Source organism: Schistocerca serialis, chromosome 2, assembly GCF_023864345.2.
Source record: "Schistocerca serialis cubense isolate TAMUIC-IGC-003099 chromosome 2, iqSchSeri2.2, whole genome shotgun sequence".
NCBI classification, from domain to species: domain Eukaryota; kingdom Metazoa; phylum Arthropoda; class Insecta; order Orthoptera; family Acrididae; genus Schistocerca; species Schistocerca serialis.
Window position 1 is genome coordinate 610,371,163 of NC_064639.1, and position 72,089 is coordinate 610,443,251.

The window sequence follows — 72,089 nt, forward strand, 5'->3', positions numbered from 1 at the left end:
AAAACTGGCTGTATCCTAGAAGCGTAACAGATTTGTTCTCATAAGTCATTCCGTTTGTGTAACAGTTATTAGATTGTTCATGACACAAAAAGCACGTATCTTTACTTCAGTGTTCATTTAAGTTGTAAATCTCTGGCGACTCATATCTGTACATGTAGATATAACCGTGATATTTAAGTTAATTGTTAAGCTTTACTCATTCTAATTTTTTTATTTGGGAAGCAAGGCACCTGACGGAACTGCGTGAGTTGTATTCTCTTTGTTGATCAAAAATTTTACAGATAACGTTTTACGTTAACCTTCAAATATGTATTACTACAGTGTAATAGGGCACGTTCAGTAGTTCAATAAATGAAAAAAAAAGTGTAACATAATGGCACGTAGAGTGCGCCACTAAAAATGATCAAGTCACCTGTAACCAGTCTGGAAAAATAAAATTTTGAAAACAAGCGGTGTGCTGCCAGTGTCGGTATTTTAGTAATTAAAAATGAAATTCCTGTGTTTCTTGCGAGGTGAAAAGCACCGACTGTACAGAACTAGAATGCTTGGCATATTTTGCAGGTCAGCTGTTGGATAAGGAACTAGTTTTTCTGGCACCAATATTAAGACTGATAGCAAGAGTGGTACTATATCCTACTGGCGTCGCGACAGGTTTTTTAAGAGGCCAGGACACCCTCCACACAATCAGATGTTCATTCACACTCTGATGCTCAGATCCTCTCAGATATTCAGCTCAGTATGAAATACCGTGGCCCACGATAGCACTCAGGCTTAGCACATGGGAGCCGAGATTTCAGTTCAAGTTAAGCTCAATTTCTTGCTCGTTCTTGCCCCATTAATATCACTTTTGTTTTAGAAAACCAATCCTTTATGTCTGCCCTCTAACCACCGTTACATGCCTCCGTAGGTGAGTGACCAGTGAGGCTGAATGCCATGTGAGGGACCCGAGTTCCATTCTCAGACGGGTTGGAGAACTGGGTTTTGTGTTGTCCTCATCAAAATTTCACCATCATCGACATGCAAGTCGATGAAGTGGCGTTACATAATAACACTTGTACCAGGCGGGTGAACTCCATGAAAGGGAACTCTCGGCCAAAACATGCCACATTCACATTCATTCATTCATTCTAACCATCACTTAGATCCTGCTATTGCCCACCGACCGTGTGGTAGGGCATTGAGCAAACAATTACTCGAGTTTGAGATTTCACATTTTAATCCTTTCACTGCTGTGTGCGACATGTTGCAGTTAACACACGAGGGATGTGGGTTTCAGGCTAAGAAAATTCCTTATTCGACAGGCCTACAGTGCTATGGGCGTCTGAATACGTTCTGAGCCGACGACTTCTCACTACTGCGGACGAGTTACTTCCATATCTCGGTGAATAAAAATGTTTGGAGTATTTATCACACAGAATATGTGCAAAAGTGCGTGCCGTCATTTGCAGAAAACTTCCGATATCTTGAATCGTTTATAAGATAAGGCTATTGTTATCACCATATGATTCACGATGCAAGGGAGCGTATGGCTCGTCGCACCCGTCCGCCCTTCGGACATAAAACCCAGTAACTCTAGAGCGAAATGACATATCGTTCTGCTCTCATTTTTAAATTAAATTTCGATATTGTACCTACATTTCATTTCCTGCAAAGTATGAGCTAAAATCAACCATATGCAATGCGTTTCTAGCTCTCCAAAATCTTAAAAATTTCGTGAAACGTTTTACGTACTTTGATGCTGCACAGAAAGTATGACGGATAATTGGCTATAAGATGTGCAAAAATCAAATTCTTTCACCCAATAGTTTTCAAAAAATCTGTTGATGTCTGTCATATTGGCCAAAACGCCGTCTCTGAGCACAGACACCAGCATTTGGCTATCTGCACAGCTATAACAAAAGCGGCCTCATCACAGAATGCAAAGAGCTCGTCTGTAGCAGCGAAAGGATTAAACTCCTTTCTTACCAATTCAATTTGTAAAGCTGCTATCTTTTATACAAGTTATTATTCAAAGTACATCGTTGTTTACAGAGTCCACTGAAAGCTTTGTATCACACCAGTGTTTGTAGTACTGCCATCCCCCCTCCCCACACATGTAAGATCTGCCATCGTGAGGTAATGGACCTTGGGAAGTCCGACACACTTTGTCAATAGCAGATCAGTTTCCTTGGATACGCCAGTATCGATGACCGAGAGAGTGTTACAAGAGTACTGCCTTCGACAGAGGCTAACATACATGAACAGTGGAAAACCACATTCAAAAACACAGTCAAGAACATACTTTTCCGCAGACAGGACCCGATGCCCGAGAATTCCATTTACGTCTTAAGAAAACACGAGAGGAAAGAGCAGCTGAATATCATCCACTGCAGTCAACAAAGCATGACCACATTAAACAAAATATGAAAAAGAAAGGATTTATATTAATTTTGTCAATAAATTATTTGCCACGGATGGAGAGCATGCTTTGTTGGGAAAATTTCCAAACGCCATGTCCCGCTAAAATTTGTTAATTTGCTATAAATGTTAAACATATTGCAGTTCACACACGAGGAATGTGGGTTTCTGGATAAGAAAATTACTTATTATCCGAAAAAAGGAATAAACCTTGTGACGTTCACCTGCTTTACTTCTTCGATGATAGCCTTCGGTGTTGACGTACTGCATTGTTATACTGGCTGAAAAATGGGGGGTGGAAGTTCTACACTGACAACTGTAAATGTTATTCAAATAAATTGAACAAACACTGTCATTGCTTAACAATTGGCCTATTTGTGTTACACTAATTCCACTGTTAAGTTAATGTATTGTTGTTACTCTTACTGATACATACCGTCTGAAAATCTGCGTGGACTGACTGTATCGGGACCAAAAATAGGACTTTATAAATCCTCACAATAATAGGCACTGAACTACACACTGTTCGATGTTTAATTTACGGAAATTACAATTAAAACATAACTCATCCAATTAACTGAATACATTGAGAAATTCCTCCTTTTACCAGTTCTTCTATCACAACAAAGGTTATGACGAATTATTTGTTAAAATAATGAAATTAACAGATGTAGTTACACAGACAATGCATTTGACAAATCTAGTAATTATTTTGGAATTAATTAAGGGCTGGCTTTGCTAATATCTTTTCGAATACAGCCCAATACATACTTCAAAAATCCTGGGAGTTCTTCCAAATGTCACGAAACAATTACTGATTTCACCGTGTAACAAAAGATATTAACTAAGAATAATCAAAACAAATTAGGAAATTAATTATATACACAAAACTAAGCATAGAATTAGACCTGGTGCTAATTCCTTAAGACTGAGGGCCAATCTTTCTCTTTTATGAAATTGCAGATTATACCCATGCATGTTAATGGTAATTAGGCAAAAAATGAAAAGGAAGCAGATGGAAAAGCATGAGAGGAAGATCCCAGCTTGCTTCGTCAGAACCTCATGTTTTAAAGATACATGTTTGCAGCGTGAGATTCTGAAGGATACACGAATGTAAACTCTTATTTGAAAACGTGGCTAGTACCAGAGCTCGGACACAAGGGAAACACAGCACATATGTGGTTACAACATGACAGAGTTCCGTGCTAAACTATTTTGAGGTCACTGAATTTGGTGTGGTTCAGCAATATATCGAGTTCCATTGAAATGATGGCCACAAAGCCCAGATTATAATATGCTGGACAACACACTATGGGGAATAATCAATTCCCAAGTGATTCAATAACGGTACAAGGCTAATGAATTGAAAAAAAAAGTGTTGAGGAAGCTTTCTGAAGCATAATTTCTGACATTCTCCGCAACGTGTCAAGGAAGACAGAGAGACACGTAGATCTTTGTGTAAATTACCATGGTCCACATACAGATCCACTAGAAAGACAATTTGTACATGCAAGTACTCGAACATACCATGTTCTATGCAGATTTTCATGGCCGATATTTGCGTCTTTATGATTTTCGTTTTATGAGAGTCAAGCCATATATCTGTGTCTAACATTTCGTCTTCCAGTGCTGGACATGTCATGAGAGAGGCTACACGAGATACCACATTTCTATTCTCAAGGCAATAGAAAAGCTAATTAAAGCCTGTTTGATTACTCCAATCGGCTTGCAGTGTTTCAGCAAATCGGGAGTTTTACCGCCAACGTCATATGGTTTAGCAAAAATTCACAAACCTGGCATTTCATAAGACTTATGGCTAGATCTATTGACTTTCCGACCTACGGGATTGCCGAACATTGGGCCTCTCCTCTACAGCCATTTGTAGAAAAACAGACACTTGTATTAAACATTCTGGTCATCCTGTTTTAAAAATTAAAATACTTAAAGTTGAGTCTAAGAGACATTTGATGTTGTATCACTTTTTCCTGTAGTTCCTCTTAATAAGATGTTGTAACGGTTGGAACGTATTATCAGAAATGATAATGAAGATCTCTGCAAACATTATCTCGTATCAATTTACTTTCAACGGGACAACAACAGCATGCTGATGGAACGGCTGTAGGGAACTGATACACCTCAGATATAGCGAATTCGTATATATGGAAAAATCTGAAGGAAAAGCCCTTCAGGCAGCTAAGAAGAATCTCTGTAGCTGGTGTCGGCCCGTTAATGATACTTCAGTTATATGGCGTCATGAAGAAAAAACTGTCAAAATTTCTGACGTATTTGAACGCTATTAAACCTAACATTAGAAAGAAGGTCAAATTTCCTTTCTTAATGTACAAGTTCATGGAAAACCCGGAGGAACATTTATCACAAAGTCAGTTCAAAGCACACTCACAAGATACCTTATAAAAATTCCTATCACTATTCCAAGCAGAAAAGACGAGTGATCAGAACATTTTTGGGTCAGGCTAATAGAATCCGTGAACCACAGTTGTTCGAGGGAAACATCAGTCATCGGAGGACTACCTTCAGGAGAAACAGCTACTCTATCAAAGAGATAAACAGATCTGGAGCTTCTGGTGAAAATGAACCAGATGGAAGGAAAGTTCTCCTGCTATTCGTAAAAACAGTCACAGTTCGCATCAGCATAGTACTAAGAAGGCATTGAGGCAATGTTTAAACCAAAATGCATTACTATTTGAACACTGTGAAGGACCTACAACCGTGCCTGCAATAGCAAGTCTATACAAAAGCCCTTGGACACGTGATCAAGTAAATAGGAACTACAAAAACAAGCCTTTACAAATGGCATAAGGAATGCTTAAGAAGTGGGCCGTAGTGCTAAATAAAGCAAAAAGTGCGAACTCTTCCCCGCTACAAAATCCCCAACAGATGTCGGTGCGACTCCGCGATCTTAGGTAGCGATCTGATGACGTTACGAAATGACCATTGCATGGATAAGTAGAAACTGTTGAGTCTTTATAGCTTCTGATAATGTCTTCAACCTTAGAAGACGAAACGCTAGGCGAGGAAATAAGTCTTGCACCCCGGCCTAATGCGCATAAACCAAAAGTACCGTGTGAATAAAAAGTCAGTATAAATTTGAAAACTTAATAAACCACGGAATAATGTAGATAGACAGGTAAAAATTGACACACATGCTTGGAATGACATGGGGTTTTATTAGAACCACCCCATATTGCTAGACGCGTGAAAGATCTCTTGCGCGCGTCGTTTGGTGATGATCGTGTGCTCAGCCGCCACTTTCGTCATGCTTGGCCTCCCAGGTCCCCAGACCTCAATCCGTGCGATTATTGGCTTTGGGGTTACCTGAAGTCGCAAGTGTATCGTGATCGACCGACATCTCTAGGGATGCTGAAAGACAACATCCGACGCCAATACCTCACCATAACTCTGGACATGCTTTACAGTGCTGTTCACAACATTATTCCTCGACTACAGCTATTGTTGAGGAATGATGGTGGACATATTGAGCATTTCCTGTAACGAACATCATCTTGGCTTTGTCTTACTTTGTTATGCTAATTACTGCTATTCTGATCAGATGAAGCGCCATCTGTCGGACATTTTTTGAACGTTTGTATTTTTTTGGTTCTAATAAAACCCCATGTCATTCCAAGCATGTGTGTCAATTCGTACCTCTCTATCTATATTATTCCGTGACTTATTCAGTTTTCAAATTTATACTGACTTTTTGATCATCCGATATTTCAGGGTCAACATAATATTTAACCAAGGTGAACGGGTTCGTCGCGGACACACTGTAGAGGACTGTAGCATCTGAACTCTTGAAGAGGAAGTTATACTAAGCCTCTGAAGTCCCTGAGGTGACATTTCATGCGAGTGGAGTGGGCATTCAGAATAAAAAGGTGCGGATTTGACGTGTGATTGGGGCATGAATTGGCGCACGATGCGCGTTAACTCTCGCACGGGCCAACTTCTCGGCCAGACCCACGGGACTGGCCGGCAGCTACTGCCTTCCCGCGGACTCGCCTGCCCGGGAATCACTTCCTGCGCCGCCTCCGCTGCCCCCGCGCCGCGCCTGGCTTCCCCTCATTGCGAGAGATTGATTCCCGCGGCAGCGACGGCCGCCCGCAAAGCCCTCCAAGGCTCGGGTGTGAGGCCAGAGAAAGGAGGGGCGAGGGACGAGTCCCAGGGGGGCCGGCCAGCCGAGCCCTCGGCTCAATCGGATCTGCCGTGTGCCGCGCCCTGCCTTGCTGCTGCCCCAAACGAAAAGCCGCGCCTTCCCGGAACACTGCTGCACTTTGTTTAACGTTCCGCCCAAATGCTGACTGAAAGCTCCTTTAACGCACTGAGCGCTACTTTCCGTACATCTCTTCGACGGTACTCCATACCAGGCACGATCCAGGGCTGGCTTTTGGGGGAGGACACGGATGGTCACAATTTTCTCACTTTCTTTTTAATTTTATCCGTATTTCGCAGCTTCAAACATGACTGTATTCAATACACTGAAAGTATGAATTAAAAACGCCTTCGGTCACAACTTTCCATGTTTAATTAAGTATCCGATGCATTTCGGACCCTGTGGATCCATCATCAGGTGTAATTTGTGTTAATAAATGATTTATTTTTTCCTCTTGAATGAGATGAAATGCATATTCCTGTTAAGAAAAGGTTTGATGTTAGGTTATGAATTTAGTAAGTCAACAGCGGAAAGTATGTGCGCAATAGTGAAAAAATGTACAGCGTAAACTTACCACATAATCCAAGAAAAGTGTTCTTAACGTTTTAGCGCCAGCGTATATTATTTTCTCCATCGTTTTCGTACATGTCACTTCATTCAAGAGGCACATTTGCAAACACATTTTTTGTAAACACTTCACAGATTTTCTGTACATGCTATGGTCAAAGGTGGATTTATTCGTAGTGCTGAAGCCATAATTATTAAACAATTGCATTCTCAACTAATAATAAGTTAGGAAACTTACTCGTCCATAACATAACATCAAATACGCAAACATACAACAACAGCGGAGTGTTGAAAGTATCATGCCTCAGTTATCCTGCCTACTATGTAGGGAAAACAGGTAGAAACTTCAAAATTCGTTTTCAAGAACACGTTAATGCTTTCAGGCTCAACCGTTTCGAAAAATCAGTCATTGTGCAACATATGTTGGAAACGAAACATGTCGTCAGCAGTTTAGAAAACAACTGGATAGTACTACATAACGAAGCCAACGGTTAGACCTAAATATGTTAGAACAACTGTACATATACCTCCACAAAATCAAAAAAGTAGAATCTATGATAAACGAACAAACAGATTTCGCCGGCCGGAGTGGCCGAGCGGTTCTAGGCGCAACAGGCTGGAGCCGCGCGTCCGCTACGGTCGCAGGTTCGAATCCTGCCTCAGGCATAGATGTGTGTGAGGTCCTTAGGTTAGTTAGGTCTAAGTAGTTCTAGGGGACTGATGACCTCAGCAGTTAAGTCCCATAGTGCTCAGAGCCATTTGAACCATTTGAACCATTTGAACCAAACAGATTTCGGAAGCCACAGTTATTTCAGTAATTTTGAACACCTGTTCTAAAGTTATTTCCTGCATATGTCAATTGTTTAATAATTATATCTTTAGCACTACGAATAAATTCATCTTTGACCATATCATGTACAAAACATCTGTGAAGTGTTTACAAACATGTGTTTGCAAATGTCTCTCGTGAATGAAGTGACATGTACGAAAACGATGGAGAAAAGAATATACGCTGGTGCTAAAACGTTAAGAAAGCTTTTCTTGGATTATGTGGTAAGTTTACATTGTACATCTTTTTCACTATTTCGCACATACTCTACGCTGTTGACTTACTAAATTCATAACCTAACATCAAACCTTTTCGTAACAGGAATATGCATTTCACCTCGTTCAAGAGAAAAAATAAATCGTGTGTTAAGACAAATTACGCCTGATGATGGACCCACAGGGTCCGAAATGCTTCGTGTACGTAATGAAACACGAAAAGTTGTGACTGAATGCGATTTTTAATTCATACCTCCAGTGTTTCTCACTTTCTTTCATGTCGGCCTTCTGCTACATATATAATGTATTGTCGTACCAACTTTTAACGTAACACAAATGCCTAGGACTTAATAATAATATTAAAATATACAGGGTGTTTCATAGTCTTTGAATCAAATGTCTAGGTATGATAGATCACGTCGTGGGGAACAGCTTTTGTTAGTGACAAAATGTTTGCTGACACTTTCCAGCGACGCTAGGCGCCGTTTGTAATTCCTGAGAGGCGGCAGGGAGTAGGTACTCTGCAGCATTCGCATGCAGTGTGTGTTGTCTATAATCCAGTCATCTGCGCGGAGTGAAAGGGAAGAGGGCGAGCTTCTAAAACATATTTCTCCTCTTAGATACGTTGTTAAGGTGTTCACGTTGAAAATCTCCCTGTCAATTTAATGGGATGGGTATAATAAATAACATCGTAAGTACGGCTATGGTGCCATTTTATCATTTAATTATCTTTAATCTCTGGTTTCTCAAAAATAATAAAGGCGCTCATGTATAATGGGAGGACCACATTCCTAGAGAAACATAGCATTCTAATTCCGGTACAACAAGGTTTCCGAAAAGGAAATCTACATAAACCGCTACCTCAAGCCTAAAAGAATCTGTTATAGAAGCATTAGACAAAAGAAACTCGGTATTTAGAATGTTTCTGATTTCTCTAAAGCTTCTGAATCAATCATCCATATAGCGCTAACTAAAAAACTTGAAAGCAGTGGCGAAAGTCGACATTCATTGCAGTGGACAAAATCATATTTCAGTGACAGAAAGCGGTATGTGACAACGGAATCTGGATGCAAATCTGAAATAAGGAATATTGAGTATGGGGTACCTCAGGGATCTGTGCTTGGCCCGCTTCTGTTCAACCTGTTTGTAAACAACGTTGAAGTCAATGAGAAAAAAAGTACCATATGTGGATGACAAGACATCAGTGAATGTAGAAGACAATATGGAAACAATGGAGAGAAATGCATTTACATCAACATGTGATACAGTACAGTGGCTCATACGGTATGACTTCATTATAAATCTGAAACGATAGGTACTCACGAGTAGAGAAGAAGCAGACCACATAGATATTTTCATACAGGAATTTTTGGGAATTACAGCTGACAATAGGCTCCGATGGAGACAACATGTAGACGATTTCTGTTGCAGATTAATCACCAAAATATTTATTATGAAACAGCTTGAAAATTATTGTAATAAACAACTTCTAGATGCAGGTATTGTGTAGTATGTGAACCATATTTACAATACAGAATTACTGTTTGTGGAAACTCCAACAACAATAACACGAAAAGAGTTTTTGCTTTGCAAAAAAAGGGCATTAGGACTATTCTGAATAAAAAAACTGACTCATAAAGAACTGCCTTCTGTAATCTTAAAATATTGAATTTTCCATCCCTGTACATCATATACAAAACAATAATTTCACAAACCAAAGGTAATTCACTACTAAAAACTATGTAGATCTTCATCAGTATGCCGCAAGAGAGAAAGACCAGCTGAGAAGTATACCTCACAAAGAGAGAGCTGCAGAAAAAGATCCACGATACTCAAGTGGAAAACTGATAAAGCATCTTCCCAATAGTCTATAATCAGTGGAAGGACATTCAATAAATTACTAAAGGTTTACTTAAAGCAAAAAGAATTATATGGTGTAGAGGAATATCTATGTGAAGAATGGGGAATGTTGTTTTTACCTGTATGTATGTCATGTAATCAGTTGAAGGTATTACAGTGTAATGAATGTAAACAAGGCATGGTATGTTGTTTTATATTGTACGAGTAAATGTAGGTTAAATATTTTACGACATTAAGTTTAAGTTGACCTGTCCTATGTAAAAAGTACACGCCCTATACGTAATGTACTCACATGTGACCAAATAAATATCATCTCAATCAGCTCAGATCCTGCTAGTTCGATGAAATCTTGTCGTCCCACGGCTCGCGAATTCAATAAAACGACGGTTAGCGTCGCCAGGACGCATCAACGAACATTTTGTTTCTAACAAAAGTTGTTCCCTATAATATGATTTAGCAGCCCTAGAAGTTTGATAAAAATACTTTGAAACACCCAGTATAAAATCTGTGAATTAGTAAGAATCAGTTGGTGACATTAATGCTTAATACATCACTTTAAGACTTATAAGAGACAAAATATTCTTTCCACCCTAACAATGAAATGTATGTCGGTATGGGAATAGTAATCAACAAAAGTGCTCAGTTTATTACGTATATAGTAATGCTTAGGAGCACAAAATCTGTGTTAAAAAGTTTGAAAAAATGTGCAGGAAATTAGAAGTATCAACTTTTGTTATTAAACATGTGCTCTCAGGAGGTAGACATTTTTACAAATCATTGGAGTTCACAATCAAGCATATCAGTTCACATCTGTAGCCACTTCAGTATCTGAAGTATCATTAATGCTTCTTCAAGCACGGGGAAACAGTCCACCTTGCCAGCTGCATCAGTGATAGACGTTTCACCCTCTGGTACACTTGTCATCAGCTACAGTAGCAGTGTTTGAAACTGCATGCTCCTTTGTAACCTCTTCCCGGCAGTTCAATTACACGATCGGTCAGAATTTCATCTGCTATGGAACTACGCCACCTTCATTAAACCATTAAAATAGATCTAAATGGAATATTTACGAACGTTAACATGAAACCTAAAACTATGAAAATCAACCAACAACGAGTAATGTAGTTACTGCATTCAAGTGACTGTATATACTGTTTTCTTCGGCTTGCATGTTTCCAGTAATCATCCTACATGTGCACTATCAGCGGAAATAATTTATATTATTTCAGCGGCTTCCAATTTCGAGATAATTTTGAAAGAATATTATCTTTCAGGTCCATTCTTCATTAGAAGAAGCATTTCGCAGCATATAATCAGCAAACCTGGATGTATCTAGGAACTGAATTCACGACGATCTGTTTGTCTACGTGTATGGTGAGGAAGAAATATGTATGCTCTTAAGAACTGCTTCTGTATTGATTGTCGACTTTATAATGCAGGCAGTGTAACTGTGAGTTGACCTTGCCATCGTTTACATCATAAGATATCAGAATCGTAAATCCACAGATGACAAATGCTAGCTGCGCACAAAACCAACCCTGATGGCGAATGTCTTAAATGCCATCAGCAAATATGCATTCAATCACTCGCTTGTTCGCTGATGTCTGAAGCCTATAGACTTTGAAACAAAAAAATGGTATTCATACGTATCAGAGAAACTACTGTGAATACGTTAGTATCAATAAATCGTTTCTTTGCATTAAATAAAGCAATAAACAGCACTTAAGACCAGTGATGTATATATTTACCAATGTCTCTTAAAATATTAAAATAACTTTCAAGACTAATAATTTACACAATAAAAATCAAAGCATGTACTCATAACTGTGAAAATAGGTCTCCAGAAAATGGTTATATAACTGGCTACATCTAAATGAGAGAAATGATATTTCTTTCAGTTGCTGCCGCCTACGGTGGAAAGTCAATGTTACTGCTATTTTTTCCCCCTAAGTGGCAGACTTTTTGTTGTGACTTAGCACGACAGCCAAGTCACAACGAGAGGAAGCCGAAAGGCACGCGTTAAGCTCACGCAGATTGGCGTGAGGTCTGGAACAGTTAAAAGGAAATGAGAACTTAGAAAATGGACGCAGTTGCTGTAATACTTAACTTTAATCCACATTTGTAGAACATCGCTCTTGATGACACATGCTTCACAATATTAATTATCAAAGCTATGGCGCCTTGCTAGGTCGTAGCCAATGACTTAGCTGAAGGCTATGCTAACTATCGTCTCGGCAAATGAGAGCGTATTTGTCGGTGTGGCTTCGCTATCAAAGTCTGCTGTACAACTGGGGCGAGTGCCAGTCCGTCTCTCTAGACCTGCCGTGTGGTGGCGCTCGGTCTGCTATCACTGACAGTGGCGACACGCGGGTCCGACGTATACTAATGGACCGCGGCCGATTTAAAGGCTACCACCTAGCAAGTGTGGTGTCTGGCGGTGACACCACACTTTTTCCTTTCTGTCTTTTCCTACGCAGCTGCCTTTGGTTTCCTAGTTTTGGTTGTTGACTCACGAACAATTCGTATTTGTTGTTGGGAGGGTACACCAGCTTGTGAATGAGCGCCTCTACCTGGCTGAAATGTTCTCTAGGGCCGATCGGTCGATACGGCTCAGTCCTCAAGCGAGAAACTCAAGAAGAGTCCTATGCAGATGCTTTTAGTAAAGTGCTCTTTGCGGAAGGTCTGTTCCAGACACTGTATGTTTTATGTGAAAAGTAGGGTAGTCGTTCTGCAGGATTCAGGGAGGCAGATAGCGAGCTTATTAGTAAGCTTACATATAAGAACGTAGTTTTTCACCTCGACATTTTTGAATAAAACTTTCTATTGCAGCGTCATATTTGCTACTAAACTCAAAGTGAACGACTTCCTCTAACGCCATTGTGTGGAGTTAACTGCCGCACTAATAGACTGAGTGGTACTTTGGTATGTAGTTGATCTAATTATGTCATTGAGTTGTCACAAACCCACGGAACTTAGCGATATTATGTCGATGTCTGCGCTGAAAAACATTGCGGTCAGTTTGGATGTGACCTCTTTGTTCGCAAAAGACCCTGTAGAAGATACATTAAAGTTATTAGCAGACAACTGTCCTTCTCAGACTAATCTGCTCCGCCACATTTTGATGGACATCGGTATTTCGAATAGTGATAAATTTTATAGCTGACGGAAAGTTATCAGTTCTATATTTTTGCCGGTAGTGGATAATTAATTTATGGTGCCAGAATGAGATTTTTCACTCTGCAGCGGAGTGTGCGCTGATATGAAACTTCCTGGCAGATTAAAACTGCGTGCCTGACCGAGACTCGAACTCGGGACCTTTGCCTTTCGCTGGCAAGTGCTCTACCAACTGAGCTATCGAAGCACGACTCACGCCCGGTACTCACAGCTTTACTTCTGCCAGTACCTCGTCTCCTACCTTCCAAACTTTACAGAAGGTCTCCAGCGCACACTCCGCTGCAGAGTGAAAATCTCATTCTGGAAACATCCCCCAGGCTGTGGCTAAGCCATGTCTCCGCAATATCCTTTCTTTCACGAGTGCTAGTTCTGCATGGTTCGCAGGAGAGCTTCTGTAAAGTTTGGAAGGTAGGAGACGAGGTACTGGCAGAAGTAAAGCTGTGAGTACCGTGCGTGAGTCGTGCTTCGGTAGCTCAGTTGGTAGAGCACTGCCCGCTAAAGGCAATGGTCCCGAATTCGAATCTCGGTCGGGCACACAGTTTTAATCTGCCAGGAAGTTTAATTTATGGTGCATTTCCATCTTGCTTTTGTCGATATGTCGAAAACTCCTTTATGATCTAACCATATTGGATCGTGACTCTTCGCCTGTTCATTAATAATATGAATAGTTTGCAAACTAACATAAACTAATGAACTTAAGGGAAATTAACAGTTAGATATTTTACGCCAACGAAAATTACAATCTCTCACTCAGTTTGCCGCAAGTCAGCACAAGGAAATGTCCTGACTCACTCACTGATCGTCGTGCAGCCCAAACCGCGAATGACAGAAGCCTGAAAATTGGAAAGGGTATTGATCTTATACTGTTGGCGTCGTTTAAGATGGCATTTTTCTAAATTCCACCTCTAAGGGGGTGAAACAGGGAATGAAAAGTTTTTTGAAAATACGTCGCTGCTAAGGCAATTTTACAGCTAGACTACGAAAACTGATATTTGGTATCTCGGTCAGAAATACATAAATATATTTTGCACAGTTTTTGGAAATTTAAGTCCTATTGGGGTGAAATAATGCGTGAAAATTGTTTTTGAAAACAAATCATCACTAAAGAACAGCTAGACAATCTCTCGAGCTGTATATCTGAAAACTGGTATTTACCTTCTTGGTTACAAATACAAAAAAAACGTTTTTCAGTGTTTTTGTAAATTCAACTCCTAAACGGGTGAAATAGGAGATGAAATGTTTTATGGAAATATTTCATTATGAAAGCAATTTAAAAGATAAATCTAAGGAATTTGGTATTTGGCTTCTCGGTTAGAAAGTAAAAGAAATAAGAGTGTCACTCTTTTTGGAAATGCAACCCCTAAGAGACGCAATAGGGCCTAACTGACTGACTGACTGACTGACTCATCATCCTCCAGCCCAAATTGAAAAGGATAGAAACCTGAAATCTAGAGAGTTCTTGGGCCTTATGAGCTAAGCATCGTTTAAGAAGGGATTATTCGAAATGCCACTCCAAAGGGGATGAAATAGAGGATGAAAAACATTTGGAAAATATGTCGTTATTAAGGTAATTTTAAAGTTAGAACCGTAAAAACTACTATTTGGTTTCTCAGTTTGAAATGAATAAAAAATGTGAGTCAGTGTTTTTGTAAATTCAACCACCAAGGGGATAAAAAAGTGGGTGAAAGATTTTCCTGTCAATAAGTCGTTATTAAATAACTACTTTCGCATTCTTAAAGCTACATCTATGAACGTTTGTATTTCACTTCTCGGTTACAAATAAAAAAAATAAGTGTTTCATAGTTTTTGGAAACTCAACCTCTATGGGGTAAAAAAAAGAGACGAAAGTTTTTATGAAAATATATGATTATGAAGACATCTTTGAAGTAAAATATATGAAAATTTATATTTAGCTTCTTTGTTATAAATAAAAAATACGCGTTTTACTAGTTAGGATATTCAGCTCCTAAGCAGATGAAATAGGGGGTGTAAATCCTTAAGAAAATATTTCGCTGTGTTACAAAATATTTAAAGCCCTCAATCAGTGAAATATGGTATTTCACGTTTTTGGATAGATATGAAGAAATATGTGTTGTAAGATGCAAGTTTCTATAGAAATACAAGAATGCACAAGCCGTGATTAACAAAAGCCTTGGCTTACAGCTATCAGAATCGATTTTTGGTCAGAAGTACATTCGAAAAAGACCATGCTTCTATGGCCTTAAATTAGCGTGAAAGGCTTAGATGATGGTGCAATTTGTAAAAACATAAAAATACGATTAAAGTAAAATAACAAAATATCTGTGCAGACCACACAGTCTAAGCAAGTCAAGCAGCGGGCCCTAGGCTAGTACACACTGATCAGCCAAAACATTATGACCACTGCCCATTGGGCGCTGGATGCTGTGTGGAGTGGAATTTACAGCGATAATCAGATATTAAGGCCAGCACATATCGAGGGAACGTTCCAAGTAATGTTACAGAGAGACAGTGAAGAGGGGCGTATGCACCCCGAATCAATCAAGAACGAGGTAAAAGGACAGCCAGCAGCAGATCAGAAGTAGAGGGCAGTCAGTTTCAGCGCCGGGCAACCAGCAGCGCACCAGCAGCTGACCGAGCAACAGACACTTCAGCTGCGAGAAGGCGGCGACAGACTCTGCAAGCTAAGTGGATTTTTGCAGTATTCACTGGAATACTGCTGAACAGAGACCGGCTGCGTGTCTGCGTCCCCAAGAGTTAGAATACAAGAATTTCAGTGAATATCAGGAACAAATCACTGCTTGGTACTTGTACCAAGTGACCCTTAAGTAGTACTCAATTAGTTCGAAGAGCTAATGACTGATTAGCCCAGCCAAATGGCCAGTAGTTAGCAGACCTAGGTGACAGCCCAAGTACTCGTCTCTGGCAGAGATCCATTCTCATAATTATTGAGAATCCCTGACATTCTAACAAGGGATTTTGATTCGACACCGCATGCAACGAGTGTGTTTGTTAGAACAATAAACAGTAATAACTTGCTACGTCAGCAAGCTGTTCCTGTCAGCTCTCGACAGCTACCATTATTCTGTAATCTAACCCCTCCAACCAAGGATATTTACTCCCTCTCATCTCCGTTATAAAGGAAGACGAAAGAAAAAAATTAGATTAAACCCACATTGTCACACCGAGTCCAATTTGATGTAGTGAACCTTTGCCGAGACGCGGCAATCTCTGCATTTCAGACTAACGTTTTCTATTATTTGTTGAATATACAGTGTCTTACATTACAATTTGTGTCCTCTACGTCAGTCTCTAGAAAGATGCAAGTTATGGCTCTGAGCGCTATGCGACTTACGCAAGTTATGTCTCAATATACTCCTATACCGTGCCACACTTCTAGGTAGTTCTTTCCTCACAAGATTTTCCTGGTCCATTCTGTGAAGAGATTCCTCATTTCTTACCTTATCGCACCATTTAATTTTCAGCACACTTCAGTAGCACCACATCTCAAACTCTTATATTCACTTCCTTTCCAGCTTTCCTGCAGTCCATGATTCCTTCTCGTATAGTGCTATACTCCACACTGCTTGCTTACTCTGCCGGCCGGTGTGGCCGAGCGGTTGTAGGCGCTTCAGTCTGGAACCGCGCGACCGCTACGGTCGCAGGTTCGAATCCTACCTCGGGCATGGATGTGTGTGATGTCCTTATGTTAGCTAGGTTTAAGTAGTTCTAAGTTCTAGGGGACTGATGACCTCAGATGTTAAGTCCCATAGTTCTAAGAGCCATTTGAACCATTTGCTTACGCCGTTATTTTCATCTAACGGGCTTCGCCTTTTGTATCAAAATATCGTCTTTGGTATTGTATTACAAAACTTATGCGTTAACCAGTTTCCTAATCGTGCAAAGGTTACAGTTCGCCGGCATATTCATGGTTAGTTCGGTGCTTACGAGTGCAGTTCGCATTTTGATCGTCGTTCCTTGACAATTTCATCTGTCTGTGTTTACACGTGTATAATGACTTGATTTGACCTTCCATCTTTTTCGGTACACGACGTGTACAATACAGAAATGTTGTTAATCTCCTTGATACAGACCGATGACCTCAGCAGTTTGGTCCCTTAGGAATTCACACACACTCACTCCTTGATACTGTAAAAGGAGAGCGAAGGATACAGCCCGATCCTGCATCCGTTTAAGTACAGGCATACTTAAAAGTGTTAAGTGCGTCAATAAAGGAAAAAAACAGGTTCTGCGGTCTTCAGGAACTAGCAACTGACATCGTCATTTTTAATGTTTTCCGTCGTTCGTTAGTTCCTTCTATATTCTGGGAGATGTAGTTCGTCTAACGCAACACTCAATCTTTCATTTAGCTGGACTAGACCAGTGGTCGTCAAATTGTCGACTTTTGGCCCGAAGCAAGTGTTCATGCGACCTGCGGTTCTCAGCCTATTTTCTAGTAATACTACTGACTAGTTCAGCATTGCCCGGTATTCATTTTGCCAGTTTTCTATTAAAACCAAAAGCAGAAGATTAGCTGTGTTTGTAGTGCAATATCGAAAAAAATTCACTTCCATGTATTCGTGAAAACACTTTTGAAATTATGACACAGTTTCTGTATGTTCAGCGCCGCTGATTCGCATGTCTCCAACGCGATTTCGTAAACGCCTATTCATAGCTCTATGATGGCTAATGTTTTCGCCGACGGCCGTTTGCGTTTCACATTTGACAGCTGTCAAAAGCGCCAGGTGTCATGGACTCCTGAAGTTGACTCAATTATGGCAGTGTCTTAGCGGTAAAGAATAAATGTATCAAAACTTCATGCATGATGCGACATTTTTTTCACTCATCTCAATGTTTATGACGTCCTATCTCTTGAACTATATGTCGTATGATGGTATAATTTTGCAGGTACATTCTGCGGCATATGTGGATACTGTCGGCAAAGTACGTTGCTAGTAGAGTTAGTAGCAAAGAAGAAATAAATTTAAACGACAAGCACGATGCGGGCACGCTTCTAAGTGTTTATGACGTTATATCACCTGAACTTTGAGGGGTAGATGGTTCTTACCCCTACAGTGATTGTTGCCTGACAGAAGGGATATGTGTACCAAATTATTTGGAAAATACACATATACATACATCCATTTCTATAGTATGTATGAATACACATCTAGCAACTAACAGTAGAGTCAAAAACGTTAGCTGACGTTAAAAGCTTCTGAAGGGTGTAGTTTTCCTGCTCAGTAACAAACAAAAACACTTACAGAGACAGTAACATTTTTAAGGTGTAGCTCAGCTGACGTCGGTGAAGTCGGCCATGAGGTAAGTAAAGTTTGCCACTTACCTCAGGTGCCGAAGGGTGACCAGTGCGGCCACTACCATGTTAGAGGATGCGACAGGAATGTTTTATTATTTGTGTTGTAGTTCTGAGAACTCACATGCGTGTTCAGCTTGTACTGATCAGTTGCTATGGTACAAATTTTGACACGGATGTAACATGGGTTTGTGAAAGTGCATTATAGAGGGGCTCATCTTCAGATGCGGTACGCACTGTATTTGTAGCAAGGAACAGTACATTAATGCTGTTGTAATAGAACGCAGTGAGTGAAAGAGAATTGGCATTTAAAATTTTCATCTAATATTCAATAGTGTATTTAAATATAAGTACAAATTCTATTATTAACTCACTTCATTTGCAGACATACGTATTAAAACCAATAACAGTTCACCGTGCAACTATAGTGTCACAACTGATAAATAGCTGAGATTACCAGCAACCTGAAAGGAACATCACTCAACACGAAGTGTTTCGAATGGTGCCGAGTTTCAACGAATACCCGCCGCTACCTTATTGATTCCGTATTATAGCTAGTCTACTGGGGCTCATAACATATTAACTTGTGTAGGTCGCCTATTACTAATAAGATTCGTACATATGTAGCAGTCACACAATGTCTGTGTTGACTTTTGAGCACAAACGTTTCATGACCATCGAATTAGATGAACCATATCTCAAAGAACAGTGACTAATATTCGATACTAATTGATGCAGCGGAATACAGGGTGTTCAAAAACGTGTCGAATACTTTGAGAGGTGGTAGTACTCATCGAAACAAGAAAAATAAGTCCAATAAACATGGCTCCGAAAACGCATTTTTCCGAGATAAATACGTGTTTATAGGGTGGCCTGCGCGACACATGGTTGTGGATGTTAACACAGTCGTTGCATTGGCGCTCCGTCAGATGGGTCGGGAGCATATGAAGAAGTCTTGCTCACAGTACTCTACTTACCATTGTGTGGTAGGAGTCGTGTCGTAAGCTACGTTAGTTTGCGTCGTGTTTGTGGCAATGGACGCCTACTACTCGACAAGCGAAATGGCGGATATGATATTCTGCTACGGTTTAGCAAATGGACATAGCCTGCGAGCCCATGCCCTCTATGCTGAAAAATATCTGCAGAGCAGAGTGCTGTCTGATAAGTTGTTCGGCAGACTTTTCCAACGTCTGAGGGACACAGGTACCCTTGCATCTCGGAAGACTGACGGTGGAAGGCCCCCCACAGTACGCAAGCCTGACATTGAGAAGTATGTCCTACGTTCGGTGGAAAAAAAACCTGTGCGATGATTAGCAGCAGCTGCAGAAGGCGTGTCTCACTCTCTTATCTTGGGGGGGGGGGGGTTCTTCGTGAACAATTTATCAATTTATGTACCCATATCTTCTACAGCGCGTTCAGGCCACAGGATGATCATGGCAGACGGCGGTTCTGTCAATGACTGTTGCACAAGTGTGCCGCAGATCACTTTTATCATCCAAGATTTTATTTGGTGATGAGGCAGGATTCACAAGAGGTTATGATGTGAATTTCTATAACCAGCATGTACGGGCAGATGTAAATCCCCAAGCAAATCATAACAAGGGGCCTCCCGCAGAGGTTAACTGGAGCGCATTATCTGAACTTTCTCATTTATGTATTGCCCACGTTGCCGGAGGCTGTACCATTGCAGCAACGAATACAAATGTGCTTCATTCATGATAACGCAATAGCACACTTCCGTCACAATTTGCGCGAACAACTGACGTTGACATTTCAGGACCGCTGGATTGGTCAGGCGTGGGAGGGGCGGGGGGGCGAGGGGGGTCCCACACCTTGGTCTGCTCGTTCCCCAGACCTTAATCCCCTAGAATTTTGTTTATGGGGACACTTGAATCAAACCAGTGATTTGTGGACAGTACAGGATCGCGTCCTCAATGCATGCTAGCAGGTACATCAACCGGATGTACTTAAAAGGGTGCGTCATTTCTTACGCAGGGGGTGCATTTGTTGTGGTTGGCAGGAGAGCCAACATCGTGTTACTAGAGGAAGCCGAAAGGCACGCGTTTTAGCTCACGCAGGCTGGCGTGAGGTCTGGAACAGGACAAGGAAATTAGAATTTAGAAAAAGGGACGTAGCTGGTGGAATACTTAACTTTAATCCATTAATGGTGGACGTCGCTCTTGACGGTACATGATTGACAGTATCAATAGTAACTGGTACTGGCGCCTTGCTAGGTCGTAGCAAATGACGTAGCTGAGGGCTATACTAACTATCGTCTCGGCAAAGGAGAGCGTATTTTGTCAGTGAACCATCGCTAGCAAAGTCGGTTTTACAACTGGGGCGAGTGCTAGGAAGTCTCTCTCTAGACCTGCCGTGTGGCGGAGCTCGGTCTGCAATCACTGATAGTGGCGACAAGCGGGTCCGACGTATACTAACGGACCGCGGCCGATTTAAAGGCTACCACCTAGGAAGTGTGGTGTCTGGCGGTGACACCACAGCATTGTCATGAATGGACTCCACGTTGAACACCTCCACCTCATGTAAACACGTATTGCGTGATTTTTTCCTCGTGAGTTTCTCTGAAGAAATCTCTTCCCACTATTTCACATGAGGAGGCGGAGGAGATGAGGTCGTTAGAAACAGAGCAAAAGCTCTGATTACGGGAAGATGGGGTCGGAAATTGGCAGTTCCCTTTTCAAAGGCCCGGGTTCCCGGGTTCGATTCCCGGCGGGGTCAGGGATTTTCTCTGCCTCGTGATGACTGGGTGTTGTGTGATGTCCTTAGGTTAGTTAGGTTTAAATAGTTCTACGTTCTAGGGGACTGATGACCATAGATGTTAAGTCCCATAGTGCTCAGAGCCATTTTGAACCTTTTCAAAGGAACTATCCCTGCATTTGCCTTGAGCGATTCAGGGAATTCAGAGAAAAACAAATCTGGATGGCCGGACGGGGGTTTGAACCGTCGTCCTACCGAATGCGAGTCCAGTGTACCAACCACTGCGTCACCTCGCTTGGTCACTTTTTCGCATTTTGACAGACGTTTCGCTATTGCTCTGTAGAAACTCAGAAAGTAAATACAATAAATATATAAAGAATGGCAAATGTACTTCTCAGTTTTCGACAGTAATCAAAATAGTGAATGCAAACAATCTGTGTGCGGTGAAAATGGAGCCCTAATGACGCAGCTTCTCTCGCACTATTCATAAATGTACGCGTATGCTTGCTAGCGCATCATTTGGGAATTTCGTGAAGAAAAGCCGAGCTGCTGGAGGTTCTCCAAGCCGCCGCTGAATCACTTTAGGCAGACTGCCACCCCTCTCCATTATAAAAGTCGCCACTGTCAAACTTGGCAGCGACGGCGGGAAATCTTTCCCCTTGCCGCTGTTCTTTAGTTTCGTGGCGCTCTCTCAAGAGCCCTATCCTCTGGCCTCAATGCGCCTAGTTTCTCGTTTTCTTTTTTAACATGCGCTTTGTTGTACGAGAACCGAGTGTTTTCGGTCTGGAGCTGAAGAGGAGGTCCTTGTAGCTTCTCACCGCCGCAGGTCTTCTGCTAGAGGCACAATCAAGAATTTCCTGAGGACGCTTCGCTGCAAGTTTACGGTAACGAGGTCGAGAAGAAGACGAAAGTACGTCCAGTCGGTTGCCGGTGTGTGACGTGAGCGCCACAAAGAAACACTTGCAGCGCCGGAGCCGCTGGTCTGGGTTAACGAAGTGTGTCATCCCGCGCCTCCCCAGGGACCGCTCCGCCTCCAGCGGCAGACTCGTCTGCCACATGGCGGCCCAGAACCCCCGGCCTGGTGGGGTAGCCTACAGTTCACAAAACTCTGTGCAAACACGACAGCATTTTGAAGGCACACACAGGAACTGCCATCGACTTTCGTTAAAATTTGATACTGGGTGCGTGCGGAACACCGTACTGGATTCCGTGATTTCGTATACTAACTTGCGTGTTGCGAAAGTATGTCGTTTCATGGCAGTGGTGCGCTGAAGATTTATAAAATTATGCCGTTCATGGTACGATTAAACATCATATAAAGGTGTATTGACGTTTAAAACCTTCTTGAGATTTAAGTTGCAGTACGATAGACCAGCTTACGCTAGTTCATCTTGGTGTAGTTGTTACAAGCATTGAGTTACGGACTACAGTATAGCGGTATAGCAGGTTTGCATCCTGCCGTCTTTTTGTTTCCCACCTTCATGTTTCTATAAGTTTCCGGAACTACCGTATTAAATATATAAAAGTTTGTTCTGTAATATTCGATGTTATGTAAATATAAGAGTGCGCACTCTCTCTCTCTCTCTCTCTCTCTCTCTCTCTCTCTCTCTCTCTCTGAAGTTAACTGCCATTGTCAATAACTTACAAATTAAGCATTAAACTTGGAAATGCGAATAAATATTTAAAACATGTTGATTATCAACCGTAATTTAGCGCAGACTGAACAGAAACAAACTCTGAACGACGGTAAGAGAATTATAACATATCCATCGACAAAGAAGGACAACACGACAGATCCATAGAACTACCGTCCCACACATCACATCAATGTGACCACCGCCTTTGTTCGAGGTCAGCGAGCAATAACAACTCACAGATGGCAGGAGACGACAGTAGCAGTTCAGGGTGTATAAACTGTGTAGGGCGGCGTGGAAAACAGTGCCGTCATTGTCGTGATAGGAAAACGGCGTGATTTATCTGACGTCCAAAAGGGCGTGATCATTGGCTTTCGGGTCGAGGGTGGAAGCGTTTCTGAAACGACTAAGTTTGTAAATCGTTCGCGTACCGCGATGGTTAAATCATCCTGTGCATGGTACAATGGCGTTTATCCAAAACTGGCGCCAGAGGCAACTGTGGTGCACCATGGCCCATAGATGACAGGGGTGAACGATCATGGAAGAGATGTGTACGAGCGAATAGATGTGCAACTGTTGAGCAACTGACCACCCAGAAGAACTAAGGGGCTACCGACAGTGTCTCCGCAACGACCATTCAGCAACCGTTGCTGCGTATGGTCGTCCGTAGCCCGGCCTGGATCATGCACCCATACGGGCAGTTGTTCGTCGGCAACGAAGACTGGAATTTTCACGCCGAGTGGCGATAGGTGTACTTCACAGATAAATCACGTTTCGTGCTCCATCGGAGAGATTGCCGTTGGAGTGCGCAGGATGAAACCGGTCTGAAAGCAAACACCTGGCAACAGTCCACGGAAGCATCCGGGACGGAGGAAAGAGTGCTGTGAGCTGGGAAATGTCTTCACGGCATTCCCTGGGTGACCTCGTCATTCTGGAAGGCATAATGAATCAAAAAAAGTTTGTATCTATCCTTCGGGACCACGTCCAGCCCTACATGCAGCTTGTTTTTCCTCGGCAGGAAAGCATGTTCCAGCAGGACAGTACAACGTGTCACACAGTCCGCAGTGTACGTGCGTGGATCGAAGATCGCCGGATTGAGTTTACCGTACTCACTTGATCACCGGACTGCCCGTATTTAAACCTAATAGAGAAGCTATGGATCAGCCTCGATCGGGCTGTTCACACCACGGATCCTCAACCGAGAATCCCAGCGCAGTTGGCTACAGCACTGCAATCAGCGCGGCTCCACCTGTCGGTACCTTCCAGAACCTTCTCCTGGCCGTCTGACAGTGGTTTGCACTGCAAAAGGTGGTTATTCAGACTCTTAACAGGTGGTTACACTAACGCTACTGTACAGTGTATATACACTATCTGATCAAAAGTATCTTGGTACCCCTAAGTAATACGGAATTGACCACTAGATATCAAGAGAGGTGGACTCCCCAGTATAAAAGAAGGCAGAGAGGACTGTGTTGTCAGTAGACAAGCAGTAACAGCAGAATGCGTCAGCCAGTAGGACTCAGTAACTTCAACTTCTCAAAATGGTTCAAATGGCTCTGAGCACTATGGGACTTAACATCTGAGGTCATCAGTCCCCTAGAACTTAGAACTACTTAAACCTAACTAACCTAAGGACATCACACACATCCATGCCCGAGGCAGGATTCGAACCTGCGACCGTAGCGGTAGCGCGGTTCCAGACTAAAACGCCCAGAACCGCTCGGCCACACCTGACGGCTTGGATGTCTCCTAAGTAAGGGGTCCATCAGGGATATTTCAAACCTTCGAATACTCCCTAAGGCGAATGTTTGCGAGGTGACAGTGAAATGGAAACAGTAAGGTTCAACCACAGCTACATTGATATCAGGCAGATATCTTGTACTAACGGAGAGGGATGGTCGAGCGTTCCGGGTGGTGGTTGTAAAAAGTCGCATGAAATCAGGGGGAGGAATCACTCGTGAGCAAAGAGCGACGCCACTGGAAAGTGGATGACTGAAACGAATAATTTGGAGTGATTAATGGCGCTACATCCTGTGCAATGTGATTGAAGAGTTTGAGTTCGGCAAATTCCTGGATAAAGTTGCCTGCCATCATGTGTAGTAGCAACAGTGAAGGAGATTGTCTTACGGTATGGGGACGTTTCTCATGGTTATGGTGTGGTCCCCTTATTGGGTTTACGAAAGAACAAAATTCGGAAGGAAATAAACATAATTTACACTATTGTGTACTGCTTAGAGGAACATTTCGAGGGCAATGATTGTCTGCATCAGCATTACAATGCTCCCTGTCACAAAGTAGCATTTGAGAGGCAATGGTTAGCAGACAGTAACATTCCTGAAACTGAGTGGCCTGCCCAGGGCTCCGAATTGAAATCAATTTAAAGTCTTTGGGATGAGTGGCAATGTCGACTACGCTCTAGACACTCGGAGTCCAACATTAGCATCTTCTCTGGTTTCGGCTCTTGATGTAGAATGAACTACCATTTCTGTAGAGACATTCAGACACCCCAGTGAAAGTGTCCGCAGCAAAGGTCAAGCCGCCGTAGAGGTTAACGGTGGACACATCCCGTATTAATGCGCAGTAATAGGTGCCGGATATTTTTCATAAGGTAGTGTACTTCTAAATTTGTAGAAAAATCCTGAAACGTATGCTACATTCAAAAACATTGACCTACCTCGAACAAAACCACCATCTCCAGATGAACCACTATGTTTCTGCAAGTATTATACATCACTCTGCGTATCGTTTTGTCGTCTGTCTGTCTGTCTGTCTGTCTGTCCGTCTGTCTGTCCGACTGTTAAGACCCCTTTTTCTCAGCAGCGGATAGAGGTATCGACTATAAATTTATGTCAAACACCATTGTCTATGGTCCCTTGACGATATAAATAATTTAAGCTTCTGAGTCAATGCAATCAAAAGATACGGCCATATCTGTCACATCTTCTTACACTCGCGAACTCTCCCCTCAAAACACAGGGGCAGGTGGCCTAGCGGTAAAGCGCCTGCCTAGAAACGCAAAAGTCGCGGGATCTAATCTCGGTCGGGCCACAGATTTTTCATTCGTTTTAAGCTAGCCTTGGCCGCTGAACGGTGCGAGGCGTCGCCGTAAACAACACGTGGTTCGGACTTCACGTTAAACTGCAGGTTCCCTTTCCCAGTTTGATAACTGGGGTAGGTTAGGGACATGCAAGTCCCCCAAGTGGCATCCAATTGAAAGACTTGCACCAGGTCAATGAGACACTCGAAAATGTTATAATTATCTGAACACATAACTTGAGCGCGTCATACTCGCACTTGCCCGGTTCTTTAAGTATGACACCACAGCACTGGCTCCTGCGTGTGAGAGCTGTCTCAACGATGGATCGACCATAAGGACTGTAAGGATCTTGCATTACAGCAATGACCTCCTACGTTGTCTCATCTCGTGGTATGTGAAGCCTTTGTGAGGTTTTGTGAAAGATTCCCTTTTATATGCCTTACCTTCCAAAAACTTTGAGTAAATTGTCACACCGCATAGCAACAGCAGCACATGCAGTAACAACTCCTGACTTGCTCAGTGGCTGGGCGAGGTGGCGCAGTGGTTAGCACACTGGACTCGCATTCCGGAGAACGACGGACCAATCTCGCGTCCGACTATCCTGATTTAGGTTTTCCGTGATTTCCATAAATCGCTTCAGGCAAATTCCGGGATAGTTCCTTTGACAGGACACGGCTGACTTCCTTCCCCATCCTTCGCTAATCCGATGAGACCGATGACCTCGCTGTTTGGTCTCTTTCCCCAAATCAACCCATAATGCTCAGTGAAATATGTGATGAGTCTGGCTATCGTCAGTATATTTTTCGCGCGTCTTGTGGAGGACAAATTTAACATTTTTGAAAGGTAATTCAAAACGTTGACCCCAAACTTAATTGTGAAGGCACCCCAAGGCATTTTGTACACAAATGATAAAATATATACTGTTGTAAATGCGGATGCTTTTTTAGAAAACAGAAACTTTCCTCTCCTAGATGTACGTTAAAACTTACACCAAGCTTCTTTCTTCATTCAAGTAGAAGATATGGTCTTGTGGAATTGGATGAACTTTTTTTAAACACACGACGTATGATGCAGTAATTGGTACCTGTACCACAGTGCTTCCATTGGAGGAAATTCTTCATGGTGATGACTTAATCCTAAATTTTCCCCAATGGAGTCTGCAACAGAGTCTCTGGATGGAAATAACATCGTCGAATCGTTGTGCAATTTCAACGTTCCATTCGGTTGTATAGATTCTTATTCGAAACTCCGGACACTACCAGCTAACACGATCGAGAACTCGAGAGCGTTTTATGATGGACAATTGATTACCATTCTAATGGTTGTACCATTTTTTTTTCACGGAGTACGCGTTAGATATTTCGCTTTACTTCAAAATCGGTCATTTACTTACCTGTTTATAACCGGAAGGATTACGATGGCATGTAAAGAGACATAAGTTTTTCCTATTGAAATATTCATACGAAAAATATCGACATAACAATATTCATTCTAGCTATCTTTGTTATCGATCTTTTAATTTGACACACCAGCGTCTGTTGGACTTCCTACATACTCGAACTAACAGACCTAGCGAACCATGACCTTTGTCTAACTAGTTCAATACAAGATACCAGTTGACGGTACAGTTTCACTTATAATATGTATTAATAGAACAAAGTTTTCTTGTAACTCTCGATGTTAGGACTCGATGGAACTCCTGTTATTGTAGGCTGGAAAGATAGTCTAGTTTAGTGTAATACCATTCTCCCGGCCTAATTACTACCATTAAACTAAAGAATGTCATTGAAGTGATGGAACTACTGTAGTGTTACGAAATATCAACCAAAGGAACTTCAGGCGATTACTATGTTATTCTCAACAAACTGATACCACTGGTAAGTTGTCCAAAAAATTAGTTCACAAAGGGATAACAACGTTGTCTAATTGAAATATGAACTGCAAAAGAAAGAAAGCAAATTGTTCGAGAAATGGAATAAGCTCAATTATGACAAGTGCTCACTGCGCTTCTGAGGGAAGACTGATGTGTAATCATTTGCGAAAGCTGTTGGTATGAAATCTCTGGTGGTTTTTGTGAGACCTCACCGGTTTAGTACGTCACAATAGAATACGTGGAAACAGGTGATTTTTGCCTACCTTTTAGGTAAGGTTTTCAAGTCAGTCTCTCACATTGATTCATTTGGAACAATTGTTTTCGAAAACAATTTGAAAAGCCGTGGCAATATATCGATTGTAGTAGTTGATACTAACACTAGAGGTAGAATGGTTATGCTATATGTAAAACCCGTGCCGATATGTGAGCAGACGTAATGTTTTTCCAACACCCTTATGTAACAGGTAGGATGGTTGGAGTGAGTCTATGCTGTATGTATAAACTTATGCGTTTGTTTTCATTTACGTCATACTGTTACTTTATCCGTAAAATTTTCATTTGCAGATAGCTGTTGTGCAAAAGTTTTTATACACTTGTAAAATGTCTGTCCTCTCGCGATCCACGGACCTTACCGATACAGGGCGGCTTGCGTGCCTCAACAGCACAGATACCTGCACCGCCGCTGCAACTACATTGCAGGGATGTCTTTGGAAAGCTATACTAATTTGTTGTACATGAAGAGGAACTGCAGCCTTTCCAGCAGTTGTTGGGGAAACAGTCTGGATGATTGACTGATCCGGCCTTTTAACATTAGACAACATAGCATTGTTGTGCTGCTGCTGCGATCGGGTGAAAGCGAGGGGAAATTATAGCCGTTAATTTTCTCCGCAAGGATATGCAGCACTGCTGTATGGTTTAATGACGATGGCATCGTTTTGGGTAAGGTATTCAAGACTTAAAATAGTCCCCCATTTTGATCTATGGACGAGGTCTGCTCAGGAGATGCCGTTATCAAATACAACAAAATTAACATTCTAAGGTCGGAGAAAGGAAAGAGAGATCACCTAATACAGTAGACAGATCAGAGGATTTAAGTAAGGAAAATGGATAGAGTGAAGTTAGATGTACTAAAAATTAATGAACAGGGCTGTCCTGGTCAGCACAGGGCTAAAAGAACAAAATTAAATTCATGGCGTCATAGTTCTAATAATAAATAAGAAAACAGAAATGTGACTAAGTTACGGTGAATAGCATAAGAAAGGGATTATAAATGCCATGACAAGATGAATGAAAATCCCAAGTGCCTAGTTTATTCTACTTCGTACGTACGGTCTTGGACTATTTCCATCGTTAACTACGTTATGATCTATATCTTCGAAATCGGTTTTAGCTTTCAGCAGTTTCTTTTCCTTGCAGATACTTCCACATGCGAAGACAGATGCCACCTACTGAAAAATTAAAGAGAATTTATGGAGAAAGGAGAAGCAATTGTACATATATCAAGAGCTCAGCTGCCAAGCCAGTACTACCAAAGAAGAGAAGGCTGAAAGGTGGATGGAATACATAAAATGGCTATACAAAGCAGGTAAAGGCAGTTTTATAGGAAGTGAAAAGCAAGTAAATGCAGATGAAAAGGGATATTATACAGCGATATGAATTTTAAAGACTACTGAAAAAACTAAACGAAACAAGGTCCCTGGAACAGACGACATTCCGTCAGATTTATTGACATCATCGGGAGAGCCAGCCACGACAAAACTATTCCACACGATGTGCAGATATATGTATCACGCGAAGTACCCTCAGATTTCAAGAAGACTGTAGTAATCACGATTCCAAAGAAGGCAGGTTTCAACAGGTGTGAATATTACTAAACCGATAGTGTAATAAGTAATAGTTGCAAAATAGTGACACCAATTAATTACAAGGAAAAACCAAGTAAAGGCTGACCTCTGTTTCGCTGTTCTTTCGTGCGATTGTAGTGAATGCTTAGATGTAACCAGTGTTGCTCTACTTCAATGCGTTTCTAAAGTCTCTCAGAGAAATAGAAATTAATGGTTTTACGAGCATGTTGTATATAGAGGGTGCCGGCCGTGACATTAACACAGCTACCTAATTCGGAAGACTGGAATCCTTCCCGTATTGCAATCGAGTCTCATCTATTTTCCAAGCTTACTCCAAACATTTGTGTCGAGGTTTAAGGGGTCGCAATGAAATGAAAATTTATTTGTTATTACATTCAATCGCGGATCGCACTGAAGTCGTACTGGACTGTACATCTTTAGAGTAATAAACACAGTGTTTGTATACACATTATTTTTATTGCTTTTGGAAACTGAGTAGAAAACAACTGTATCCCCCATTCCTGGAAAGAATTGGGGCTGCATTCTTGTCTAACCGTTTTGTTGTAGACCCGTTCATTTCGATACAATAGGTGATTGAGCCGTTATTTAACACTTACTAACCACTCAGAATACTCGTTCGTTTCTGTACACGGCGAAGATATGTTAACTGCTTTTCTTAATTTTTTTATTTCAATTTGTTGGCTTTCAGTTCGTGTCCACTTACCCATCCCAATAATGGAAGACGATACGACAGTGTACAGAAAACGATTTCCTTGTCAGTTACGACAATACCAACGTAAGGACAACACAACACCCAATCCCCGAGCGAAGGAAATCTCCGACCCGTCGGGGAATCAAACCCGAGCCCCTTCAGTTACAATTTGTCGCACCGACCCCGCAGCTGTCGAGGCGACCTTTTTTTAAATATTCAGATGTTACCAGAAACTTCAACAGTTATTGGAGAGTTGTCACTCGAGTTTTAGTGTAAGATTAAAATAAATATAAATAAAACACTCAAATGCAGGACGGGCAGATAAATTTAGCGAGCTGCACTATCGTCATTGCTTCACGGGAGGCGCTTTCGCGGGGTATTCGACATACCTGATTATCTTGGAATCTCAATTTGTCTGAAGCGATTGAGAAGCGCATCGAACTAGAGCAACACTGGTTGCAACTAAGCATAAGCGTCCCCATAGTACGGTTCTGGTGTACAGATTTTTAATTCATTACGCATCTCTAGAAGTAACTGTCTGCTGTTCTACTAAACTGCGAATTTAACACAGATGCGAAGTGAAACACATTGGTTTCAGTAATCCCTGCGCAACTTTCGTTTGGTTGTTTGTGACCAGAAATTATGTCGTTTCAACTGGTGTGCCAGGGCCGTTACGGCGATATCCTGCACTTGAGGCGGATGGGAAACTTTACAGAATATTGTCGGAATAGACCCCCCCCCCCCCCCAAACGATTCTCTGTCGCTTCCTCGTATATCATGTAACACCCGATCTCTACAGGATTCAATACAGCGCAAAAACTGCTGTGATCCAGTTGGCATGTACGTTCAGTAATGTGCCAAAATAGGGAGACAATTGCCGCCTGTGTTCAGTACTTTTTTCCCCCGCATTCTTCAGTAGAATTTTGGGCCTGGGTTACACTTTACACACGTAAAACGAACAAATGTAGCTGTAAAACACATTTGCTTAACTGTAGTTACGCTAGTCAACATAAAAAATACAAGAGGTGAAAATTCTACAGCACATCTACTGTATGCACATCTTCAGGATTATTCTGCAATTCGTACTTAAGTCTCTGGCAGGAGATTCATGGACCCACTTTCACACTATTTCTCTACCGTTCCAGTTTCGAGCCGCGCGCGGGAAAAACGAAAACTTAAATTTTTCCATGCGAGGTTTGATTTATTTTATTACGATGATTTCTTCTATGTAGCTGGGTGTAAACAGAATATTTTCGCATACGAAGGAGAAAGATGATGATTGAAAGTTCGTGAAAACATCTCGCTGCAACAAAAAAAGCCTTTGTTTTAATGACTGACACTACATTTTGCGTATTATTTCCGTGAAAATTCCTCCACATGCTGACAGTTTGTACCAGACAAAAATTATATTACGTCTTCAGTGCGCCAAAAATAATTAATTAATACTGAAAACTTGTTCTATTTGTGATTTATGCTGTTGAGAAATGTGAAACATAAAACCAAGCCATATGCATTGTGACGGAGTACCGCCACTCAAATGCGATGCGTTCGCTATTTCCCCTCGTCCCCCTCCTAGCGCTCAGACAGCCCGTGTTCTAAGTGCTCTGGAAATAAAGCGCCGTCTTTGGTTCATCTCATCCATACCATTATTTACATGATAGTTTCAATTTAAGTTATTTGTAATTGTAATCCCAAGTTTGTAATTTAACTGACAGTCTTTACATTTGTCATGTATCCGAAATTTAACGGATTCCTTGAGGCACTCATGAGCAAGATCTCAGTCTTTTCATGGCAATCCTCGATAAACTTCATAAGCTAGATGCTAAAAATGGCATCAGTAGTCAATAACTAATATCTACAGTTTATTTCGTATTTCTCTATCATGTTGAGTAAAATCAGTGGCATTTTTACGGTTTATTTTGATTGATATTTAAGAGGATAAATGGTTCAAATGGCTCTCAGCACTATGGGACTTAACATCTAAGGTCATCAGTCCCCTAGAACTTAGAACTACTTAAACCTAACTAACCTAAGGACATCACACACATCCATGCCCGAGGCAGGATTCGAACCTGCGACCGTAGCAGTCGCGGGGTTCCGGACTGAAGCGCCTAGAACCGCACGGCCACCGCGGCCAGCTTAAGAGGATGTTCTCAGCCTTTCTGTCTTTATTTCATTTTTAGATGTTTACTTTTAGAATCAAATTAATTATTGATATACATAATGTAAAATGTTTCTTGTCTTAATTTTGTAGTTTTACCGTGTTTTTCGTACTATAAGACGCACGTTTTTCTTCCAAAAATTGCCTACAAAATTCAGGTGCGTCTTATAGCCGAAATTAATATAAAAGCGTCCAATGTTTGATTTACAATTCCCACCAGTCTTAAAAATGGCCATCTGCTCTATGCTGTGGGAAAGCTGTCTCTGTCTGGGAGCATTGGAATCAACTGGGAGCAGCAGTGCACCGATGCGACGAACATGGGTTGCGGAGATTGACATGCTTGATAAATCTGTCTGCCTCACGCCTTGCCACCACATAAATAGAAAACTGTATAGCCTATGATGCGGCATTGCAGTCTATTGTGCCAGTACACTTGAACTGAAAGTGATTTGTTACTAGCTACTTTCGTAATGAAAAAAAAAAAGATATTCACATGATGCGGGCTATAAATTGAGGGTAGTAGCATATGGAGAACAACATGGAAACATAGCAGCTGAGTGGCATTTCGCCCCTCCACCAACAGAAAAAAAACATTCATGATTGGCGGGCTATTAAAGGAGAACTGAAAACAATGAGCGAGACTAACTGTGCAAATAGAGTACTGAATGCAAAATGGCCAAAACTAGAAGGTGACGTATTGAAATGGTTCACGGACACCGTCAAAATGGCATTGGAATTAATACAAAAATAATTCAAATACACGTTCGTAAGCTAGCGCTACAGTGGAAGAACAGACTTTAAGGGTGGAATTGATTCGTGCTAGATGTCTATTAAGCGTCATGGGGTTAGGGTGTAAACCAAGAGCAAAATATTTCATAAAAATCCTCAAGAGCATGAAGAGAAAATATTATATTTCCTTTGCTTTATTATTCAACATCGAAAGAAAACTAGTGTGGAACTAAACCAAACAGCGAATGTGAACGAAATTCCTCTGACATTTGATGTGCCGAGTAACAGAACTGTTGCTACGAAAGGCACTAGAACTGTAACTATAAAAATAAGTGGACATGAAAAAACTGCAGCACACTGTTGTCCTTTCATTTTGTGCTGACGCTAATAAACTTTATCCAATGATCATTTTCTAGCACAAAAAAATACCATAACCTTCTGAAATACCACCAGATGCTGTTGTTCACACGCATGGCAAGGGTTGGCTGGACGAGGCTGGTATGAAATAGTGGACTAACAGAGTGTGGGAAAGAAGGAAATGTGTTGTATTGAAGAACGTTTCTCTTCTTGTGCTAGAACTACTTAGCAGTCATTTGAAAAATTCTGTGAAAGAGAAACTGAGACAGGAAAACACGGAGCTCGTTGTTATTCCGTGAGGACTTACTTCACTATTGCAACATCTTGATGTCTCGATAAATAAGCCATTTAAAGTGTATGTGAGAAAGGAATGAAACTAATGGATTATGGATGAAACCCAACATGAATTCATGCCGAATGGAGCTTCAAAACAACGTACAATCAAACAATATAATTGCGTAGGCTTCTGCGGCCAGAGTCAGTCGACATAAAAGTTTTCTGGGTTTGGTACCGCGTCATAATGTAAAAACTACTGCTGCTGGAGAAAAACCAACGTTTCGGCCACGATTTCAGCGGCCTTCTTCTGGGGCTAATGGTCTAATCAAACAAATGTGGCAGACGATAAAACAATTATGGTCTAGAATGAGAGAAGACATTATCGTTAAATCTTCCAAGAAGTGTGTTGTAAGTGACGCTCTCGATGGCACTGAAAGCCATTTTGCAGATGAGGAGGACAACGATGACGACGAAGAGGAAGACGGGGAAGGAGGAGGAGAAGAAGGAGGGAAAAAAAACTTCGTGTTCTGCCTTACGGCGGCTCTTTTCATGGGAGAATGGTTCACATGGCTCTGAGCACTATGCGACTTAACTTCTGAGGTCATCAGTCACCTACAACTCAGAACTACTTAAACCTAACTAACCTAAGGACATCACACACATCCATGCCCGAGGTAGGATTCGAACCTGCGACCGTAGCGGTCGCTCGGTTCCTCATGGGAGAAGCCTCGTCAGAGAGGTCCACCGCATGAGCGTCTAGGGAAGTGATACCAGTGGTGGTTTGCCGTTGCCTTCCACTGATGATGATCAAATGATAATGAGGACGGCACAACACCCAGTCCCGGAGCGGAGAAAATGTCCGACCCAGTCGGGAATCGAACCCGGGCCCCTTGGCGTGACAGACCGCCGCGCTGACCACTCAGCTATCGGGGCGGACCAGAAGAAGAAAAGAAGAAGAAGAAAAAAAAGAAAAATAAATTCTAGATGACGATTTTCAGGAATTTTGAAGGTCAGTCCGGTTCTATAAACTAAGAATATTTTTTAATCTAGCTTTGCAATTCATCAATAAAAATTATAAAAACATTATTTTTAAAAAAATTGCTTAAAAATTAAGGTGCGTCTTATAGTCTGTAAAATACGATGTTTAGTAACTTGTTGGATGCACCGGATTTAATCATATGAAGATGTAATTTCAGATCATTACCTCGACATGATTGACATCCGTAACCACACGATTAATACAAGATGATGAACTGCGCATATACTAAAAAAAAAAAAAAAACAAAGCGAAATTCCGTTCTGTGGCCCTGACGGACCCATCGGTGCAGACCGACCGTCGAGTAAGCCTGTGTTACTGGCGTCATTGGATGGGGTATGGAGGGCTCCTCAGCTGCATCAAGAGGCTGAGTGCACTCCGTTACAGTCCTCCCACCAAGAAAAATCCCTGACAGTACCGGGATTCAAACTCGGGTCCTCCTCATGGCTGTCAGACTTACTGGTCTCACAGTAACGCACCTTCAAACTAACCTAGTCAGTTATGTAAAAAATGGCAATTTTAGAATCTTTCCGTGCCTTGGACAAATTCCGTGGACGCCCACGAAAGTATGTACTGTAATCGCACGAAGGAAGAGCAATGTTTCTGACACGTTGGGTGTTTGCCGTCTTTGTAAAGAAATTTGTGTCTGGAAGTGTTCAAATGTGTGTGAAATTTTATGGGTCATCAGACCCTAAGCTTACACACAACTTAAACTAAATTATTCCAAGGACAAACACACACACCCATGCCCGATGGAGGACTCGAACCTCCGCCGGGATCAGCCGCACAGTCCATGACTGCAGCGCCATGTCTGGAAGTGTAATGAAGAGGCTTGACAGTCAGAGGTGGGGAGTTCTGCAGACTCTCCATAATGATACTCGAAGGTTGAAAGCTTTTCACTGTGAACATGGTTGGACACAGTGCGTTAAGGTAAAACGGGACCACGTCATATTTGTGGCCTAATGACCATATTTTGGCTCTATACACAATATTATGGTGCCTGTGTTTTTAAGAAGAACGATATAAAGTTCCTTCGGACATGCAGGCAAATACGACATGCATGTCCGAGGGAGCATTACATCTTTCTTCTTAGTAAAACATGCACTGAACTGTAGTACTTATCCGTCGATACCAGGCGGTGACTTTCAATTAAAGTGTCCTTTTATGTATAGAAAAACGCAATTTGCGTACGGGTAATGTCTGAGAACCAGGAACGGCAGCATATGAAGGTCTGGGTCTTGCCGTGAGTCGTGCACGGATAGCCAAAGCGCTCAAGGCGACCGCTCGCCTAAAGCGGGATATCTACATCTACATTTATACTCCGCAAGCCAGCCAACGTGTCACTGTCATTACCTCCCTTTTCTGTTCCACTCGCGTATGGTTCGCGGGAAGAACAACTCGCCGGAAAGCGTCCGTGCGCGCTCAAATCTCTCTAATTTTACATTCGTGATCTCCTCGGGAGGTATAAGTAGGGGGGAAGCAATATATTCGATACCTCATCCAGAAACGCACCCTCTCGAAACCTGGACAGCAAGCTGCACCGCGATGCAGAGCGCCTGTCTTGCAGAGTCTGCCATTTGAGTTTAGTAAACATCTCCGTAACGCTATCACGCTTACCAAATAACCCTGTGACGAAACGCGCCGCTCTTCTTTGGATCTTCTCTATCTCCTCTGTCAACCCGGCCTGGTACGGATCCCACACTGATGAACAATACTCAAGTATAGGTCGAAAGAGTGTTTTGTAAGCCACCTCCTTTGTTGACGGACTACGTTTTCTAAGGACTCTCCCAATGAATCTCAACCTGGTACCCGCCTTACCAACAATTAATTTTATATTATCATTCCACTTGAAATCGTTCCGTACGCATACTCCCAGATATTTTACAGAAGTAACTGCTACCAGTGTTTGTTCCGCTATCATATAATCATACAATAAAGGATCCTTCTTTTTATGTATTCGGAATACATTATATTTGTTTACGTTAAGGGTTAGTTGCCACTCTCTGCACCAAGTGCCTATCCGCTGCAGATCTTCCTGCATTTCGCTGCAATTTTCTAATGCTGCAACTTCTCTTTATACTACAGCATCATCCACGAAAAGCCGCATGGAACTTCCGACACTATCTACTAGGTCATTTATGTATCAGGGTTCGAGTCCCGGCCCGGCACCAATTTTGATTGTCATCTTTCCATTATACAGCTGATGATTGTTCGTATTCCCATTTTGGCACTGGTGGGCGGCAAATGTTTCGGTTTATTTCGGTACAGCAGTGACCGCCTGCGAGAAGCACGTGGCTCCTGCTGGCCCTGCTGGCGCCGGAAGGGCAGGGCAGGGCAGCAGGCCGCGTGGTAGGGAAGAGGCCGCGGCCCTCCGTATCGAGCGGCGGCCGCGCTCGAGGCGTGCCCTGGCCTGCTGCGCTGTGCCCTGCCCGGCCCGGCGTCATTAGCAACACACGCGGCACGGCGCACCAGCAGGGAGCCGTAATTAACTGCTGCTGCTGCTGCTGCTGCTGCCGCCGCCGCCGCCGCCGCTGCTGCTGCTGCCTCCACAATTACGCCGTCCCGCGGACGATGTAGTTACCGCGCTGCCCCGCTGTTTCCTTTGAAGGAACCTCCACGTTCCTCCGCCCGGCAACCGCGCCGTCCACCGGAGCGTTAACGCTGAATTTGCCGATTCGCACGTCCCCTCTTCCCTGGGCTTACATTCTGAGAGACCGCTGTGTTTCTCGTGCAGCTACTGGCGAGCTTGCTCCAGGTGTCTCTCTCAAGAATCGTCAGACGCATTTTTCCCTGTGGTTCGGCAGATGTCTGCAGTTTCGTTTCTCGGATGTGTAACTGAAGTCAGCCCAAAGAAGTACTGCTCGCTGGGTCTTACTTCCAACTACCAGCGTCGATATAAGCATCTCTTTCTTCCCCGTTTTTGAAGTGTAATATTACGTTCCGTAACGAGAAAGCGGCCTCAAATTAATCTAGTGCGACATATGTTTTATTAATACGTAATATAGGGAAAATAAAACGCGAGTAGCAACCAGTGCTCCAGCAACAACAACACCGCCTTGTCCAGAGCTGACTGCTATCACCATCCGCCAGCGTTGGCCAGACGGTGCTGCAGTACTGTCAATTCTTCGTCACGTACCTATCGCTGAAGCTAATTTTGCACTACACTAGTTTGGAACCGCTCTATTTTGTTTGTAACGGGAAACAAACCGACACTTTATAGATTTTAAATTCTTCTGGGCCTCCAGAGTTATATATGTCTTGTAAGGACATTATGTGTACATTAAGCTAAAACGCTGCTTCGTGTAGCAGTTGTTATTATTGTGACTTTATTTTCATTGTCTATAGGCCTATTTCGGCTCAAAGGCCATTTTCAAGCACTCTGCAACATATAGTACGGTATTTAGATCATATATCTGTGAGTTTATGTAATAAATAATTATTTTGTACATTTGGCGCAAGACTTACTCCCGTATTACGTCGTTGACGCTCTTGCTGTCTGATATCTTAGTTGGTGCGTTTTTAAGACAGCCTGTTAATATTTATTGTGCTTTGGTCTTCAGTTCGGAGTCTAGCTTCATTCACCTCTCCAAGATGACCTATCACATGCAAACCTCTTCATCTCTGCATAGCTGCTACAGTCTACATCCTTTTGTACCTGCTTAATGTATTCATACCTAAGTACGAATTTCAACTCTTCCCCCCCTACCCCCTTCCGCACACACACATCCGTCAGTACCAAATTGACGACACTTTGATGTCTCGGAACGTGTGCTATCAACGGACCCTTCATCTACTCATGTTGTGCCATAAAACTCTCATCTTCACACTTCGATTCAGAACATTCTCATTAGTATTCGACCTGCCCATCTAATATCCAACATTTTTCTGTAGCAGTACAATTAAACGATTTTTATTATAATTGGAAGGAGAATCAGCGTTGGTCGTATTTTTTTGTTTTATTATCCGCAAAATCGATTTTCGGTCACTTAGTGACCATCCTCAGTGCTGTAATATACAATTAAAATTGGTAGGCACTGGTATCAACAAGCTTAGAGCGATCACATCAGGTCCTCAGTTTATGTGATCGCTCTAAGCTTGTTGATACCAGTGCCTACCAATTTTAATTGTATATTACAGCACTGAGTGTGGTGTCACCGCCAGACACCACACTTGCTAGGTGGTAGCCTTTAAATCGGCCGCGGTCCGTTAGTATACGTCGGACCCGCGTGTCGCCACTATCAGTGATTGCAGACCGAGCGCCGCCACACGGCAGGTCTAGAGAGACTTCCTAGCACTCGCCCCAGTTGTACAGCCGACGTTGCTAGCCATGGTTCACTGAGGATTGCGCTCTCATTGGCCGAGACGATAGTTAGCATAGCCTTCAGCTAAGTCAATTGCTACGACCTAGCAAGGCGCCATTTATCCTTTGCTATGTATCTAATGAAGCATGTACAGTAACAAGAACAATGTTCACCAATTGTGGATTAAAGTTAAGTATTCCAGCAGCTACGTACTTTTCTTTATAGCATTCATTACGTATCCTGTTTCAGACCTCACGCCAGCCTGCGTGAATTTAAGCGCGTGCCTTTCGGTTACCCGTCACTGTGGACTGGCTGTCTTGTCAGTCCACAACACTGAGGATGGTCATTAAGTGACCGAAAATCGATTTTGCGGATAATAAAACAAAAAAATACGACCAATGCTGATTCTCCTTCCAATTATATCCATTATCTGGTCGTGGTGCACAGAGCACTCCATGGAGCCGCCAATCAATAAGGTTTTTGTTATGTTCACGTTCGAACCATTTATCGTTGACCTTCCATTTACGTACCAGGCTACACTCCAGACAGATAACTCCAGAAGACTTCTTGAAACTTACATTTATATTTGATGTTAACGAATTACTCGTTTTCAGAAATACTTCCCTTCGTATCGTCCGTCTGCATTTTACATCCTTTCTACTTCAGCCAACATCATTTATTTTGCTGTCCAAATAACAAAACTCATCTACTGCTTTTAGTGTCTCATTTCTTAATCTGATTTCCTCAGTATCGTCTGACTGAATTCGACTACGACTTCTGGGGAGGGGGCAGGCCACATAATTAAGGATTGAAAATTGCATAGAAACACATGGCCGCAAACGTCAGGGATAAGTGATCGCAGAGGTTGAAGATACGAAAGGAAACAAGACAGTCATTCGTTGATAACATTATATCGGACGTAAATAGCATACATCGTTTACTCCATTAATACAGTTCTAATGTTAAACCAGATGTTCGAAGTCAGACGCCACGCATGCCTGACACCATCGCCGGACACGCTCGAATACACCATGAGCTTGTTTGATTCTGGCTGTTGCTCAAACGATTCTTGTGACAAGATCCATCTCAGACTTCACAGGATCGCGATACGTGAGACATTTCATGGCTCCCCACACAAATAAATCAGGGCTCGATCAATCCGGTGAGTGTGGGGCCAAGGAACCTTTCTGGAACAGTTTCTTCCCAGCTTGTTTGAAAATAATCCAGTGAATGTGAGGCACAATAAGAGACTTCATCATGATGGGTCACCTGCTCATTTTCACTGCCTGTTCGTAGGCATCTGAACAAGCCATTCCTACGTCGACAGAATGGGCATGGTGGACCGGTTCCTTGACCCCCAAGCTCACCGGATTAATCGAGTCTCTATTTCTTCCTGTGGGGAGTCATGAAATCTATCATGTCCTGTGGATCCTGCAATGGTTCTTGTCACAAGAATCGTCTGCGCTGCTGCTACGATCACCGGAACTCACGGTGTGTTCAAACGTCTCCGGCAGTTAGTGCTCCGTCGGTGTCAGGCATGCGTGGCGTCTGATTGTGCAGACTGCATCTGTTGCAGTACTAGCGCCTTAATCATGTCGTTCACCATGTGTACTCACTATACCCAACAAATATTTCAAGTGAATACCTCTCTTTTTTTTTTCTTTTCCGATATATCACGCTAGTATGACAGTGCGAGTTGCATTTGCTTTAACTCGGTCGTGGTTGTCAGTTACCGTTCAGATTGGACGAGGTGAGTTGATGTCAGTCAAGAATGCCTTTAAGGCAACAAAGAGGCCATTATCAACACCTCACCGAGTTTGATCGGGTTCGTGTAATAGGGCTACGAGAAGCTGGATGTTCCTTCAGCGATTCTACCGGAAGACTTGGCAGGAATATAGCAAAAGAACATGACTGCTGTTATCCGTGGTCACGAGAATGTATGGTCGTAAGGAGACCATGTCGCAGTATCGAGGGGGAAGACTATCGTGTTCGGTGTACGGTTCTGGCACATTGGACTGTATCTACAGCAGCAATTTGAACAGCAGTTGGCACCACAGGAACACAAAGAACTGTTACGGATAGGTTACTTCAAGGACAGCTCCGAGCCACACGCTCTGTAGCGTGCATTCCATTGAGCCCAAACCACCATCATTCGCGACGCCAGTGGTGGCAAAAGAGAGTTCATTGGAGTGCAGGATGGAGAGGTCTGTTGTATTTTCCGATGAAAGCTGGTTCTGCCTCGATGCCAGTGATGGTCATGTTTTGTTTAGAAGAAGGTCAGTTGGGGACCTGCAGCCAAACTATCTCCGTGCTAGACACACTGGACCTGCACCTGGAGCTATGGTCTGGGGTGCGATGTCGTATGTACCACGCACCCTGATTACGAATTTACACGTCAATCTAGTGATTTGATTTGTTGAGTTGCCATTCATGAACAGGATTCCAGGGGGTGCTTTCCAGTAAGATAACGCTCGTCCATATACCGCTGTTGTAATCCAACGTGCACTACAGAGTGTTAACATGTTGCCTTGGCCTGCTAGATCATCAAAATTGTCTCCAACTGAGCGCATGTGGGACATCATCGAACGCAACTCCAGCGTCATCCACAAACAGCATTAACTGCCCCTGTATTGACCGACCAAGTTCTACAGGGATCGAACTCCAGCCCAAAAACTGACATCCGACACCTGCTGAAATCAATGCACGCTCATTTGCTCTCTTGCATTCATCATTCTGGGGGTTACACTGGTTATTAATGTAGCAGCATTTCACATTTGCAATGGCTTATCTCACGCTTGCATTAGCCTAACTTGTGATCTTGCAATGTTCATCACATATGTATCTTACACCGACAAATGTATTCCCGAAATTTCATTACTCTGCATTAAATAATTTTTGGTGTTGCGATTATTTTCTGTCAGTGTATATAGTAAAGGATATTACAAAATTATCTTTACAAATTTGATCACATATATTTCAGAAACAGGGGTAGGTAAAAAGGTACGGTCTGTAGCATCATGTTCACACTCTCCTAATTTTTGTTTGGTGTTTGGTTTTCGCAGATTAGTTACTGACGAAAGTGGTCAGCTCAAGAGATGATACAATATGTGGAATGGTTGATAGAGATCAAATACGACTCCCAGATGCAGTGTAGCTTCCGGACACGTTACTGTCCGTGGAACGGGTGCAACAGACATTTATCTGGAGCCCAATCAAATCAGTCCATCCAGCAGCTGCTGCATGTGTTTCAACATGATGAGAGACTAAGACGCAGAGCGTCTGCAATTGAGATTCTGAGTCGCATCGACGATGCCTCAGAGTATCAGAAAAAGGAGATGACCATGGCCAAAGTTTGCTTTCATGTGCCCAGAAAGGTGAACTGATACAATGTGAGGATCTGGGGCTCTGAGAACCCCACTTGAGGATTGTAATTGTGCGCGTGGTGTGCTCTGTTTCATGACTATGTGATGAGGTTGAAATGGCTCTGAGCACTATGGGAGGTCATCAGTCCCCTAGAACTTAGAACTACTTAAACCTAACTAATTTAAAGACACCACACACACCCACACCCGAGGCAGGATTCGAACCTGCGACCGTAGCGGTCGCTCGGTTCCAGACTGAAGCGCCTAGAACCGCTCGGCCAAAATGGCCGGCTGACTATGTGATGAGATCGTCTTTCTTTGCAGAGGCGTCTATAGCGTCCACTGTTTAGCAGGAACGTTGGAGCAGTTTGCATTTCCACAGGCGGAAGAACAACCTGACTTCCTGCTGCAGTAGGATACTGCCCCTCCTCACTGGGCCGGCCGCGGTGGTCGTGCGGTTCTAGGCGCTCCAGTCCGGAACCGCGCTGCTGCTACGGTCGCAGGTTCGAATCCTGCCTCGGGCATGGATGTGTGTGATGTCCTTAGGTTAGTTAGGTTTAATTAGTTCTAAGTTCTAGGGGACTGATGACCACAGCAGTTGAGTCCCATAGTGCTCAGAGCCATTTGAACCTCCTCACTGGGCCTTGTTAAGAAGGTTTTGGACGACACATTTCCAAACCCCTGTACTGGCTGATGGAGGATTTGCTTTCTGGCCCCAAGGTCTCCAGGCATAACCCAACCTTTTCCATGATCAAAATTGTGAAAATGATTTTGGAACACATATGCCATCTCTCCTAAGTCAGGTGCATTTTGTCTAGTGTTTAGGCAGATATCTGCAGTTTCGTAGTTGGGGCAGCCCAGAAAAATACTGCTCACCATATCGTTCATGAGGCGCCCAGTACCGACGGAAAATGTCAGTTTGTTTCCCATTACAAACAAAATTATTTTTTAAAGCGTAATTTTATATGCTCAGTCGACAGAGCAGTTCAAGATTAGTTTAGTGCGACATTCGTTTTATCGACACGTATTAACAGGAGTTACTGCCCGCCATCCATGTGGAGCACGTGTTGGTCTCACCGCGGACTTCTAGACTAAGCCACTCACAACTGATTTCATCAAAGTGTACGGGCCAGAAGATGGCGTTCACGCAACGTCGAAACTAGCAACGAAGTATGTAAAAAATCCTAAGTACAGCTGGAGGGATTTCATTTTTAATAAAAATTATATCAGTCGTGTCCCACCTTCATCCAGTTTAAATATGGATGTACGAAGATTAATTTGAGATCGTTCTTTTCAATGGGCATGAAAATTCTACTTTCAAAGTCATTTTGTTTATAACAAGAAACAAACTGAAGCTTTCCGTCAGCACTGGGTATCGGATGAAGGATGTGATTAGCAGTATTTGTTAGGACTGACTCCAGCTACACATTGCAAATGCTAAATCGCAAATATCTAGCGAAACATAGCAGAAAATGCTCGTGAAAACGTTTAAGAGGGATATCCAGTACATATGATGTCCCACTTATCTTGACCACCCCAAGTAACTTTTGGTGCTGAAGAAACATACAAGATATACACTCATGTTCAGGAAAAAAATAGAACACCTTGAACGACTAGACATCGGATGTTCATATTCAGGGCACAAGTAGATTAGTATGTTCTGCAGAAAAGATTAGCATTCCAGTCACCTCGGTTCAGTATGTGTCTTGTTGAGTGGTAGGTATGGAGTCAGCCATGGGAGCTGATAACTTGTTCCATGCGTAATGGCATCCACGCATGTAAGGCGCGAATCGCGTGCTATGGTATAGCCATCCACGCTGCATTCACCTGGTTCCAAAGTACATATATGGTGGTTGGCTTTGGGTCATAGCGCTACACCTGTCTTTTCACCAAGTACCACACATTTACGATTGGCGACGAGTCTGGTGATCTGGTGGGCCAGGGCAAAAGGCTGACGTCCTATGACATCAAGAAGGCATGTGTTCATGCAGCAACACGACAGCGTCCATTGTCTTGCTGAAAAATTGCGTTTGGGGTGTCCTGCAGAAATACGGCAATGGGTCGTAGGATGTCATTCGCATAGGCACATTGGTCACAGTCTCTTTACACGCACCAATTTTGATTTGTGATTGTACACCACACAATAAGGCCTTGAGTTGGCGCTATATTCCTTGCTTGAATGCAGTCAATGTAATGCCGCTCCTCTGTCTGCGGAGAACCAAAATGCGGCCATCATTTGCAAACAAACAGAACACGGATTCGTTCGAAAACACTATCCGATGCCATTCCTGTCCCCGGTGATGTTCAATACGCCATTGCCGTCTAGCATATTTCTGCACATTCGTCAAAGGTAGTCGAAGAAGCGGACGATGTGCGTGTTACCAATGCCGTAATAAACTCTCATCCCTGATAGTGTAGGATGTGTTCCACTGCTGCACCAGAAACGGGGAGAACGTAGATCTGTCCTGCAATGCCATTCGGATGAGGTGTCGGGGTTGGTCTGGATGGTACGACCTGACCCATCTCGTTGTGTTGTAGGGCCTTGCGTGAACCATTCTGCACACATCCATTGCACTCCCGAAGCACTTCGTTCCATACGAGCAGCAATTTCCCCGATGGACGAGTCACATTCTCTCACGCCTATAATGCGTCCTCTTTCAAACTCACTGATTTGACGGAGCGGTTCACACTACGTCTGTGAGCCATCCTGCACGTCTGTTCAGGTCACGCTGATCCATTGCCTTCGGCTTATAGTGACAATGAGAGCCGCAGGCACTTTTACTGGCCGCGATATCTACGTCTACCATGAACCGCAAGGCCGGCATCGTTCAGATGTTAATCATTTCTGCAGAACATACTATGTACATGGTCTGAGAATATGAACGTTATATCTCTTGTCGTTCAAGGTATTCTGTTTTTTTTCTGAATATGAGTGTATTAAGCAAATGTGTAGATACTAGGAGGACATTAGCAGGCACAGATGCCTATCTTGCATCTTTCTTCATCACGAAGATATGAATAAAATAGTAGCACATGTTTTTTATTCTTTTGACCTGTTCACCTCAAGATCTGTTTAAAAAACGTGTAAGTTATTCAGGTGAACAGAACATTCCAATTATTAAGGAACAGAATTGGGGAACTTTAATATCATTTGGCACTACTATAATATATTGTTGGCACAAAAAAGAGTAGAAGGTGCTCGAAATGATAACCATTGGCAGGGATACGCTGGCCCAGGCGTTTGGATGAATGAATTCATCGCTGCTTTCAGTGTTGCTTGCTTAAACGAATTACAAGCAAGCACGATACGGTCATGCGTGTTCTCTGTAGCTGTTGAAATATCGCAATAGACGAAGTCTTTTATGCATCCCCCAAGGAGACAAATGAAGAGACCGAGCACACCAGTCCACTATTCCTTCACGATCAATGTATCTGACAGGTCGCCTCCGATTCAGAAGATGACTTGCACGCAAGGCATGACGTATTGTAAACCTATCATGTTGGTACTACAGAATCTTTCTGGCTTACAGTGGCACTTCATCCAAAAGTCTAAAGTTGGCATATACCCTGCAGTTTAGGTTACATGTACGACGTAAGGGCCAATAATTGTAGTAGTAAGCATCTCACACCAGGCATTAACTTTCCATAGATGCAGATGTTCCACCGCTTAGGTCATCACGAGTTTTCTCTGGATAAATAATGCATACTCTTTGGACATACTTTTCCTTTGAGAACAACATCGGCGTAAAGGTTCTGCTTGGAGATGATTTGCTACTGTGCTCACTGGCTTTCTTATGCAGTTCGTTTTGTAAGTATACATGATAAGGATAGAAATGGAGATGTGTTACACTATGTTGTACGTTGATTTTAAGAATGCCAGCTCCTTTCCAAATTGTTGTGCGCTCACGTGCCGATTTATTACACCAGAAGGAGAACATTAACTTCAGAAACTTCGACTGCACGTATTCTACGACGACTGTCTTGCCTTCGGCTGAAATTTTCCATTTCCTGAAAGAATAGATTACGTCTACATAACAAAATAAAAAAATCTATTATATGATTTTCACCATTTCAAAAATCAAATCATAAGTAATTAACTAGAAGATAGTGGTCTCCAAAAGAAAGTCTAATTTTGTTAATATACTAATAATAATAATACCGTTGGAACATATTTTCACCTGAGTACTCCATCTGAAGTCCAGATGCTCACCTGTAAAGAAAGAGAAAGCCAAATTATATCTCCCCACAACCTGACAGAAATTTGCATAACACAACAAGTAAGAGAAGCCAGACACTGGAACATATTAGATACACTCACTGCAATGATGTTAATGACCGTAAAATCGTATGCACTACATAGCCTCATGACGGTTCTTTTGGGAAAGAACAGACACCACACACATATAGAGTACGGTTTTATGACCACTGTCTTCTAAGATGTTATGCAGCGACACGCTCCACACGGTCAGGTAATCGTGAACACCAGAAGATCATGAAGGAGATCCCGGCAGAGGAGTGGAAAATTCGAAAGTGGAGAAGAAATTGATGTGGAACATGATCCTGCCCAACATTGTAGAAATTTTTAACTTCAGTAATAAGCTTATCGAAAAACGTGTAAATGTGCACTGAAGAGCCAAAGAAACTGGTGCACCTGCCAAATATCGTGTAAGCCCCCGCTAGCACGCAAAAGCACCGCAACACGACGTAGCATGAACTCGACTAATGTCTGAAGTAGTGCTGGAGGGAACTGACACCATGAATCCTGCAGGACTGTTCATAAATCCGTCAGAGTACGACGGAGTGGAGATCTCTTCTGAACAGCAAGTTGCAAGGCATCCCAGATATGCTAAATAATGTTCATGTCCGAGGAGTTTGGTGGCTAGCGAAAGCGCTTAAACTTAGATTAGTGTTCCTGGAGCCACTCCGTAGCCATTCTGGACGTATGGGGTGTCACATTGTCCTGCTGGAATTGCCCAAGTCTGCCGAAATGCACAATGGACATGAATGGATGCAGGTGATAAGACAGGATGCTTACGTACGTGTCGCCTCCCAGAGGCGTATGACTCCAACTGCACACGCTCCACCCCACTACAGAGCCTCCACCAGCTTGAACACTTCCCTGGTGACATCCAGGGCCATGGATTCATGAGGTTGTCTCCATACCCGTACACGTCCATCCGCTAGATACAATTTGGAACGAGACTCTTCCGACCAGGCAGCATGTTTCCTGTCATCAACAGTCCAGTGTAGGTGTTAACGGGCCCAGGCGAGACGTAAACCTTTGCGTCGTGCAGTCATCAAGGATACACGAGTGGGCCTTCGGCTCTGAAAGTCCATATCGATGATGTTGCGTTGAATGGTTCGCAAGCTGACGCTTGTTGATGGCCCAGCATTGAAATCTGGAGCAATTTGGTGAAGGGCTGCACTTCTGTCACGTTGAACGATTCTCTTCAGTCGTAGTTGGTCCCGTTCTTGCAGGACCTCCTTCCGGCCTCAGCGATGTCGGAGATTTGATGTTTTATCGGACTCCTGATATTCGCGGTATACTCGTGAAATGGTCATACGGGAAAATCCCCATTCATCGCTACCTCGGAGGTGCTATGTCTCATGGCTCATGCGCCGACTGTAACACCACGCTCCAACTCACTTAAATCTTGATAACTTCCCATTGTAGCAGCAGTAACCGACCTAACAACTGCGCCAGACACTTGTTGTCTTATATAGGCGTTGTCGACCGCAGCGTCGTATTCTGCCAGTTTACATATCTCTGTATCTGGATACGCATGCGTATACCAATTTATTTTATTTTGTCTTATTTTATTTTATTTTATCTTTTTTTTTTTTGCGCTTTAATTTAGGACACAGTGAGGTGCATATGATAATTCTTAAGCTATTGCAGCAATGCATCATTCACTTTACACAACTATGATTTTATAAAACGATGGCTCTTCTGACATCATTCTCCAAAAGTGAAACATAGATAACATGTAGAAAAAAAGGAAGAACTTAATAGAATTAGTGTAGGACAAACAAGGTTTAACATGGTGGCAAAGGATGTAACAGAATTAGTAATGATGATTTTAAGAAGAGAATTGATGTCTACAGAGGGAGAAACCAAATACACGAAAATACAACAAAATGAAGTTTGATTAATAACGGAATCCTTCGAAAATTGTATCTCAGAATCTAAAGCTGTGTCTGAATGGTTAAAAAGTAAGCTCGAGAAATCATAGCAGAAGGACGAAGAGAAATTTGTGAGTGATCTCAATCTGTAGCCAGTATGGAAGTGTTAGTGGGAGTCAGGTATTTGGGTGAGCACGTTTATAACTGGTCCAACAATTCGCTTCTCCCTTTTGGGAGCCTGGCTCGGTACTTAGTAACCGCTTAGAGCTGGGAGGCAGTGGTAGGGGCGTGGCCGCGGCTCTGTCGCAAGGTCACCCCGCCCTCTCCCCGTGTGTCTAATTAGCGACGCGATGACGTCACACGCTACGTAGCGGCTGTCTCCTTGCCGAGACTTGACGCCCTTCCGGAATACCGAGAAGGCTCGACCCAGCCGCGTAAGCGATGCGGCCCCTTCCGTTCCTGTCTCCGCTCCGCAAATTACTTATCACATCCGATATTCGCTAACGCTATCGACAATTCTGTCACGTCGAAATTTTTGACGAAATCCATTTAACGGTGTACATTGTGACTGTAGAATACTATCCTAAGTCACTGTTTTCATACTGCAATCAAACGAGGATTCCGAGTCATGTTTCCTTACAGGTTCTGCAAACAATGAATTGATCAGAATATTACGGGGTATTCGGGTACTACGGACGGATCACTCGTGTACGCATACTTACCACGCTGGTATTGAGCGCCTTCAGCCTACTCGTAACGGTTAGATCTTCATTATTTCCACCTGTATCAGAATTATGCCAGGACTGATATACGTGTTTCTTGCGGTTTCTCATGTCATTCTCTCAGCACTAAGCACAATTTATAAAAGCACTGAACACATGGTGTGTCGTGGGGCGATCACTCTGTTTTTAAAATAAATGAAAAGCCTGGAAAGCCACGATCGCTTCAATCGTTTATTAGATGACCGGTTTCAGCACGCTGGAGGTGCTATCATCAGATCTGCCAAAGTATAACATAACAGGTTTGAGGGAGGGCTTACATTAGTTAACTATATACATTAAAGTTATTACAGAACCACATACCTGAAACGTGGATTAACATTTATAAAACCGTATGGACATCATGGCATATGAGGCAGACCATCTGATAAAATCATTGTCACAACCAACAAAAAATAATAAAAAACTGCTCTCATGGTCGTTCTTTCCATAAAATATAAAACTGAAGTCACCAGATGAAACTACCACTGCTCATCTAACACCAGTCGGCATCATCACTGCCCCATTCCGCGCAGGCTTACCTGCTGTGATTCTAGCGGTTCACAACCGCCCACCAGCCAAGCAGCGCATACACAGTCCCACTCTATAACCACTCATTCCTACTAAAACACAACTTTACTATAACTGTTTTAGTAGTAATGAGTGGTTATACCGTGGGACTGTGTATGCGCTGCTTGGACAAGGCTATCTGGTGGCCGGTTGTGAACCGCTAGAATCACAGCAGGTAAGCCTGCGCGGAATGGGCAGTGATGATGCCGACTGGTGTTAGATGAGCAGTGGTAGTTTCATCTGGTGACTTCAGTTTTATATTTTGTGGAAAGAACGACCATGAGAGCAGTTTTTTATTATTTTTTATTGGTTGTGACAATGATTTTATCAAATGGTCTGTCTCATATGCCATGATGTCCATATGGTTTTATAAATGTTAATCCACGTTTCAGGTATGTGGTTCTGTAACAATTGTAATGTATATAGTTAACTCATGTAAGCCCTCCCTCAAACCTGTTATGTTATACCTTCACAGATCTGATGATGGCACCTTCAGAGTTCTGAAACCGGTCATCTAATAAACGGTTGAAGAGATCGTGGCTTTTCAATTATTTTAAATTTATAAAAGGCACGAAATTAAATTCAATATATAAAACAAAATAATACAAAACAAATTGAAAACCAAATTTTCCTGAACTGAAACCACAAGATATCGTTACTCTTTATGCGGAGAAGAGGGAACTTATCATAATTTCTAGCTTGAAATTCGCTTTTAATGATTTAGACAAATCACGGAAAAGTAAAATTCCCTTAGCGGCTCAAGGGAATTAAATTCCTCCTCCTCCAGAATTTCTTCAGTGCTTTATCCACTGCACCAGGTTGCATGGCCTCAAAATAAAAACCATTGGAATGGATAATATAAAATAATCTTTTCCAAGTAGATTGGTACACGGCTAAGCATGTCTTGCAACAAAACATATTCAACGTCTAGCTGGTAAATTGCATCTCCAAGTTTCTACAGCACTGGAGCCAACAGAAATTAGAAAGCTTTTGTCTCTTTCTAGCATCAGCCATTACCGAAATGGCCCTGGACAGGTAAGCGATTGTACACGAGTTACCTATCGATAGCTGCGGGTACGTTCTCAGACAAGTGACGAACAAAGATACAGCTCGATTCCAAAAGTGCTCTTGGAAACGTAAGTATGGCGATACCAAATTGATGAAATCCTTCGCTGAAATTAGCAATGGAGATGGTGGCTAAATATCTTCTTCGCTGTAAAGATCGATAATTCACTCACAGCACAGAAATGAACGTCGGTGGTTGTGTGTGTGTGTGTGTGTGTGTGTGTGTGTGTGTGTGTGTGTGTGTGTGTGTGTGTGTCACCCTCCAAAGTACATCGGCATATCACTTGTACGAGGGCGTGCTGACAAGTAAAGCCTCCAATATTGTTGCATATAAATGTCTACACATTTACTTCTTCATGGAATCACCGTGGCGACGAACACTTTTTCCCCAACGGGAGACCAGTTTGTTGATACGTCAATGTAGAATGTTTGATTTCGTTGACGGAGCCACAACCTCACCTCTGATTGCAACGCTTCATTACTATTGAAGTGAAGTCCTTGAAGGTGTTCTCTAAGCTTTGGAAACACAAGAAAATCGGATGGGACCAAGTCGGGACTGTATGGAAAATGACCGATGACAGTGAACTGAAGGCAATCGGACTGTTACATATGTCGCAGCACTCGTGTGTAATCTAGTACTGTAATGCTGAAGGAGTGGGTTCTCGATGTCTGGAGGAACTCTTCGAATTCGAAACAAGTACAGCACGCTGTTCATGCACCGACATAGTTACGTTATACAGCGCCAAGTCCCACGCTACAATTCTGAACCTTCCAGGGGCAGAGGGCTGCAAATATTTAGAGAAGAAGAATGTTAATAACGAAACTTCCTGGCAGATTAAAACTGTGTGCCGGACCGAGACTCGAACTCGGGACCTTTGCCTTTCGCGGACAAGTGCTCTACCAACTGAACTACCCAAGCACGACTCACGCCCGGTCCTCACAGCTTTACTTCGTATCCTACCTTCCAAGCGTTACAGAAGCTCTCCTGCAAACCTTGCAGAACTAGCACTCCTGAAAGAAAGGATATTGCGGAGACATGACTTAGCCACAGCCTGGGGGATGTTTCCAGAATGAGATTTTCACTCTGCAGCGGAGTGTGCGCTGATATGAAACTTCCTGGCAGATTAAGTTTGGAAGGTAGGAGACGAGGTACTGGCAGAAGTAAAGCTGTGAAGAAGGGGTGTGAGTCGTGCTTGGGTAGCTCAGTTGGTAGAGCACTTGCCCGCGAAAGGCAAAGGTCCCGAGTTCGAGTCTCGGTCCGGCACACGGTTTTAATCTGCCAGGAAGTTTCATATCAGCGCACACTCCGCTGCAGAGTGAAAATCTCATTCTGGAATGTTAATAACATTTGCTTTATTTAAAAAAGTTTTGATTTTCCACGCAGAAAATTTAGAAGCGTTGTTTCAAATGGTCCAAATGGCTCTGAGCACTATGGGACTTAACTTCTGAGGTCATCAGTCCCCTAGAACTTAGATCTACTTAAACCTGACTAACCTAAGGACATCACACACATCCATGCCCGAGGCAGGATTCGAACCTGCGACCGTAGCGGTCGCGCGGTTCCAGACTGAAGAGCCTAGAACCGCTCGGCCACTCTGGACGGCAAGCGTTGTTTATCAGCACCTCTTAGTAACTGTGAAGTGGTGTAAGTTGATCTTCCCGGATGGGTAGGATTCAACGTTAAGTTTTACGTCAACCCCTCTCATAAGAGGTTGTGCTAGTTCGCCCCCAAGACTAAAGAACGCAACAGTATGCAGGCAGCAGCACAGTGCACGGACCATCATGATGCTAGTTTTTATTTCACTTCTTAAAAACATCTTACCAGTGACTCATGAGGACATAATTTTAATTGACCTCAGTAATCCTTCTCGAATGTAACACAGTAATTTGGTTCTAAGTATCCTCACTTGACGTTGTACCGAATTCAGTCCTTTACATCCCAACGATTCCGTTCTTGATTAGGCAAATATAATTCGGGACGTAGCTGTTCATACTATGTACATTCATTTTCAGAAAATGTAAGTACTGTCAGAACGCAGGTTGGCTAGGTTGACCTTGTTGAAGACAGTGTCCATACGCTACATTATAGTGAGTATACTGTTAGCTGGTGGAACGCACCATGGGATGTTTCAGTGATGGTGACTCATGCTTCTTAGCACGATGTGCTAAATGTAACTTACAGCGGAACATAAAGCGGTGAATAACTATAATACTCGTCGTTAATGATAGGTAACGACTAATTTACATAGTTTATATATTTTTCTCGGGCATCACAAGAACTCACCCGGCACGAAAGAAGAAAATAATTGCAGATTCGGCTGTGTACAAGTATCTGTCAGAGAAACACAGAAACGTCATTATACGTTAAATGAGATACGCTATGATGAACCTACTACGAAACGACAAATTACGGTCACACAACGTTGCAAACTGTGCTTCTTAACTTATGAAAATATAAATTATTGTACCATCGAGAAGAACCTAGCGCGAGAAATTGACGCACTGTTGATGCTAGTATCTCACATATTAGTTATTCTGAATAAGTTTCCCTTTGAAGTAACTTACCTTTAACTAACTGCTGCTATCAAATATCCAATGAAAATACTACTTATACCATGTAGAAATTGTTCGTGTTGAAGAAATGTACTTCTCTTTCTCAAAGTAATCTATACGCGTATACTTCCGTGAGCCGCAATAATTCTACATCACCACCTTGTGGACGTGAACTACCGCTGCGAGAAAATATGTGGAGCAGCGCACAGCAGAACACGGAGAGCATGATACTCGTCTGATATCTTCACGAAAACAGCGCGTTGCGTGATGTTAGCTCGTAAGTTTCCCCGCGGCATACTTCACGGACCAAGACGGAGTTTTGATATATGCTTCCAAGCATGTGAACGTTTAAGGACAGTATTTGCCTGTATAAGATATAAGCGTATTTTTAAACGTTGTCCTAATAAAAGCTGATAGTAAAAATTTATACATATTTATTGTGCATTTTATGTCAGTACGTCTGACATAATCATCGTGTGAAACTGCTGCTATTTGTGCAGTAAATAATGTGTGTTTAGATTTAACTGCAACCTGTGATACAGCTATTGCACTCGCCACTTTTTCATGAATCCAGTATAGATTGGGACCATTTTGTTTATTCGAAATCGATTCGGATGAATCCTCCTTTGCAAATAATCTACATCTACATCTACATTGATACTCCGCAAGCCACCCAACGGTGTGTGGCGGAGGGCACTTTACGTGCCACTGTCAGTACCTCCCTTTCCTGTTCCAGTCGCGTATGGTTCGCGGGAAGAACGACTGTCTGAAAGCCTCCGTGCGCGCTCTAATCTCTCTAATTTTACATTCGTGATCTCCTCGGGAAGTATAAGTAGGGGGAAGCAATATATTCGATACCTCATCCAGAAACGCACCCTCTCGAAACCTGGCGAGCAAGCTACACCGCGATGCAGAGCGCCTCTCTTGCAGAGTCTGCCACTTGAGTTTATTAAACATCTCCGTAACGCTATCACGGTTACCAAATAACCCAGTGACGAAACGCGCCGCTCTTCTTTGGATCTTCTCTATCTCCTCCGTCAACCCGACCTGGTACGGATCCCACACTGATGAGCAATACTCAAGTATAGGTCGAACGAGTGTTTTGTAAGCCACCTCCTTTGTTGATGGACTACATTTTCTAAGCACTCTCCCAATGAATCTCAACCTGGTACCCGCCTTACCAACAATTAGTTTTATATGATCATTCCACTTCAAATCGTTCCGTACGCATACTCCCAGATATTTTACAGAAGTAACTGCTACCAGTGTTTGTTCCGCTATCATATAATCATACAATAAAGGATCCTTCTTTCTATGTATTCGCAATACATTACATTTGTCTATGTTAAGGGTTAGTTGCCACTCCCTGCACCAAGTGCCTATCCGCTGCAGATCTTCCTGTATTTCGCTACAATTTTCTAATGCAGCAACTTCTCTGTATACTACAGCATCATCCGCGAAAAGCCGCATGGAACTTCCGACACTATCTACTAAGTCATTTATATATATCGTGAAAAGCAATGGTCCCATAACACTCCCCTGTGGCACGCCAGAGGTTACTTTAACGTCTGCAGACGTCTCCCCATTGATAACAACATGCTGTGTTCTGTTTGCTAAAAACTCTTCAATCCAGCCACACAGCTGGTCTGATATTCCGTAGGCTCTTACTTTGTTTATCAGGCGACAGTGCGGAACTGTATCGAACGCCTTCCGGAAGTCAAGAAAAATAGCATCTACCTGGGAGCCTGTATCTAATATTTTCTGGGTCTCATGAACAAATAAGGCGAGTTGGGTCTCACACGATCGCTGTTTCCGGAATCCATGTTGATTCCTACATAGTAGATTCTGGGTTTCCAGAAATGACATGATACGCGAGCAAAAAACATGTTCTAAAATTCTACAAGAGATCGACGTAAGAGATATAGGTCTATAGTTTTGCGCATCTGCTCGACGACCCTTCTTGAAGACTGGGACTATCTGTGCTCTTTTCCAATCATCTGGAACCCTCCGTTCCTCTAGAGACTTGCGGTACACGGCTGTTAGAAGGGGGGCAAGTTCTTTCGCGTACTCTGTGTAGAATCGAATTGGTATCCCGTCAGGTCCAGTGGACTTTCCTCTATTGAGTGATTCCAGTTGCTTTTCTATTCCTTCCTTGGACTTATAATAACAAAGTCTACGTAATAGAAGTCGGTTCTGGTATAGCGTAAAACGCGCTATCAACCACTACATAAATCGCTTGAAACTATACGTCCCTTCGCATATCGATATTTTTACCCGGATTTCCTCTATCAGCTTTCCTCCTGTGTTTCAGCTTTTCGTTTGTTTAAAAAGCTCTTTGAACCGATTGTGACATTTCAGTCTAAACACGAGAGCAAAATACTTCTTTTCTGATAACAAGTTTTACTTAAAAGACGATTTTAATAGCTGTCAATTAAATAAACCAAAAATAAAATACATCGATAACTCTCATTTCTGCCAAGATAAAATCCAGTTCCAATTTCGGAAACCTCTGATCAAACCGAATCGTTTGATAGACAACACCATATCAGTCTGCCCGATTTGATTTTTATATTTTTCTTGTGATTTTTATTTTTGTATATTTTAGTTCCTATTTCAACCCAGTTAAATCAACATACACGCTAGGATAAAAAAAAAAGAAGCACCACGAAGGAATTATCCGAATGGGTCGGAAATCGGTAGATGTGATGTACAGGCAAACAAATTATTTATTACAATTTCAGAAAAATTGGATGCTTTATTAAAGGGAAAGAGCTTCATAAATTCAGCAAGGTAGCAACGCGTTGATCGACCTTTAGTCCTTATGCAAGCAGTTATTCGGTTTGGCAATGATTGATCGAGCTGTACGATGTCCTCCTGACGGATATGGTGCCTGATTCTGTACAATTGGCGCGTTAGATCGTCAAACCCAGAATCTGGTTGGAGAACCCTGCCTATATTCTTCTTCTTCTTCTTCTTCTTCTTCTTGAGTTACGGCCTCTGTAGGACCACGGGTAGCCCCTTCGTGGACTGCATTTTCCTCTTCTTCTCCCAGAACCTCTTCATTCTTTCTCTTCTCCTCTCCCGCTCTCCTTCCGAGATCTTCAGTTTCCGTTTCTCCTGGCGGCTCCACTGGTGACATTCAAATCTTTTCCTGTATTCTTCTCTGTCATTGATCTCCGGCGTATTTGTCGGTGTATATTTGTTCCTCCAATTTTCCTTTCCTTCGACCTTGATCCCCAGTTCCAAACAGTCCTTCCGAAGTTCAACAATCCACTTGGTTCCTGTCTTTCCCCTTGTCCTCCCTGTTGTTTCCACACTCTCTTCGTCATTCTGTCCATACTCATCCTAACTACATCCCCAGCAAACCTTGCCCTTTTGAGTCTGATTTCCCCGGATATTGTTCTCATGTTCCGGTACAATTCTTCCCTAGGTCTTCGCATCCACCTCTCTTCACCACTTTTGCCTATATTGCTTCAAACAACCCCACTTTTGGAGAGATCCGACCATCTTGCTGACCAAGGTAGGCTTTGGCAAGTACGAAGACAAGCAGTAGAAACAATCGCGGTGCTGGAACGTAAATCCAAGACAGCGTGCCATGAAGGGCAAAAAAACGGGGCGTAAAATATCGTCAACGCACCGCTGTACTGTAAGAATGTCAGGGGTGGCAACCAAAGGGGTCCTGCCATGAAAACAAATGGCACCCCAGATCATCACACGCGATTGTCGGGCCGGATGACAGGCGACATTCAGATTGGTATCCTACCGCTGTCTGGGGCATCTCCAGAGATTTCGGCCTCGAACCTCACTGGCTGTAGTGCAGTTGTCTACAGTGATGAGTCCCGCTTCTAACTGAGTCCTAATGACCAGTAGTTTCTACTACTCGTCTTGGTGCTTGCCAAACCCTACCTTGGTCAGCATGGTCGCCGAATCTCTCCTCATTTGGGAACGTTTGGAGCCTTATGGGCAGGGCTCTCCGACCAGTTCCGGATTTAGACAATCTAACGCGCTAACTGAACATAATTTGTAGCGAGATCGCTAAGGAGGACGTCCGACAACTCAGTCAATGCCAGAGGAGGTTGACCAACGCGTTTTTGACAATATCAGTTTGTGAAGCTCTTTCTCTTGAATAAACCATCTACACTCCTGGAAATGGAAAAAAGAACACATTGACACCGGTGTGTCAGACCCACCATACTTGCTCCGGACACTGCGAGAGGACTGTACAAGCAATGATCACACGCACGGCACAGCGGACACACCAGGAACCGCGGTGTTGGCCATCGAATGGCGCTAGCTGCGCAGCATTTGTGCACCGCCGCCGTCAGTGTCAGCCAGTTTGCCGTGGCATACGGAGCTCCATCGCAGTCTTTAACACTGTTAGCATGCCGCGACAGCGTGGACGTGAACCGTATGTGCAATTGACGGACTTTGAGCGAGGGCGTATAGTGGGCATGCGGGAGGCCGGGTGGACGTACCGCCGAATTGCTCAACATGTGGGGCGTGAGGTCTCCACAGTACATCGATGTTGTCGCCAGTGGTCGGCGGAAGGTGCACGTGCCCGTCGACCTGGGACCGAACCGCAGCGACGCACGGATGCACGCCAAGACCGTAGGATCCTACGCAGTGCCGTAGGGGACCGCACCGCCACTTCCCAGCAAATTAGGGACACTGTTGCTCCTGGGGTATCGGCGAGGACCATTCGCAACCGTCTCCATGAAGCTGGGCTACGGTCCCGCACACCGTTAGGCCGTCTTCCGCTCACGCCCCAACATCGTGCAGCCCGCCTCCAGTGGTGTCGCGACAGGCGTGACTGGAGGGACGAATGGAGACGTGTCGTCTTCAGCGATGAGAGTCGCTTCTGCCTTGGTGCCAATGATGGTCGTATGCGTGTTTGGCGCCGTGCAGGTGAGCGCCACAATCAGGACTGCATACGACCGAGGCACACAGGGCCAACACCCGGCATCATGGTGTGGGGAGCGATCTCCTACACTGGCCGTACACCACTGGTGATCGTCGAGGGGACACTGAATAGTGTACGGTACATCCAAACCGTCATCGAACCCATCGTTCTACCATTCCTAGACCGGCAAGGGAACTTGCTGTTCCAACAGGACAATGCACGTCCGCATGTATCCCGTGCCAGCCAACGTGCTCTAGAAGGTGTAAGTCAACCACCCTGGCCAGCAAGATCTCCGGATCTGTCCCCCATTGAGCATGTTTGGGACTGGATGAAGCGTCGTCTCACGCGGTCTGCACGTCCAGCACGAACGCTGGTCCAACTGAGGCGCCAGGTGGAAATGGCATGGCAAGTCGTTCCACAGGACTACATCCAGCATCTCTACGATCGTCTCCATGGGAGAATAGCAGCCTGCATTGCTGCGAAAGGTGGAAAAGGTGGATATACACTGTACTAGTGCCGACATTGTGCATGCTCTGTTGCCTGTGTCTATGTGCCTGTGGTTCTGTCAGTGTGATCATGTGATGTATCTGACCCCAGGAATGTGTCAATAAAGTTTCCCCTTCCTGGGACAATGAATTCACGGTGTTCTTATTTCAATTTCCAGGAGTGTACTTTTTCTGCAATCGCAATCATTTGCTTGCCTGTGTATGTTCGTCACATCTATCAATTTCCGTTCCATATGGATTATTCCTTACTGGTGCGTCGTGTGTATGTGTGTGTATTTTTTTTCCTTTTGTCTCGTCTTACTGTGTATTACAAACACGATTTTCATGCGAAGAGAGCCAACAGACTCCGAATGTCATATACACGCACTAAATTATCAATATAACTGACCATAAGCGCAACATAACATAATGTGAAACTTAATTTAATTCACGAGACACGTAATTTTGACGCAGGTCTTGTTTGACGCCATGGGAATGACGTCACGGAGCACCAGAATAAAACAGCCTCAGCTGAGGATGGGTGATAGCGGAGAGTCTTACCTGGCTATCGATGGGTTTGGCAAGCAGGCGCTCTGACAGCTAAAAGTGTGCGAATTTTTCAATATGGCTCTGTATTGTTTTGCCTAGTGTTAAAGCGGCAGTGCTGATGCAGAGAAATATTGCAGTGCATTTCACTTACGTTATTACTTTTTTAGCTTAGTAATAAACGAACTTTACTCGTAGTTATTATTTTCATGGGCTTAGATCGTGCGATCCGTGGACCTGCAACCCCAGATAACCAAGGACCACAATATACTTTCGTAGATCCACAGAATTCGTGTACTTGAGAGTCTACATTATTAGTGGGGGCTTGTAGTAATGCCTTTTAAATAAACAGGTAGATCTCAGGCCAATACCCAAAAGCGAGATGCCGATCACTGGACTGTAGAAATATCGTAGAAATATCGCAACGTATGTGGTAAGCATTCGCGATCAACTTGCTTACGCTGTCATGAGTTGCACGCACTGAACTAGGAGGTGCTGGCGGTAAGCTGTGCTAAGTCTTAAAATCCAGACTTAGGTTTCCGGCGATTTCCATGAATCTCTAAAGGTGCAACCCAGAATGGTTGCTTTAAAAAAAGGACACTGCCGATTTCCTACAGAGTTTGAATTCCATCTCGCGTCGAGAGGCAGAAAAGGGATTAATATTCCTTCACTTTCGTCATCACCCGATCTCCATTCTCGAATAAGAAAGCGTTACCACGCAGAGATATCATGTAACGTCCTCTGGCAATTGCACAATAACTGAAGAGAGTACACTGTCCAATTAGTACAATCTTTCTTTCTCAGGGATAGGATGCGTGGCAGACATCCTAGGTAACTTTTGTATCAGACTTTCTGAGTCCTCGAGTTAAACGTTAATACCGTGTAACTTCGCCTCTAGCGTTGATAATGGCATCAATTCGTCGAAAAGGGGTGACGACAAGTTTCTTTAGGTATAACATATCCAGGTGTTAGTTTGTCCATGTCTGGACGATGATGCCGCTGATTCCACAACTGATGTTCAGTTAATGAAAAGCAGCTCCCGTTGTTCTTTTTACAATTTTAAGTTCACACGACCGGCTTCGGCCTTTCTGTTACGCCATTATCAGGTGCATTTGAAAGTTTCTGTAGAGAAGCAACGTCAAATGATGTCATTTGACGTTGCTTCTCTACAGCATAACTGTCAAATGAGCTTGAATATGGCCTAATATACAGGCCGAAACCGGTCGTTCGAATTTAATAACGTTCTAAAAAAAGCAACTGGAGCGGCTTTTCATTAATATACAGCTGTGGCAGCTCATTGGTAATTAGATTTTGTTGGTCTGCCATACTGCGGGGAAGTTGAGTGGTTGGTATGTTTCACACACTACGGTAAGATGTTCTGGATATCTCATACGTAATTAAGATCCGTATGGATGGGTTTTCGTCAGACTAAGACAGTACACATGCAGACCTTTCAACACGACTGCCGTTTACACAACATACTCATCATGAAGCTAGAATAAACGGCAACATTTGATGACTGAGAACCGATATAAATAAAAATCGTTAATCTGCGACAGTTCTTGACCGATTCGTTGAGATTTTGACACATCGTTGAATTCTAATTCCTTAATATGTGTAAATTTCAATACACCTAATGTATAAATATATACAGGTAAGTCCGCAGCTCGTGGTCGAGTGGTAGCGTTCTCGCTTCCCGCGCCCGGGTTCCCGGGTTCGATTCCCGGCGGGGTCAGGAATTTTCTCTGCCTCGTGATGACTGGGTGTTGTGTGATGTCCTTAGGTTAGTTAGGTTTAAGTAGTTCTAAGTTCTAGGGGACTGATGACCATAGATGTTAAGTCCCATAGTGCTCAGAGCCATTTTATACAGTTAATATACAAACCGAAAATATTGTTATAAAAAATTTCACGTTTCTGTAATAGACGTTTAGACACAAATAGACAATACACTTTTAACATGTATATATTTATCACACCAGGGCTGTAACTTTAATATTGGCACCTATTTATTTACAGCTCGTACAAAATAGATACCTGTTTCAAAGTTTTACTGATCTTTACAGTAGTCACCAGCATTGGGTATAACCCGTTGCCAGCGATGTGGAAGTCGTAGGATACCCTTAGCAGTGCCAGTTGTGTTGACAGTTCGAGCGACGCGGTCTATTGCCCGACGAATTTGTAGCAGTTCTGAAGCGAATGCCGTGAAATGTTCCCTTCAGTTTAGAAATCGAGTTGAACTTACGAGGGTTAAGTCCGGGGGTGCAGTAGGTGGTATAGCACTCAGCATCCCCATCAGTCAAACAAATCAGTAACAGCTTGCACTGTACGTGCTTGAGCGTTGTCCTGCAAAATGATGGTGGGGTCCTGCAAAAAGTGTCATCACTTCTGTCTCTATGCTGTTCATTTTTGCAACACAACCTGCGACCAGTTTAGAGACAGAAGCTCTGTGTAGTCGGAAGATGTGTGGCTGTCATCGTGTAAGAACTCCCCCCCCCCCCCACCCCCCCCCCCCCCCCCCGCCACACTTGTACCAAATCTCCAGAAATTTACAGTTTAGCCAGTGAGCCAGTAGAGGTTGGTATAAGAGGCATACAGTATGACTGACCTGCTTTTCCATCCGACTTTTGCAGAGATTAACACAATCCGTCCTTGGACTATCTTAATGAGACGTCGTGTAGGATTCTTTTTGTTTTGCCAGAAGCTCTCGAAGTTTCGTTCCTCGCCAAAGCAATATCAGCACCATTAGGTTCTCTGTTAATTCCAATCCTGCTTCCTGTGATTCTAAGCGACGAAGCGGTGGTGTATTTATTACTAATACCATAAATTGATAATACTGAAACAGAATGATTGACTGAGAACTAACAGTTTCTGGGAGCATGGTCTTTCGACAGAACTAGGTAGGAAGGCATCCCATCAGCGACTGGATGGGGAGCAGCCTGTAGCTCGAACTCACACTAGTGATATTTCGCTGCCATTCGTAAATTTTCGCTAGAATAAAGAATATTCACTTATTTATTTATTAAGATTTTCGACTTCTAGCCTTGTAATATCGTTTTAAGAAAGTACTTATGACCTATAGGGTTCTCCTGATATCTGTCTTGGGAAAAGCGGTTATTATTAGTCAATATTTACTGAGCAATATTCTTGTTTCGCGCCAGAATAACTGTACTTTCCCTACACACCTAGCTGTTGACGTAAAGGCCGTTCTCGTGTCTAGCCACAGCGCCTCACACCACCATCCTCTGACAACGCCCTATGGTCCACTGGCTCCTTCAGCCATCGTGAGAACTGAAATCTTACTCCTGACTGTGGGCGTTCTGCAGTACCGCATTGCTCACAGAATGCTACATGATATCTGCAGAGCAAGCAGTGAAGGAAACAAAAGAAAAATTCGGAGTAAGTATTAAAATCCATGGAGAAGAAATAAAAACTTTGAGGTTCACCGATGACATTGTAATTCTGTCAGAGACAGCATAGGACTTGGAAGAGCAGTTGAACGGAATGGATAGTGTCTTGAAAGGAGGATATAAGATGAACATCAACAAAAGCAAAACGAGGATAATGGAATGTAGTCGAATTAAGTCGGGTGATGCTGAGGGAATTAGATTAGGAAATGAGACACTTAAAGTAGTAAAGGAGTTTTGCTATTTGGGGAGCAAAATAACTGATGATGGTCGAAGTAGACAGGATATCAAATGTAGACTGGCAATGGCAAGGAAAGCGTTTCTGAAGAGGAGAAATTTGTTAACATCGAGTATAGATTTAAGTGTCAGGAAGTCGTTTCTGAAAGTATTTGTATGGAGTGTAGCCATGTATGGAAGTGAAATGAGGACGATAAATATTTTGGACAAGAAGAGAATAGAATCCTTCGAAATGTGGTGCTACAGAAGAATGCTGAAGATTAGATGGGTAGATCACATAACTTATGAGGAAGTGTTGAATAGGATTGGGGAGAGGAGAAGCTTGTGGCACAGCTTGACTAGAAGAAGGGATCGGTTGGTAGGACATGTTCTGAGACATCAAGGGATCACCAGTTTATTATTGGAGGGCAGTGTGGAGGGTAAAAATCGTAGGGGGAGACCAAGAGACGAATACACTAAGCAGATTCAGAAGGATGTAGGTTGCAGTAGATACTGGGAGATGAAGAGGCTTGCACAGGATAGAGTAGCATGGAGAGCTGCATCAAACCAGTCTCAGGACTGAAGACCACAACAACAAACATCTGCAGACGCGATACAAAATTGTAAAACTGGAAAATAAGAAAATAAATTGTGGCTTTAACATAAAGGGAACCTTGCAATCGCCATCAGAGAAGTGAAGAGACCAGTGACGGAATGAGGATACACCGGTAAAAGCATATGGAGCCTGGACAAGCCGAACTGTGCCAAGGAGTCGGAGAGGCCGTATGGAGGCAGTAGAGCAGTAGGACTGTGAACGGTCAACATAAAGTGTGGTCGGCTGTAACAGCAGCACACGATGTTTCCCTCTGTACGTCCAGAAGATAAGGGAGCTGGAAGCCACGAAGGAATCGCGGAAGAAAGTTTCCGTGACGACGATTGGCAAGTGGGGCATAAGTGTGACTTGTATGGTAGCATAGTGTCTACAATTGCATCTGTGCTGGTATCAGCGTGTGATCAAGAGTTCAAGTCTCCATGACTGAAAAGGCTCGGTGAGGCTCCCATCTGTTCTGACTGTACTATAGCTGCACTTGATTTGATGAAGCTTTGCGAGGCAGTGACATGATATAAAGACAATGTCTTCTAGTGATAGACTTTAGTGAGCCTGTTGCCACATTATGTACCGTCACATCTGATTACGTTTTAGTTTGCGTGTCGGTGTAGACTGCGTGTTGCCTCTTCGGTGTGTGATCAAGGTGTTGATCGAAGTTGAGTATTATTGTATTATCAAGTGAGCAAGTGTTCCTGTTGCGGTCTTATTTCAGGACTGCCTCTGTAAAGTTAGTTGGCTATTTTTATGTATGTAACATACACCGGGTTAAATACTCTATTCTGTATCCTTTGGTACCCCTTTTAAGTTTTAATTACCTCATTACTGAGGGCAGAGAAATTCTTTTGATCAAATTTATAATACAGGGTGATTCAAAAAGAATACCACAACTTTAGGAATTTAAAACTCTACAACGACAAAAGGCAGAGCTAAGCACTATCTGTCGGCGAATTAAGGGAGCTATAAAGTTTCATTTAGTTGTACATTTGTTCGCCATTTCAGCCAATAAAATTTTTGGTCCCTTTTTCTTCGAAGGTGCTACTGTAACTGGACTACAGTATCTGGAGATGTTAGAGAATTGGCTGTTCCCTCAGCTCGAACAAGAAGCACAACAATTCATATTTCAGCAGGATGGAGCGCCACCACATTGGCACTTATCTGTCCGTAACTACCTGATCGTCAACTACCCGAGGCGATGGATCGGCCGCCAAGAAGCGCGTGACAGAGCACGTCATCACTGGCCTCCAAGAAGCCCTGATCTTACCCCCTGCGATTTTTTCTTATGGGGGTATGTTAAGGATATGGTGTTTCGGCCACCTCTCCCAGCCACCATTGATGATTTGAAACGAGAAATAACAGCAGCTATCGAAACTGTTACGCCTGATATGCTACAGAGAGTGTGGAACGAGTTGGAGTATCGGGTTGATATTGCTCGTGTGTCTGGAGGGGACCATATTGAACATCTCTGAACTTGTTTTTGAGTGAAAAAAAAACCTTTTTAAATACTCTTTGTAATGATGTATAATAGAAGGTTATATTATGTTTCTTTCATTAAATACACATTTTTAAAGTTGTGATATTCTTTTTGAATCACCCTGTATTATATCAGAAGTTAACTGATTTGAAAGATCAAATGCAAGTGCTTGTCTTGTTTGTTTATGCACGCACTGGGACAGTGTAAGTTTTATGTTAGTAAATAAAAGTACTTGATAAAGAGCATACGCTTGCACTACCCCCCCCCCCCCTCCCCGACAAAATCCACTCGCACCGAAATCCTCCATCATAAAGTCGTGGCACGAAAATCATCCTCAAAACAGGAAGTAACCATTTCCGAAACGAACTTCTTGCTGTACTCATTGTGGACTAACCCCCCCCCCCCTCACTCACTCACTCGACGCGGTGCATTGAAAAGAGGCAAACTCGCCACTCGTTGGCTCACACTCAACACCTTCAGCCAGTGATTGTGCAGTTTCTATGTAGGCTGTCTGTCTGAAGTGCAATTTTGCGTGACCACTGGCCATCTGCGAGGTATCAGACTCCAAATGTCAGCTACATGCTGTTCTCTTCACAATGTCACCACGATATCTGTTTAAGCTGGACCTGCATCCACTGACAACAACAATATTCGTCGGCTTCCAAACCGAATATCAGTGACATGGAGTGATACACGTCGGCAGTCGCTCTCGGTTTGATCTTGTTACGGCCCCTGTTCACCTCCGATGTTACGGGCTTCACACACGAGCGACGGCTCGCTGAAATCCACCGCATAGAATATCGCCTGCAATTGGTCGCCCGCCTCGACACCCCACACACGAACGATGTACCAAGCAATTTCAATCGGTGTTATGAACATCACTGTGTCGAGAAGTTCTGCTACGGAAACTGAACTGCAGTGTTTCGCAGTAGTTGCAGCTGGTTTCCCTATTCCAGCGAATACTAGCAAAAATAAATATAAAATAAACGAGAATTATAATTTATTAGACGTCCGTTGAAATTCTGGCACCAAATAGATTATGTACATCTTTCCAGGGCACCAATGAAATTCGTTTTATGTTTATTGGGGCTCAATTCCTTTTTTAATTATTCGTCTTACAGTTTAATTTCAAGGACTTACACAATTTACTCGACGAGTCTATAGAGATTTCAATAGCAGCACTCTTGATTACCTAACTCTTATTATGAATTCTATGAAGGAGGATTAGGTAATACGAAATGACAAGGTACTTGAGTATAATAAATTTACCCTAAAGATTTAAATTAAAATGTTCTTTAAATATTACAGTACCGTACGTACAAACGTCATTATGTTTACAAGTTAGAAACTTTAATAATGAGTAGACCTATAATTATTTCATTATTGACTCAACATCATCTGATGGATCCCATTGTATCACTACTATTACTATGAACTTACTATAAATTCGACTTCTATATCACAAACTGCAAAATACTAATCACTGCAAAATCGGAGGGTGAATTTGTATTACTTCTTAATGTAAGTGGCAACTCTGGCTTCCACTTCACTTCCAGGGTAGTTCATGGTCCTGGGATGACCAACTTCTAACATAAATTTCTTACTCAATGTGGGCAAGGTGAAACGAAACAAAATTGCATAATCATGCTTAATAAACAGAAGCGAGTGGCTGCCGTATTGCCACACATACCTCTGCTAACTAGCCAGACAACCGCATTGCGCGCGCGCATCGTGTGCGATCCATCAGATTGCCTGGGATTTCCATGCGACCAGCGATCAGCGACCGATCGCTGTGATTTGCCCACACACGTGCGATCGGGCGTCCATGCAACGGATCGCTGTGATCCGTCATTCATGTGTGGGGCTCTTTACATAGCTGCGGGTGATACTTCATTCCTCGTAGACACTTTATACAGTCCGTCGTGATACATCAGCAAGTTGGGAAACTTCATTCGCGGTATGATCATGGGTACATTCACACATGATAGCCCGTGTCTGCCGTTCTGCCACATCCCTCGTCGACCCGTCTTACTGCGTCGATACCGCAGATCCGAATGGCACGTACTGGCCTCGTCGCTGCTATTCTTACGTCAGTGGTGGGTGGTGCACTTCATCTACAGCGCTCCACAGCGGTGAGAGTGCTAAGGCTGACCAAACTTTTGTTCGGTGGGCTTAGTTATATGGTGATTCTCCAAGCACATCGTAAAACTCACAATAGTAGTCATTCTGCATTAATGCGCACATATTGCGGGGCAGTTGGCAGCATGTCAGTTCACCCTGTGAGTCATAACACTGCGATCAAGCGCTTAAACAGCCTCTTCAAGACAGCTGTTTTAAAAAAATCACATTCTGGAAACATCCCCCAGGCTGTGGCTAACCCATGTCTCTGCAATATCTCTTTCAGGAGTGCTAGTCCTGCAAGGTTCGCAGGAGAGCTTCTGTAAAGTTTGGAAGGTAGGAGAGGAGGTACTGGCGGAAGTACAGCTGTGAGGATGGGGACTGAGTCGTGCTTGGGTAGCTCAGTTGGCAGAGCACTTGTCCGCGAAAGGCAAAGGTCCCGAGTTCGAGTCTCGGTCCGGCACACAGTTTTAATCTGCCAGGAAGTTTCATATCAGCGCACACTCCGCTGCAGAGTGCAAATCTCATTCCAGTTGTTATAAAAATTGTCGAAACCGTCTAGGTAGCTGACATATAAATGCATGTGTTTTCGGTGGTCTCCAAGATCAGAAGGCCGACTCGAATTCTAGTGGTGGCAGGAATTATTATCAAAAGTGTGTGGCCGGCAGGGGACGCACAGGTAACTGCGTACATTCTGCTGTAGACCTTAGGACTACGTCAGTGTGTCACAGGGAGAGTGTCTGGGACACTGTTAACACCGATCAGTCCGAAGGATGGGGCTTTAAGCTTTACAAGCGTCTCCTTTAGTATTGTTAGAGGGAAGTAAACCGCACGTTGCCGCATACTTTCATCATCTTTCTTAACCCTTTGTGGTACAATTTAGTTTGACGAAATGCTTGTCCAAGCGATTGGGCCCTATGTCTTGGGAAACAGGCCCAATATTGCGCTTGGAGTCGAAGTTGTGTTTCACCTAGTATCAGTTTTCTACGCTTTTCGTAGTCTAGCAATTGAACATTTTTTTAACATTACCTCTGCTATATTTATTCGGTAACCAACATACGTTTCCGTTCACTCACCGTGTATTGTATTTTTGAGTAATGTAAAATAGTATTGAACAGAGCCACATTCGATGCATAAAAAAAGGATCTAGCCCAACTTTCATTCCCACGAGTGCGACACCTGATGTTTACGTTTGCTCCGCGTTTGTTTCCATGAGTCGTCAAAGAATGGCAATGGGTTATGTTTTATTATCATCAGTTTGATACTTCGCTCTGTCTGCACTGATCACAGCTAAGCGAATCATTTACACTTAATGCAACACACACTTCGCAATAAAAAGGTGCCTAATGGGATAAAAAAGAAAAACTCTCCAAAAATGCATGTGTACCTCTACGCGACATCTAAATTATCAATACGTTTTCAACGGCCTACTTTCGAGCAGGAATTTGGGTATACGCTCCCTGTCTATCCATCACAGCTGACGAAGTAAGTGGTGAGGAATGGTACAAAGGGTCTCAGCGGACAATTCGCGAACTGTACGGCAGCACTGTGGCAGAGCACGCGGCTCAGTCTCAGACTGGTCCGATACAATACATTCACACTGGTTGACGCAGCGTAAGTATTGTGATTAGCTTCTTTAAATTTTTAATACTGTTTTAATTAAAGAATTAAAATACGACCCATACCACGGATATTTTTTAACAAACACATTTAACAGCGTTCTTAATTGAGGAGCCGTGTTCAACTGACCTAATAGGATAAAGCCTATCGAGAATTTTATTTAGCAAATTTCATTAAAACGTTCGTAACGATTTGGGAAGGAGCATTTCCCTCGTCAATAGGCAATTTTCCATGGATGTGGTCGGGGTTAATAGGTCCTTCATTCACAGAGCCCGCTCAAAAAAAGCAATTAAACTTTCAGGGAGCTTGGCTGCCGGACTTGCCTGTCGGAGACCGTTCAATAGCAGCCAGCTGGAGCGTCGGCTTCCTGGCATTTGTAACGCGGTCATTTCTCCAATCGTACTGTTAGCGAAACAAACTACAGTGCCGTCTCACTGTTACTGAAAAGCTGTTTGTTGTCTCATGAGAATTTCTGGATTACAATTCCCTAAACCATCTGAGAAAAATTCTGCGAGGACTCCGTAATGCCTTACGTATCCTTGCTTCCCGTCCCTGATGAGTTTGACGTTGATGGCAGGCTAAATTCTTCATCCCTCACAGATTCTCTTTTGCGGTCTGTGCCGGATCTATGCTAACACAAGAGTCTAATTTCGATATACAGCTAACAATGTTCACAAATATGTCAAACTGATCCATTAGGAGCGACTGGACTTGCTTTCCCCAACTTTCAGTTTTGCTAAAATTATCAGATTGTATGTACATTTGATTTGCAACTACATCTGTATTCCCCTAACTCCGTATAGCAAAGTCTATGGGCAAATATAGAGTGTCATTCTCGTTGTACATCACTTCTATTCAATCACAAGTCCATCGTGAAGCTGTCATTGCTTCAGTTGCGCCTTGCAGAAGGAACAGCAGCAACTACCACCATATTAAGATGTCGAGAACTTGCGTCGATGAAATATTATGGTATTTACACAATACGATGCGGCAGGAAACCCGAGAAGCGTATTTGCACAATTTTTTTTTATTCGACTGTTATTTTATCTATGGCGGATCTTGTGAATCCCACAGCCTTTACCCCATAATTGGTGCACAACACAACCAGCCACAAATATTTTCCATATGTTTCATTTTGGTACCATAACTGGTTTCGGTCTACCATGTTCAACTTCAGATGACTAATATTTACAGTTACATAGATATTTCGACATCTAAGAGCATCAGCTTTGAAATCAGGAAAAGATTTTCGAAATCATATGTGTGGAGTGTGGCATGCTATGGGTGTGAAACATGTACTCTCACGACAGAGGAAGACCGGAAGCTAAATTCTTTTGAAATGTGGTGCTATAGACGCATGCTCAAAATAAAATGTATCGACAAGGTCACAAACGAAGTGGTTCTGGAAAGAGCAGGTGAGAAGAGAAGCTTCTGGAGTTTCATTGTTAAAACAAGAGTGCAATTTACAGGCCATCTATTAAGACATAAAGGACTCCTGAACACAATCATAAAGGGATATGTCGAGGGAAAAAGACCAAGAGGAAGACCACGACTAAGGTACATGGATCAAATCGTGAAAGATGTGGGATGTAACACCTATAAAGAAATGAAGAGAAAAGCTGAAAGACGCACAGAATGGAGCTGCCATTGTAGCTGTTCCAAACCAATCCTTGGATTGACCACTACAGAAGAAGAAAGATATTTCGATCAACATCATATCGTTTTCTTCCACACTGCACAAGAATATTTGAGTATTTAGTGCCTTTTTATAAGTTGTTTCATCAATAAAAACAGTCCATTTTCTCATACATAAAGCGAAATAGTTGTGTTTACTTAAATAATTTCCATCAGATGGCGATTTGTTTCGAGGTCGATGTATATGTTGTTGAATTCTATGGCTCTGAGCACTATGGGACTTAACTTCTGAGGTCATCAGTCCCCTAGAACTTAGAACTACTTAAACCTAACTCACCTAAGGACATCACACACATCCATGCCCGAGGCAGGATTCGAACCTGCGACCGTAGCGGCCGTGCGGTTCCAGACTGAAGCGCCTAGAACCGCCCGGGCACACTGGCCGGCCTCTGTAAGTTGTCATTAATGTCAGAAACAGGGTGTACATATTGATTCATGTAAGTGGCTATGGCAGATTTATTTAATTTTGTTTTTTAGTCTATGGTAAAGCCATGTGTGTGTTCACAATACCTTATACTGAAGCTTTTGCCAGCGTGTCCAAGGTAATAGCTGGAAAACCACATGGACCACAACAAAACAAACTGCAACGTACTGAAACTTATCTAAGTGAACACAACGCTTTTGCATTATATATAAGTAAATACAAACATTTAAGGGTGTTTCTATCAGCGAAACAACTTATAAAGTGGCTCTAAATACTCAAATATTCTTGTGCTGTGTGAAAGCAGACTACAAAAAAAAAAAAGGTTCAAATGGCTCTGAGCACTATGGGACTTAACATCTATGGTCATCAGTCCCCCAGAACTTAGAACTACTTAAACCTAACTAACCTAAGGACAGCACACAACACCCAGTCATCACGAGGCAGAGAAAATCCCTGACCCCGCCGGGAATCGAACAAGGGAACCCGGGCGTGGGAAGCGAGAACGCTACCGCACGACCACGAGCTGCGGACAAGCAGACTACACGCTATTGATCAAAACATCTATAGAACTGATAATATTACCCCTCTGAAGATGGTCACGTAGGCCGCAACCGGTCATGGCGCTAAAATAAAACATTTGAAAAGTATTTGTGGCTGATTGTGTTATCACTAACTATTTTTTTATCTCATTTTTATATATTATTTCATACCTTTCAGGAATCATGTCAGATGTTTGAATCGTCTCTGTATCATTTGGTAAGTGACCAAGTCTCATTTCCACAAGGAAGTCCAATAATTTCCATTGTTTTAAAAATTTAATTTTAGTTTTTTGTTCATTTTTCAAAGTTCTGATTACAGTGCCACTCACACATAGTACAATTCAGCACTATCTTCACGTGACAATCTAGAAAATTTATTTTATTTCTAAGATAATTAAAGACATTTCGCTTTTTCTTTTATGTTGTTTTAAATGACTTTTTTTTGTCTT